The sequence below is a fragment of the Psittacula echo genome (genome assembly GCF_963264785.1).
Source record: "Psittacula echo genome assembly, chromosome: 5".
Lineage (NCBI taxonomy): Eukaryota > Metazoa > Chordata > Aves > Psittaciformes > Psittacidae > Psittacula > Psittacula echo.
This window is the reverse complement of record NC_137739.1, coordinates 71,534,401-71,606,489: the sequence shown is the minus strand read 5'-3', so window position 1 is coordinate 71,606,489 and position 72,089 is coordinate 71,534,401. Positions and strand designations below refer to the sequence as shown.

Sequence of the window (72,089 nt, the reverse complement as noted above, 5' to 3'; positions counted from 1 at the left end):
CATGATAAGTGAATGGCAATTTTTTTTTAGGCAAATTCACTAACAGGATAATTGTTCGAATAAATTCAGAAGGTGAGAGCAGTAGGAAAGGTACAGGTATGGCAGTACTTTCTAAACAAACTCCAATGAAATCAGCGTAGGCTGCTTTTATCTTGTTTCTCTGGCTAGCATTCCTTTAGTGGCTGTCACATGTTTACCAAAGAGCAGCCTTCCTTCTTCCTTGGGACTTTAAATCAACAAGCACATGCAGAGAAAAGAGCACGAGCACTGCTCCTGTGTTTGAAACTCGGGACTGTGCTTCTCTCCAGCTTCGGCCAGCTTGTGCGAACACTGCGGATCTGGGGGATTTAGCAACCTGTCCCACAAAAAAAGGTTTGAAATGTGTTACTTCTGAGAAAAGTGTTCTTGGGAAATTCCATTGCTGGTTTGACTTGTTTTTCCACTTTATGTAAGCGTGATTAGAGTAAGTCTCAGGTTTTGAATGGTTTGTGGCTATTTCTTGATGAGAAAATAGCTTTCCTAGTTTGTTACTTTGGTGACAATTACAGTCTGAAAAGGAAATTCTGTGTTACCAACACTTGTTACTTTGGATTTATATGCTTCTTTGGTTTTCTTGAAATACAGAGGTCTTGGAAATTGCAATAATGAAACAGGAGTTAACCTTTTCTTTTGTTTTCTGCTTTGACAATGTGCTGTTTCCTGCTCTCAAATCAGATTTTACTGTGAAGCAGTAGTAAGGCCATAATTCTGGATCCATAATGAGTAACACAAGTGCAGAGTATTTGCATTCCTCTCAAGCAGAGGGTACAGCTGACCACTGTGCAAGCGAAACCATACTTGCATGTATTTGTGACTGCGGTAGGTTAAAAAAGGACCTAAATCTAGCATGATATCTGTGGGAGAAAATGGATGGAGAGATCCAAAGAAAGTAGTAAGTAGACTCCATAGCTTGGCTCAGTGTGTCTGAAAACATCCAAGGAACATGATGCACTTTATTCTTATGGTCCTTTATGTCAAATGTTTTTCAGAATGTGCGTGTGTATGCTCAATGTGGGCTGGACTGGAGCATCAGAGCTGCAGAAGTCCTTGAAATATGTGGAATCTATTTTAGTCACCATTGCATCTGTTCTGGTTAACAGCTGCCTCTACCTGCAGCCCCGCTTCTGACTCTTTGCCTGGTTCTGAAGTGGCATGGCTCCCCATTTATCCCCAAGACCAGTCTGATGTCACAGCTCTTGCTTGAAAGAAACTCTGGGCGGATGCTTTGAAACTTGTTAACGCAAATGAATCCTTTGAGGCAGTGTTGTGGTCGCTTTCATCTGGAGGGGGCCCTTCTTACAGGTTTTGTAGTGCTGGGATCCTGCCTTCACATTTCCTTTTACAAAGGATTTATGGAGGGTGTCTTGCATCATCAACATTTGTTTTCTCTGAGATCGTTCCTGCTCCCCATTAGATTGGTGGCAGCTCTGCTTTTGATTTCCATGCTTTTGATTTTCCGCGCCCTGTAGAGACTGATATTTTGGGTATAAGTCCCAGGGTCCGTTTTTTATTCAGTTTGGCTGAACTGAGGTTAAGCAAGGCTGAGGAATGCCTGGAATAGAAAGAAGGTGTGATAGAGGAAAGAATAAGATGGGAAAGCACATGTAGCAAGCCGGCTGTTCTCCTGGCCATTAAAACCAGCTCTGCTTCTCCCTTGCTTATGCCTTTGGGACTTCCTTGCCTTTCCCATATCACAGAGCCCTTGGTTTGCTGAACAATGACTTAAGTTCACACCCTTCTCCATTGCAGCCCTAGTAACAAGTGAACTGGTTTGTTATACTGACATGAATAGAGAAATGTTCATAGTGGCATGGTAGAAGGTGGCAGTGCTTGCCAAGCTTTTAACTCTATTAAATACATGACTCCAGAAATCACTGGCATTCTTTCCCCAGGCATTTGTTTTAATGTCTGTTGATATTGTTACAACATATTTTCCATGGGCGTAGGTTGCTTGGTTGATACCAGAGGCCTAGAAATCTTCCACAATACACTCTTTTCTTTGAAATCACACCCTGCTTTATGAGCAGCCTTCTTCCGCCTCCGGGGTCCCTTTTAAATGCCAACAATTCCTGCATCTTCTTCCTCAAGAGCTGGAGCCTGAGCTTGGTAGCTAGCCCAGGTCCCAGGGAGCTGTTTGGTGGGGCAGCATCTCCTGTGGAGATGTCCTCCATACCAGGAAAAAAACATCCAAAGGTCCTCCCCACCAGTTGATGCAGTACTGTGGGTTAATCTGGCAGCAGGTGACATGCATGGAATGAAACTTGGTGTAGGGTCTGTGCCTTTGGGTTTCAGAGACTGGTGGGTTAGTGTCCTCTGGGATGCAGTAAAGAATGAGCCAAGAAGGGAAGGAGAGAGCCTGAATGCCAGGGTTAAGTCTGCTTTCAAATGCCTGATTCCTTTTGGCAATTGCATGGAAAGGGCCATTTGGGGGTTGGAACTAGGTGATCTTAAGGTCCTTTCAAACTCCCACCATGTATCAAAATCTATCAAATCATTTTTCAAAATCTAACCTATGATTTCAGGTGATGCAGCACTGGGGTTTGTTAGGTGGTAATTGGTGCTTTTTCATGGATATGAATCTCATCCCCAGCAAACAGAATTTCTTGTCTCAAAAGCAGCACATCTGTAGAAAATTCCTCTCTTGTCTGCTGTTCATGCCTCTTTTTGTGGCCCCTTGGTTGTGCTGAATGCCAGACTGATCGTCTGTCTTTGTGGCTGGGCTTAAATGCAGGAGCTGGAAACCTTTAGTGGAGCTGTAGAAAGGTTGGTCTTGTTTGTTCTTAAAAAAACCCAAACAAATCAATTGCTGGTTGTGCTTTCAAGGCAAAATTAGCCACCAAAGCTGCCTTTTTAGCACTGGCAGTTAGAAGGTTTAGAATAAAGCAGGTGTTCTGTGCTGCACTTTGACAGCAGTCTCTCATCTAAGAAGGTCCAGAAATGCATGGTTGTCCCACTTCTTTTTCTGGTCAACAGTTTGCCTCTTATGTTACCTGGATGTGTCTAATGGGAGCTGAAAAGGGGACAGAGAGCACTGAGAAGGCTCAAAACATGTAGGCCTGCAGGGAGTGTATGTTACCAATATAGGAAACTCTACTTTTGTTTCAAAGGTCAGGGTTGAGGCATGGACCTTTGAGGGTCCTGGTGCCTGCAGGCAGCCGGACTCTGCCTGTTTTCTCTGCAGCCTGCCGGGCATGGGCTGAGCACTGGTGTGGAGCTGCCGAGCACATAAGCGCACATGGAGGAATGTGGGTTGTGGCCTCTTGCTGCCTCTTCATCTCCTTCAGTAGCTGTCAGGAGATGTTTGTGGCCTACAAAGATCCAACAAATAACCGGTCAAGGAGGAGCCATGGTTGTGCTTGGAGGGTGCCCTGCTTTGTGCGGGCACGTGGCCTGCTCTCCACAGATGGGAAATTGTCTAAGTATTAGGAGATTTGGGTTGATTAGCTGAAATCTCCTATTGGCAGCACATTTCCAGTCCCTGGAGCAATGGAGATCAGACAGGTTGCCAAGGCAACGCACAGCCTTCAGTGAGAGGTTTACTGCTGCATCCTCCTTGGTCAATTGATGGAGTAGGGTTTATTTAGGTCTTTAGAAAAAGAAGCTGCTGTCCAGCCTTTTGCTGTGGTGAGTCATTCTGCCTTCGGTCAAATTGGTGGAACTAAGAACAAGGCTTTGTGGATGAGAAAGTAAATACATGAGAGCATAAAGATCCCAATTATATTCCTATTTGAAGAGGTGAGAGCACTTCAGTTCTGAATACAGGCAACTTATTCTTCCTATCCGCACAAACAAGAAAGAAACAGTAACTAAGACCCTCCTTTCTTCTTCCTCTCCACCTCTTTCCTCTCTCTCCCAAATGTAAAATGTTTGGTTTTGTTTGCTACAGGACTCTGTGCTTATTGTTGAATTCTTGACCCATAGCGGGGATCATTCCAGTTTGACCTTCTGTCACTGCTTCACTTGCTGCTCTCTGCTCCCTCCTCTGTTGCAGAAGGCTTGATAAATTCGGCTTATATAAGTTTTCATTTCATGACATTATTACTCCTTTTACACCACCTGCGAGATGAAGAGCTCATCGTGTCACCACTGTGAACACCACTGCAACAGTGGTGGTGTGCTTAAAGTCATTGTGTCTGTCATTGTCTGTTCATTGGTCTGAACTCAAAGTCGGGCACATGGCTGGGACGTGGGAATCTGTCACTGTGACTGTTCCCTGATTTTACTGAGATAACATGGTTGAGCCAGTCACATGCAGAGCTTTCTCTGAAATTTTGGAAGGGACCCTGTGCAGTGTTCCTGTATGCATGGTCAAGGAGGGACATGCTATTGTTTTGACCACAAGACCTTGATTTGCTAAGTTAGTAAAGGTTTCTTTAAAGTACTTCTGGTAGTGATAGGAAAGATATGCTACAAAGCCAACAAGACCACACGTTATGACTTCAACATGGTATATGGGAGACACCATCAGAGTCCCTGTTTTCCTTTCTCTTAGTTTCAACATAAATGTGGGTTGTGCTCAGCAGTAGATGCCTTGTTAGTTCAGGAAGAAATCACTGTACAAGCAAGAATGATGAAGCAGTCACTGCATGGCTTAACATGGGGAACTAGGCTGGCATTTTTTGAACATGCAGGTGCTTCTGTTCTCTTGTGAGCGTGTACCTCAGCTGGTGTCATGCAGCCTGGGGGGAAGAGAAGGAATTAATAAATAAACCTAGACAATGCTTGCTGAGAGACAAATTCAGACCTTCTCTTCACAAAATCAAGGCATGAGCTTTATAGACAGCAATTTGTATGTGAGAGGGGAAAAATTAAAAAGGATGGAGAAGCCTTTAAAAGTCTACATTGGCATCCTTACTTATTTACCCTTTTTGAGAGGTTGGCAGTTGATAGATGTGTCAGTGTGATGATGCACTGTTATCTTCTTTTCCCATCTCAAAATACTGCATTAGTGATACCATGGCAACAAAGAAGTTGTCTTTAAGGGAAAGGAAAAAAAAAGAAGCGTGACTTCAGTGTTCAAGAAAGGTGACAGACCGACAGCCCTAGTCTTCCCGTTCTACCAGTAAGGCAGTGGTGGTGTCAGCTATGACAAAGTGTATCCGATTATGAACTCTGTGTCGTACTGTTACTGCAATCAAGCCGGGGACATGATCAAAGACAAACCTACTACAGTAAGAGCAGGCTGAAAATGTCCTGAGAAAATGTGCTCCTCTTAGACAATTAAATTCTGTTTAAATTGAAACTTTTTCTAGGATATACATAATATTGAATAACCTTTCCTAGACCCAAGTTGTGTCCTTATTCAGGATAGAATTCCTCTCTGAGCAGAGCATGATGATGGTGAGAGAAACCAGCTGTCCCTTGCCACTATGGTAGGTTTTCTGGAGGTCAGTCGGTCAAAGGACTTCTGAAAAGGAGAAGTTCAAGTCTCTGTCCTGCTTAATTCAGACTTCCATTTGAGCACAGGTCTCATTTCTAACATGAAACCCCTAAGCAGCAGGAGTTTGGCTTTCAGGGACTAGTTTCTTTCTCTCATTTAATCTAATCTAGGTGGTGTAGATAATTATCACCACAGCCTTTTTCTTGCTTTCCTATGTTTTAGGTGAAAGCCAAGTTAGTCCTCTCACTGCTTTGTGTGATGGCTGTTTTTACAATAGAAAATAGTTCCAGCATGCAAAACTGAGCATAGTTCAGAGGTTAGGGTGAATATTGAGATAGAGAAGAAATGACAGAGTGAAGACTTGAGTGTGAGGATGACTCATAGATTATGAACTAGGAAAGTAATTTTCTGCCCAGTTCTAATTTTTCTTCGCTGCTCTGGAGAAGGACTGAAACAAACAGTTGTGAAGGCTGTGGTTTTCGGTTTGATTATCTCAGCTGTTGGACCAACTCTGAGAACAATCCTGGTGGGGACCAGTGATGGTACAGAAGCACCAAGGCGCGGATGGGTACCATGATGTTCTTTGTGCTGTACCCACTCAACCTCTTCAGCCTTGACGTGGAGAGGACCAGTTTTCAGTTTGTGAATGGCAATTCAAGTGCTGTGCCACTAAAATTCTCAGCCTCTCTGACCGTGTTAACTTCAGTGAATTTTAAATACCATGCTGAATTGGAGCCTTTTCTAAGATTATTACTAAGATTGACAATTAATTTCTGAATCACCATTTAGAGGCCTAGGTTGTTACTTGCATCACCTCTGTTAGACAGCATGAATGCTCTCCTCTCCATTAAGACACAACTCTGTTCTCTTCTTTCATCAGTTTTTGTGGTGTGTGTGCTTACACATAGAGGAATGGGGTGAGAGGATTCTTCTGGATGCAAAACATCAAGAATCATCATTAGCATATACTGTGTACTTGCTGTTTACCTGAACTAGTGCTCCACAGTTGTCTGAAAAAACAAATCCAGCAAAACAAATAATTCATCTTTTCTAGCTGGAAAATGGCTTTTGTTGAAAGCAGAATATTTCACAGAACCATATGTGCTTGATTGCAGATGTTGTCAGGAGCATTGCTTAAGGCCAGGGTGGGGTTTCTTCTGCTGGGAAAACAGTGCTGCCGCACTGTATACAGCAAGATACATAGCAGCCTTTGTAAAGTGGAAAATCTGGCCTCAGAGAAAACCTTGAGCTTGGGCTTCCTCATTGCTGGCTTATGGCTCTCACAGGTGAGCTGCTGGATGCTCCAAAGTTTGCCGAGTGTTTCTGGCTTGGTCGTTTATCCATAGCAGGTTGATCAGCAAAGTCCAGACTGCATCCTGAGAACTCAGGTCTGTCCCATTTCTTAGGTGAGTGCCCTGGCTTAATGCCACTGCCTCCTTGTCCCTTGTTGTGCCTGATGTACCTTCCCATGAACTTAGTGCTGCTGGGATGTGTTCAGCACCTCTACTGGATCGGTCCCCAAGAAAAATCAGACTTTATGGGCAGAAATGCCAGTTCTGTGGCTTTCAGGTGACCCAAAGTGACCGAGGAGATGCCCAAAGGCCTGCTGCTGTTGCTGTGGTGTTATTTCTAGGAAGGTGCTGTAGGTGGTCTACTTGGGACCCTCAGCCCTGCTGTGAAAAGTGAGGTATTTCTAGATACTGAAGTGCCTGTGTACATGGATGGGACTTTTCTTGATTGCTCTTTCAGGTCTTGCTTCCACTGTTTTGGGTTGTGTCTGTGCCATGGCTCCCCTTCTGTAGGGCAGTCATGTTAGCATTTTCCTGCTTCACAGAGTTGCTGGTGGGATAAACGCATTAAAACATGTAAGGTGTTTGGGTACTGTGGTTATGTGGGTCATAGAAGAAAGAAAAATGAAGTTGCTGTACTGTCTTTGAGACCTTTGAAATTGCATGCCTATGTCATAGGTCACAAGGACAGCTTAAATCTTTAAAAGTTAATAAAAATATAGTCAAGTCAAAAGTGCCTTTGGTCCTTCACATTCCATCTGTAAAAGGACTAGAGAACTTCCTCATTCTTGGTATCTGTAAATCAGCACATAAAAATAAAGCTTCAATGCAGGGCAAGTCCTCCTGCCTTGGATGGGAATTTTACTCTTCTGCCACAGCACTGAATGTGGTCTGATTGTGTTTCTGATAATGTATTTGTGGATCACCTTGAGGAGAAGAGGAGGAGTTATACAACTGTTCCCTCACAGGGCTGTTAGGAAGGCTCAGGCTTTGTCTCCTTTGAAATAGATATCAGGAGGGAGCTGCAATCCTGTGAAAACACACATTTATTTCTGAAGTGTTTGTGTATTGTGTGTGTGGTGCACATGGATAGAATTGCCACCTGTCCAAGGCTGATAACGTTAAGCAGTGGTCATGCACTCCTTATTCTAGCAGCTTGCAGTCGGTGCCTACAGCTTCCTTTGGTCTGAATTTGTGAAATGCTGTGTGCAGTGAGTCGCTTCACCCTTTGTAGCACTTTCTGAGTTTGCATAGCTATGGATTCTTTGGAGGTTTTGCTATAATGGAAACAGTGTTAGCTGTAGCTCATGAAAACCCTTTACCTTTTTTGTCTTTTTCTGATCTCTCTCACAAAGATCCCATTAGTTATCCTATTCCTTTAGTAATCCACATATGGCACTGTCTTCCTTTATAACCTTGGCCTCAGACTGTGAGTCGGCAAAGTGATCCCCACATGTTTTGGCACCGAGTAGAGGAAGTGACTGAGAAATCTTCTTGGTGTTTCCATTGCACATAGCAAGGAACTTGTCCTTGAAGTGGGGCTGCTGTCATCATTTCACCCCACATAACTTTCCTCCAGTAGTTGCTGAGCCTTGTTAAGCACAAGGTTTGTTACAGATGGACTCCTGAGCTTTGCTGCACTGTGATGCTGCTGATAGGGATGAGGATATGTAGGTATGCAAGTAGGTGGAACCTTTCTAATACGTCGTAATAGTAATAATAATAGTAATGTGCACTTCTACTGCCTTGCAGCTTTCTCTAGAACTTCTGCCCACACATCAGCCTACTTGGTTCACAATGCAGTGTGCGTGCTAGACAATTAGTGGTTGATAATGAAAAATGTCATGGGAACCAGCAGGAAAATCATAGCTTACTCCAAATATATAATGAAATGTAATTAGCACAGACAGTAAAACAGGCAATTTATGGGGTTTTTTTGTAATTAAAAAGTACCAGTAAATATCCCTTTTGCAGGAAGCTTTGTATCAAATGGAATTAAAGAGCTATTGTGTGGAATAGGATTTTATGCAAAATTTAACCCATGCAAAGCTGAATGGATTAAGGTTTTGTTAACTGTAGACTCTCCAAGTGAATCTACTGTGGCACTTCTTGTATTTGTTCTCCATGTCCTGATCTGTCTGGATGGGCCAAGTCTGCCAGCAGAATTGCTGTGAAACCTCCTGTAGGCCAATTGCCCAGCCATTGTCAATGCATGTAAAGGTGTGGCCAACACTTCCCTCCTGCTCTTCCAGATGAATTCTTCCCTGAAGTCATCCTGTAGTGTAGAGGTAGCTTTGAGGGAGAGGATAGAGCAGGAACAGCACTGTGATATCTTGTGCTCCTTCTGTTAGATGTCTTCTGTTGACCTCACTTCCATCTCTGATCTCCTCTTTCCTAGCTTGGGGCCCTTCACATTGCACCTCTTGTTCGTTTTTAAGCAGTGTATGCAAAGGAGTGTGTGCAGTTTTGCATGCCCTCAACCTGCTAGGAGCACAAACACTGTTTCTTGGCTTGCACTCTCACCTGGGCAAAAGAATGTGTGAACCCACTGTGGTATTCCACATAGGTGTCTGTGGCATCAATTCCTTAGTTTAAAACCGGGTGATTTGGAAAGTCCTGGCTGAATGGACTGTTCCTACCCCAAAGCATGTGGTGGACAGCTCCTTCCCTGGACTTGGGTGCCCAGGGTTTGAACCAGCAGTTGAATGCCTCAGCAAATTTTCTCTTCTTGCCCTCAGTCTGTCACCTATTGCTGTAAGGCTGAACACTCCAGCAATGCTGTAGCACAAGTGATGTGTGCGCATTTCTGCTGCTCATCCTCTCCCTCCCAGGCCCAGACATTCCACCACACACCAAACAGAGCTCTTCTCCAAATCAGTTTTACAATAATTTCCCAGGTGTAGTCTTAGCCTAGAGTTTCACGTCTGCAGAGAAAGCCCTCCAGCTGAGGGTTGACAGAGCTATCTAAGTGGTCTGGACTATATGCAGGTGCAGCATGTTTTCCTCTTGATGATGGAGGAACAGAGAGCACACAAGTATCCTATCACAGAGGAAAATGAGCTTCCCGCTGGAGTCAAGTGCACAGGCTGTAACGTTTCTACCCACATATATGAGACAGTGCTCAGGTGCAAAATCACAGCCCTCCCTCAGTCATGTGGCACAAACCTCTAATATCTGGCACAGATAACACGGGGGAGAGAAGAGGAAACTTAAAGCTGTGGGACAGGTTGCACCTTGTGCTGCAGAACTCCCAGCTACCTCCTTACAGTTAGGCAGCCTGACTCTGTGGTTTGCTATGGGAGCAGGAGGTGTCAGTTCCTGCCAGAACTGTGGTGGTCCTTCTGGGACACCTTTCCTCTTTGCTTGGTGCCTATAGGGAAGGTGAGGAGCGGTGCAGGGATCTCAGCCCTTGTTAGTAGCTGGCTGATCATCTGTGCTGTTCAGGATGTCTGGAGCAGTGAGGTGAGGGAATGGTCTGTGCAATCCCTTCTTACCTGTGATCTCAAAGCCTCTTCCTCTGTGTGGACACAGTTGTTAGTATTTGGCTTTGGCAGCTTCCCCCCAGAAGCTGTTGCTGCACCTTTTGTGAGCAGTGACAAGGAGGTGCCTCTTACAGCTCTGTCCCAGAGTGGAGGAAGACTGAAGGGCCATCCCAGGTCCTATGCTACTGCACTACAACTTTCTTGTTCCTCTGTAGCTGACCAGGAAACAAGAATAGGTGGACAGTAACACTGTTGTGCTGGTCTGAGATCCTTTAGAGCAAGTGAATAGCAGCTTATAATTTGTCTCCAAACTTTATTTCAGGCTGCCTGGTCTAGTCAAGGGTTGCATTTTCTCCTGGAATTTTTCAAGGTACTGTGCAGGTCTGTTAAAGAAAGGGGCACTTTGAGGATTTCTGCAGCTGGGGGTCATGTGGCATATCAGAGCATGTGCTGGACAATTCATGTTTGAAAATATAGGTGGCTTGTTTGTGCCCTATCTGAGAAGTGGAAACTCTGACATCTCCTTGGGCTCAGAGCTGAGATTTTATGAAAGGGCTTAACAAATAGTAACAGCAGCGTCCTTGCAACCCCTCTACATCACACTCTTGGTAATGAAATCACTCACATAGAGCCTTCAAACTGTGATTGTCAGTTTGCTGCATACCTGCTCCAACTTCATGCACACACACTCGCATGCACACACACTTGCAAGCTGAGATGTGGTGATCCCGAGTGGTTTTTATATGTAAGGTAGAGCATAATCCTTTTTCTACATATGCTGTGCTCAAGAAAAGGAGGAGTCAGTGATGGGACCCAACTAGGCTTTCATGTATGTTCTGGCATTATGGCTACTTTGATTTATGCTCAGCTCCTTTGATTTTTACTTGGCTCCAGCAGCCACTTAATGGTGACTTCAGCAGCTGAAAATAGCCAGAGTAGATGTATCACTCAGCCACTCTCATGTTCCCAGCTTTGCTCCCAGGGTTGAGGTGTGAAGTGAAGATAGGTCTGGTATGTGCCAGCCAAATTACCCAGGGAAGCAGTGGCACTGATTTTCAGTGCTGGCAGGGAGACCTACTGTCGTTATGGACCCTGCTTAGTGCTGGTGTGACATAAAGGGCACACAGAAGTAATTGCTAGAGAAGTGTCTGTGCCCATGCGGAAGAGAGCAAAGGAAATGTAGACTTGATCTTGTTATTTAAGTTGCTGTAATTCAGTGCATACTTCTGTTCCTTCCTTAGGCTGGAGTGACCAAGGTCAGAGCCACCTCCAGAGTTTGTGTAAGCCATGTTCCTCTGGGTTCAGTCCTAAACACTTGTCTGACTTGTATGTAGATTGCGGCTATGCACTGGTGATTTTTGTTTCCAATTGAAGCATGTTGGCTTGTATTAATTTAGGGGGTTTTAATCCCCTAGATGACACTCCTACTGTGCAATATCAAGGCTGTAACTAAAGCCAGTGTAGCTGTTACCTAAATCTTTTGCTGAGTCAAGTCTTGCAAACTCCCAGTGGGAAGTTTCATAGGCAAGGCTGACTCTGTTTACATCCTTTCCTCATCTCATGAGCTCATCTCGTCTGTAAGCTGCAGCTTTTCAATAACAGGCATCCCTGGTGTGCCACTGATGCTGCTGATGTTTCATTTTTATAGGGTCTTTGACTTGAATTGAACAACTGAACTTCACCCCTTCCTGGTGAAGTAATTACCAGGAAAACAAGCCTTTTTCTTTTTAGATGACACTTATAGTTTTTGATGTGTGTGCCCTTGTCATCCACATCAGATGATGTATGTAGTGTTTGTCCTTTGTTTTGGCATTTTGATATGTGTGAGAGAGGTGAAATGGCTTTAAAAGCTTTTTCCTGGCGCCTGTGGTTTGTTGCAAACCCAGTGGTACAGGCAGAACATGATACATTGAAATAAGACTGTTTCTCTGCAGTTTGACGTAGGGATCATTTAGATGTGTAGTACGAGGTTGTCAGCTGATGCAAAACCACTGTGCTCATTATGTGGCCAAATCTGACACCAAAGAAGCTAAACTGAATTACCCAAGCTGGAGGCTGGTCTTTTGCAGCAAAGAATGGTAATTGTGTAGTAGAGTAATACACTTCTTACTTAAGGGTAAAGCAACAGTCGAAAGAGGATCATAGGCTATACATTAACCTGGTTCTTAGTAAATGTAATGAAGTTCATGATTGCCTTTATAGTATAATCTGGTGGTTTAAAAGAAAATGAAAAAATTGCAAAGGAGGTTTTGGGGTCTTTTGGCCCCTAAGTTGCTCCCCCCTCACAGCAGCCTCTGAGAATTTACCACAAGCTGTGCAGAAATGGTTTATGACCAACTGCTGTTTCTTGGCTGATTCATGTTGCACTAGAGAGTGTCTCTCTTGAGGCTGGTGGAATTCTGCATTGTTATGAAAGTTTATTAAAATCAGAGCCTTTCTGTGTTGGAGCTCATCATGTGACAGAAATGAAGACCTTGATCAGAACCAAGTTTGGTGTGTAATGTGCATTGTGGTACATTACATGTACCACAATGTCTCCGGTAGATTAGCCCAATGAGGATGGTGGCACCAGAAAGTTTAACACATTTAATGCAAGTCCAAGTTCTGCTGAATTTCAATGCCATTTCTTCTGTGGAAGGGATGGGGAAGCAGAGCTGTGGATACAGATGTCGTTAAACCACAACTTTCTCAGGACAATTTTCCCACTTGTGCTGATGTTTTCTTTCTAACTTTCTGTTATTAGTTAGTCCTGAGACAGCTGGGGTTTTGTCTGCCTTTGGAGTCTTCATTATCCTCCCTGCAGTCCTCTTCCACTTCATCAACAAGAAGCTCTGCTTTGAAAAGAAAGATGAGCTTCCATGCATGGGACAGCAAGGGAGAAGAAAACACTACAAAGAGAAGTCCAGAGTTCAAGAGGGCTTTGGTAGGTATCACAGTATTATACTGCCTTTGATGTACAGAGTCTTCTCGAAGCTTTGACTACTGGGAGAACAGAAATAAACCCATTTGCTGTGTCTTGGGTTATTTGTGTGGAGAACAGCAGGGTTTTGGATAGACTATACTAACCTCCAAAACTTGATCAAATGGATATACAATTGCTACCATGCTCCCATTATCTTTGTTGTCTGGAGTAATATCTTGAAAAACGGAGGACAACACTGGGTAAAATGCACACTCCCCACTCTCTCTCTGTTGTGGGAGTGTTTTGTTAATCTAGTGAAGAGCAAAATGTGAGCAATTCTGAGTAACAACACTACCTTTCTGCTCATGAAAGATATGCCTGTCCTAGTTTTCTTGTAGTAGCTATTACATGTTCTTTTGTGTGTTTGTTTTTATCTGGAAACATTATGACTTGGGTAAACCCATAAGTCCTGGAGTCAAAATAACTGGGAGTTTTATTGTGTTACAAAAGTAACATTTTAATGTTTCTCAGCCATCAAAAATGCATCCATTCTGATAATGGTGGTAACTGAGAACTTGGTGATTTCATCGTACATTTGTTTGTGAATTTGCATGTCAAAAGCATATAATCGTGGTACTAATCAGCCAAGAGGAGGCCTCAGAAGCTGCCCAATTAAAAGGTCTGTTCTCAGAGATTCCATCTTAAAGCTAATTGTAGAAAGACACAATCGCAAAGTGTGGAGCCCCTGGAGATTTTCTGGATGTACATTCTGCCTTGTACACAGAGCTAAGCATGCTTTTGGAAAGGGCATGAACTTAAGAGTCCAGGATTTATGAGAAGTTGAAGGCTTGGATGCCATATGTAATAGGAATTCAGTGAGACTGGCTGCTTCTTGCTAAATGCATTAGTAAGCCAGGGACAGGCACCAGAAAGTTAAAAGTACTTGAAATTGTTTCCTTCTGCATTGAAAGTCCCAACTTTAATGTTTCTAAACAAAGACTATGGAGTTTTTTTAATAAGTTTCCTTCGTCGATATTATTTTTAAGTCTTTCTTCCCTTCTCTTTGCCTCTCATCAAGTGGTGTAAAAATGTGGCTTTTATTTCAGTTTTTAAGATGACACATCTCCCAGGAGTGTGTGGGTGTTGACATTCTAGGGAGCTGTCACAGGCTATCATGTAAACATGTATTTGCAATGCTTTTTAAAATGTGAATTATTAATAAACAGGGTGGCAGGCTTTTTTTGTGCTTTGTTCCTTCCAAATTTTGAAGGACAAAAAATTGCTTCCCAGCTGACACACTCGGTGGCAATTTTCATTTCAGACTAGATCTTATGTCTGAGTAATAAACCTTTGAAAACATGGGTTTATAATGGAAACACTAATTCAACTTTAACTACAGCTGTGCCATACAAGCAAAATACCACACACATTAATGCGGTGCTAAATCTGATACGGCAGGGGAATGTGTTGTAATCATTAATTACAATGGAAGCTTAAAGTTGGAGCCTGTTTTTTCCGTTCAAACAAAATCAGCTTGGTGAGTTGGAGCTAAGAGCTATTTAAAAATATCACCTCTATATTTAGTTTCAATTTCACCATAGCGTTTAGATACTTGTAAGGCCAATATGGGATATGCATGTAGGAAATGCTAATTCTTTTAAAGGACAGCAGCGTGAGAGAATATATTAAACCCTGGGCTAATGTAGTGTGTCATATGGCAAATGTAGAAACCTGGAGCCTGAGCTTGGGCTGGGAAGCCAGGAAAGGCTGTTTCTAGCATTGCAGTTGCTTGGTGAAGGAGATTTCCCAAAAGGAGTGTTGACTTCTAAGAGTTTGTTTCAAATTCAGAATCTGACTTCGCTTGGTAGAAAGAAGCAGGATGAGAGTGTTTGTAATGTGTAACTTATATGTTAGTGTTCACTTTTTGTCTTCTCAACTTATTCTGGTGAGCTGTATTTGTTACAAGGAGATCCTGATTCTAAAGACTCTGCTGTTCTTTAACATGTAACCCACTAATGATTGCTCTTCTCAGTTCTAAGCTCTCCCAGGGAAATCTTTTTGCTTCTCCACATCTGGAGATGAATGAAGAGTGATTAGAACATGTCTAAGTAGGAGAGAAAAGCTATTTTGCATTTTGGTTCCTCTGGCATGACTATAACATCTGCAATAGGATAAACCTGAATTTGCAACAGCATGAAGGCTGTAGCCTGAGAAGGTGTGTATGGGTTCAGTACATGAGATGTTTCTTTTGTCCTTGGATCTAGTTGAGTTTTGAGTTATCTACCGATAAAAATGAATGTTGGTATAGAAACATAAGCAAATCTGTCTACTTTGCACTTTACAGGTGCACAGGCTGACATTTAGAAAATGTACTGTAAAATGTCGAAGTTTGTTGTTGTTGTTGGTTTTGTGTTTCTGTATAGAGCCTGACCTCAGAACGAGGCAAGTGATAGAATGAAATAGGTGCTTCCCTTGTCATAGCTCTAAGATACAACTGGCTGGTTTGTTCCTAATTTAATTTTAGTTGCACAGTTCGTGTCCTTATGCAAGGAACAACATAAGGAAAAAATCTTTGTGAAAGTGAAGAATTAATTGAAAACCTTTCAGGAGACTCTAGGACAAAGCCTCTTAATTACTGGGCAAAATGGATAACGTTTTTGATACTTGAAGCTTTTGCGGATCCTATTCTTGATTGCTTCATTGACCTTAGTAATGAGCCCATCACTTGTGCAAGGATGTGCTGCCCTGATTGCCTCTCACTCAGCTGCAGGAGTGTATCCACTGTGGGGGGCTGGAGCTCATCTGGACACAGCCAACCTGTATTTAGGATGGTCTGAGCAAGGGAATGCTCAGAACAAGCTGTGCAACCTGACAGAGAACCTGCTAAACATGTAAGCAATAGCACAGAGTTAACTTCATGTGTATCAAGCTTGCTTGCTTGGCTATGCCCAAGCATGTGCAGAAGAAAGTGGTGGTGGCATGAAGCAGTCCTGACACGACTGGAGTGATGTAGAGCCTTTATGTAGGTCATGTGCAGAATTCCTTAATGAGGGAAAGATTAATCATCACACCTTTGGCCTTAATATAGTCAGCTGGAGTGGATCCTCACAGCATTTGTAATCTTTCAGGTGGTGGGAGAGTGTGTGTGGGTGAAATTTCCCCTTGGAGCATCCCCGCCAAGCAAGAAAGGAGGACCTTCCCTTGAACAGAGGTCTGACAAATGTCAGTGGGGTCTCATGTGAGACCTTGTGATGCCATAGCATGAATTTCAGGACTAAGAGGTGGTGATGGTGTTCTAACATGCGGCGTTGCTGAGCCCTTTGCTTCAAAAGTTCATGGATGAAATGAACTTCACAGAAGCATGTGACAGTGCTGGGAAAACCCTTGTGTAAAGAGCTGTATCTAACCATGTGTTTCAGTGCAGTGATTCAAAGAAGAAAAGGGCCTTTTTTGTTCTATACTGTAATCTTTTCATAATGATGTGACCTGAGACTGGGAAAGAAACTGTAGTTTCCTGACTGTGCTTTATACAAAAATATTCCAATTATGCTGTGCCTTGAACACTTGTGATGTTAAGAATGTACTCCTGATATGTGGACTCGGCTTAAACATCATGAGGTTTGAAGAAACATTTTTTTCCATTTTTTCCTTCTGTTTTACAGCCTTGAGGATACTTTCAGTTCATGTTCTCATGCTGTTCTACACAGCCACTGCTCTAGCCTCTAGGGCTAGCAGCACACTTAAATAAACGGAGATGCAGCTCTTTTATAAACCACTCATCTCCTGTAGCTGGTATTTTAAGGAAAGCATCAACACCTGTAACAGTCAGCAAAGACAGGAATGTTAGCAGCACCACATGGATGTTGACCTTGCTTTGTGTGTGCAGCCTTGGGCGCAGTCAGGCACCAAGGATCATCATGTGCAGCGTGCGGGATCATCAAATGCCAGCAGAGGCTTAGCTTCATGTTTAGAAGCCAGTAAAGTGTGACAGTACCAGTCTGGAGTGCACAGTAGACTGTCTTCCTCCAACAGCATGGTAAGGAATGTCCTTTTCCAAAGAAATGCAGTTGTGCTTGTTCTTTGTAACCCTGTTGCTGAGTATCCAGTAGCTCCATTGTCTGTGGTGAGGTGCTGGTTGGAAATGAGTATGGGGTTATTCATACCACCTACTTGAGGTATGTATCTCAGCCATGGTGTTAGGTTCCTTAATCAGCCAGTGGCAGGAGGGAGAGAAGCCCTTGAAAAGGAAGTTTCTCAGTGCCCAAATGAAGCTGCTCTTCTAAATTGCTTTTTTTCTTAATTGCTTCTGTAGAGGCTTGTAGGAAGAGTGGCTGGACATGAAACAGTGTGACTGTTGCCACTGATATCTACCCTAGGTATTAGAGAGCCTGGTTTCCAACAAGGCTAAATTAAATGAAGGGTAAAAGGCGAGGGAGCAGTTCTTCAGTTGGTAGGGCCAACTGTTCACTCAGATTTATGGCTCTGAATTCTTTTAAACCATTTGAAGCCAGGTCTGGCTTTCCCAGTGACCCCTTAGCCTCCCAGCATGTCAAGTTGGACTGATGGTTTACTTAGCAGAAGTGAAAGGAGATGGGAGCTATGCATTTAGCCATGTATGTACACATGGGTAACCAGGAATGAATAATTATCCACTGCATTTGCTACTTAGGGCTGTGGTTCCCAAAAAGCACTGTCTGCACTTCTCGATAGTGGTCCATACAGAGCAATTTCCATAGATTCTGTAACGATGGAGCATGTGTGGGGGAAGAAGGAGTAACAGTAACTGGGTGACTTCTCAGAATGTTTCTAAAACATATTCATTGTGTTAAACAGCTAGACATGCTCTGCCACTGCTGATTTCGATGCAAGTAATTGCTCTGATTGATCCTAGCTTGTTGAGTTGCTGCAGACTGGGTACCATGGTTGCAGGCAGGGTGGAGAGTCAGTCTACTGGGTCTGCTCTTTGCAACAGCTTGACAGCACAGGTGGGTGGGTTCGAGTGGTGGTGTAACTTGGTGTTTTCCAGCCTTTTGAACTTGTGATTTCCTTTTGGTTCTTCTGTCTTCAATGGGATGAATGACAGCAGCTCAGTTACAGAATGTGCTGTGATTTCTGACTCTGGGTTTTTTCTGTCATTCCCTTTATACAGTAATTACAGATGTTTCTTACTCCTTTACCTTGAAAAAGCAAAGTTGCCACTACTGACATCAGTTTTCTAATACTCCAATGATCTTGTGACTTTCTTTACGCCCTTTTTGAAACCCTCTGTTTGAGAAGTATAAATAATCAAAGTTATTCATTGTTGCTTTTTGTACTGCCACTTGATACAGAACTGTTAGGTTTTCGTGCCTATGGTGACAAGTGGCTCTTTAAACACAAAAGACCTTGTTTTGATTTGAAGGATGTGACTGGCTTCAGTGGAGTGACTCTGGACTTAACACCAGTGCTGAAGCAGAATCTGGCTCTCTGGTACATCCAGGCCAAATATTATGGTCAATTATCCCTCAAGTTTTTTGGCAGTGTTCCAGGCCAGGTTAGACAGAGCCTTGGGTGACATGATTTAACGTGAGGTGTCCCTGCCCATGGCAGGGGGGTTGGAACTAGATGATCTTAAGGTCCTTTCCAACCCTAACTATTCTAGGATTCTATAAGTTTTATAAAAGTATTTTGGTGGCAGTAGTATCTGTCTGTGCGGTCACAGATTGCCTGTTTTGTGAGTGTACTGGAACTTACATGAAATGAACAGGCTTCTGAGTTCAGAAAGTTTTACAGGCTAAGCAAAAACAAAGCCGGGAAGTGGTCAGTATAGGGAATTGCCATCGGCTCCTCAGCCCTGTTAACTGGTGTAGCTGCCTTTTTTTTTCTTTTTTCAAAGGCTCCCCAGGTGTGAACAGTTAATATCACATTTGCATAATTCTTTTTTTTTCTTTGATTTTGTCCCTTTCCTCTTCTCCCCATCCCACTGAAACTGTGAGAATCAGTAATTGTTGCCATTATTTTTGACAAAGGGGGCGCATGCGACAAAGGAATGGGAAGAAAGAAGAAGACACCATAGGGCTAAATATCCTGATCAAAACCACTTACGTCATTTGGGTATCAATTTTTACAACTAATTTGGCACAGCATCACTAGTAGCAAGCTGCCTGCAATGACATGAGATGATTTGGGAGTGAGGAATAAGTCTGCAGGCTTCCTCTGCGTAGGCTAAATTCTGTGCAGCAGGGTGCATCGCTGTCTGTCTGATTTCATATTTGTTTTCAGTTCACCCTTTTGAGGCTTGCAGGACCAATGCCTTGCAGCAATGGGTTTATTGCCCTGTTGATTTGTAACCCATGAATGCTTCCAATGAGATGTGTGTAATTTATTGGTATAAACCATTAGATCTTCCTTGAATGCCCTGGAGTTTCTGAATCACCAGCTGAAAACTATTATTACAGAGCACATAATCACTTGGAAAGTGCCTCTCTTTTCATTTTATGCATTAAAGTCAGCTACATAAATAGCATTTTTATACCATGTAGGCTGAAAAGGTACCAAGATGTTCTCTCTTTCTGTTTTGTTTTACCTTAGGGAAACTTGGTCAGCAGTGACACCCACAGTTGCTGTGAACTTTGGGCACTGTGAACTTCCCTCATAATGCTTCTGCAAGGGGCTCCAATCAACTGAGCAGCTTCAAGTGCAGAGGCTTTTTTTGGCACTGTGAAATTTTCATGGGAAATACAGTTTCGTAGAATCATGGAATCACAGAATGGTTTGGGTTGGAAGGGACATTAGAGATCATCTTGTTCCAACCCCCCTGCCACAGGCAGGGACACGTTCCACTAGACCAGGTTGCTCAAAGCCCCATCCAATCTGGCCTTGAACACTTCCAGGAATGGGGCATCAACAACTTCAAACCAGTTGCTCGGTTATCCTTCACTGTGAGGTTGGAAGGGCTCTGATAGCGTCTCCTGAAATATGATTCTGGCAACTACAGAAGGAGTGAGGAGTGCAGATTGCTCCCAGAACTGGGACAGAGGATTTCTTGGCCCAGTACTGCTGCTGCCTGCCTTCAGTGGAGTACATTTCTAATCTTTCCTCTGCTATTTTACATGTGTGCTAATTGGGGCTCCAATCCAAAGGCAGGATCAGAGTCACTATAGTTTTGAATAGTTTAAAAAAAGTTATTAAATCACCTTACCCCTCCAAGCCTTCCTTACTCCCTTCTGTCATGAACAGCAAAATGACCTTGTGTTTTGCACAGAACCTTGATGTTCTAGGAAAAAGCTGAGATTCACACTTTGGTTTAGATCTTTCCTCCTAAGCAGGACTTCATGGTGGGTCTGTAACACTGCTTTTCCTAGATGTTCACACAAATAAAGCTTCTGTCCATGGATATGATCCATGTCATGTCAGGTGGACATGAGGAGCCAATGAGCTCAGAAGATAAATCATTATCAATGTCTTAAATAAAATTTCTGGAAAGTGGAGAAGGCAGAGGAATCATTCATCTGGATACATGAAGTGTGGCTGTCTAAACCGGTGACCCAGCTCACTACTCAGAGTTTCAGTTGTGGACAGATGGATTCAACAACTTGCCCAAACTGCCAAAAAAGTTTTCTTGGCAGTGGCAAAAGAAGTGCATCTTCCTAAAACATTGTGACAAAGATGCCTTAGGACCTTTGAAAGCTGGGAGCTGATCTCTTCTTGTGTCTCCACATGGGGCAGTGCATTCCCAGGCAGAGGGGGGAGGCTGTAGATTTCTTCCTCGTCTAGTGTTTTAGAAATAAGCACTTGAAAATTGTTCAGTTGTTATATGCTGGGACACTGTTTTCAACCTGTGGTCTATGAACCTCACTACAACGGAAGAGTTTGGTAGGCAACTTCTGCAAGGGCCACACAAAACGTAACTGAAGAAAAGGCAGTTTGTGCCTACGCTCTATGACAGCTTGAATAAGGGAAATGTTCTAAGAAATGCTCATCTGGTGGCAAGTTTTTAGGAGCCTGCATATCAAGAAAATGGAAAGGCACTTTGTTAATATTACAAACCTCTGCATTGTGGTAGTGTTTGAAATTCTGCTAATAGTTTTCTTTTTTTAGCCATACAGTAATTGTACCTCTCAATGGGAACACTACTCAGTAATAATGATCCGATCAAGACAAGGGAATATAGATCATAGTAAAGTTTATGATGGTTTCTGTGAGAGGCTTTACATTGATCCTTTTAGCTATCTGATTTTCTAAGAGGAAAACAAAAAGCAAGCTTTGAGTTAAGCAAGCGATTCAGTGTGAAGATTCTTGTTGTTAGTTTTAGAAGATGGAACTTGAAGTGAATTTGCTAAACTGGTTTTTTTTTTTCTCTCTCTTTCTTCATGAATGCTTTTAAAAAGGACTGAATTTTTCTTTCCCACACATTTTAAATTATCTTCTCAGGTTTTTTTTTTTTTTTTTCTAATACAAGTTGAAATTATTAGAGAATTCAAAAGTAAAAATCTGTTATGCTGAAAAGGCCATGTTGTGAAATATATTATAAATACCCTGTTAGAGCAGTGCCTGCTAATTAAGGGAGAGAGCTCCTGGGAAACAGCAAGTCTGTAACAGAGCTCAGCCCCCTTTGATCCTCTGTTGAGTTTGTAAAAACGCTGCCCGCTTAAACTTGTCTGCAGCTTGTTACACATTTTATCCATCTGCTGCAGGACCGAAAATAAGCAATTTATAATTCAGTTGAACTCCAGTTGTTCAGTGTATCACTGACTGTGGAGTCTTTGTAAAGAGGTAGAGGACAGGAGGAACAGCCAAGCAAAGGTTAAACAGTCAGATACCGTGAAAATTGGCACTGCTTTTGCCTGTAGGGATTATGCGGGTGCTGGATTGCAAATTGGACAGATGTGTTGCAGGTGTTACTGCAAAGTGGTTCAGATTTTTTGGGTGAAATATACTTCAGTGTCTATCCGTTGTCTATAAACTGAAATAAAACCATTTGTTGGCATTCTTCAACTTTACTTCAGGCAAATTTCCAGGTCTTGTGTAGACTTGTGGAGATATATATATCTGTATGTATGCGTCATGTTTTCCCCTAGCCTACTTATAGCAAGATGATTGGGTCAGCTACTAGGTATATGAAAGCTGTGTGTTCAAGTCTTATCTGCCTCTTTGGATAGCTGAATGACCATATCCAAGCCATGCAGGTGACTGGAGATCATGGTTTTAATTCTTTGACTAAAATAAAATCTCACCAGAAAAATTCCCTCCATCTTTATGGTTGTAATACCTAATGAGGACTCTGTTGTGCAGGACCACGATGTTTGCCTGAAATGTGGTACAGTCAGCCACAGCATCCGGGAGAAGTGGGATGTCTCTGTTGGACCAATTGGGTGTTAGCTCTGAAATCTAATAACAAGAGGAGCTAATTATTCCCTGTGCAAATATCACAAGTCTATGTTCTGCTGATTTTTAGAACAGATCAGCTCTTCATTTTAGCATCCATATGTTTTATCTGCATTGGTTAGCTATCACTCCTGGATGCCTGCATCCCTCCAAGGGCTACTGCTGTCATGTGTCTTGCTGCTGAGACAGAGGCAGAGTGTTATGAAGTTCTCATTTCATCTGAAATCAGAGATTGATTTGCTGTTGCCTGTAAGTAAATGACAGGTTAAAAATGTATCTGGTAACCAGTACTTACTCACCCAAATTTATCTCCTTCCATGCCTATGAGAATCTCGCTGTTACAAATACCATCTCCTGCTAGTGATTTATCTGGTGATGTGACTTACCAGTAACAAATCTGCATTATGCTAAAAATGTGTCATTTGAAGTGTGTGATCATTTTAGGTTTATGAGAAAAGAGATTTTTCTCTTTGTGCAAAAAATTGCACAAAGCGGAGAGGCTTCGCCAAGGGCAGGGTTGGAAAGAGCAGAGTCAATGAAGGGAACAGCTCACCTCATGCAAGGTTACATGACATTGTCTGTTCTTTGCCAAAGATTTAATGCATGGCAGGGAGCATTACCTGAGTTCCAGTGACTGAGCCAGAGGCTTCTGGTTGACAGGTAGATACTGGAACAGTATGTGCCCCATGCCTGGAGAGTTTGTAACAGACACCAGCTCTTAAAATGGCTTTAGTAACCTACATTCCTTTACTGCCCTTGTTAGGACTATAATTCTTAGTACGTACTGAAGCTGATAATAAACTTGTTGGGAGTATCTGCAGTGTAAGTCAACATCACTGAACAAAATTATTTGGCACGAGTGTTTCAAAAGGTAAAGACATCTTAAGTCTCATCTGTAAAAAAGCTGCTCACTGAGCAAGGTGGGATCTTCGTAGTCCCTGCTCCCTTTAAAAAAACAAATAACTGGGATTCCCACTACATTTCTCTGGAGACCATTTCAGAAGGTAATACACATTGCTGCTGAGTTTATTTTCTTCCTGCTTATACTGTGTTTACCCTTTTATAGTTTGACTGCACCTAGATCTCTAAGTTCAGCAAGAAACTGGTATTCATTTTTGACACTTCTTTTTGTTCCTTTTCAGTTGTCTTTTAGCCTAAAATCTGCAACTGTTTAATTCTTTCTTCCTAACCCCATCATCCTATTTGTAGGTTTCTCATTCTCAGGGTTTCTAGAAGACTATCTGTCTTGTGATAATGTGGGAAGATGTATATTGGGCAAAAAGTCACCTTAACTTTCTGCAAGTCATGTTTTTATTTAGGCTTTACATAAATTTTGAGAAAATATACATTGACATGATTCCGGTGCTTTTGTTAACTTGCTTCTGTTCCCTGTAATTTCATACATATAATATTCTTCCGCCTGTGTTTTGTTTGGTGGTGAGTTTTTGTTTTTGTTTTGGAGTGTGTTTTCTTGTTTGTTTAGTTAGGTTTTGTTGTTTTTGTTTTTAATCTCCATGAAGGACAAAACAAGCCTGGGTTGTGTTACTCTGTGGACAGAGAGGTCTTCTTCAGAGCCTTTCTGGAGCAAAACATTTGACATACTTGTCTGCTGTGGGCTGGTTCTGCATACCTTAGGCCTATCACTTAAATCAATCAAAACCTACGTCTTACCAAATTCTCCACCCTTCAGTTTTCCCATCTGGACATGCTAATGCTAATGATGGAAGTCAGGGCCAGGAGATTGTTTGAGATATTTGACTGCAGGTTGTTTTGTACTTCTTTTCCAGGTCTGTTGACAGCTGTAACCAGCATGTGTGTGCATCGGAAAAGGTACTGCTGTTCCAATGTTCTATGTTTTTATTTTTATGTAAGGTTTAGCAATTGAATGAAAGCTTTCTAGATCTCTGCAGAAATACATGTAATTTGTTCATCATTTCTGGATTTCTAGTGCTATTCTCAATGGGTAGAAGTGCTTTTTTAATTTCTCCTCTCAGTTCTACACATCTTACATAGTGTGTCGACAGGTGTTGATGGGCAAGTAATTTACAATAATCTCTTATGGTGCTTATTCTGTAGCAACCTGAATTACAAGTGACATCCTGGCAAAGCTGAACTGATCACCAGATACTTACATAGTGTTAAAACATGGCTTCTGAGGCTGCTCAGAATTTCCTTCAGCCACTGTCATCTTGGATGTCTCAAATATATGAAGCTATCCAACAAGCAGGAGACTCTATATCTGCTTCACTGCTGAATTTGAGTGGAGTGGGTCGTAAATCAGAAGATGAGAGGTACCGGGACTTGGAGAATAACAAAGTTTATGAGGATTACTCTGAGGAATTGGATGATGAAAGACACTTGGATCTCTGGGATGAGGAATATTTACATCCTAAAGAAGATGATCACATTGGAGGTCCTGATCTTGCTTCGCAAGACCTCCCTCATGGCTCTGGCATGAGTCAGCAGAAGCAAAAACAGGTTAAAAATACCAGCAGCTTACCAGAGCAGTGTGTTGAAAGCACCAGGTCTTTGATAGCAAATGGATCCTACTGGACAAATGAAGATCTCCAGACACTTGATCGGCTTCCTGCCATTGTTGAGGAAGAAGGTGAACCCTCCATGAAGATGGGAGGTCATGAGCACAACCTCAACTTGGGTAGCCCCTTAAAAAGTAATATTGGCAAGGCAAGTTTTGCAGGTAAGCAGCTAGCACGCACCCTGACAGTGTTATCCAGATCCCACTTTTCTGGTATCGATTTGATTTAGTTGCTAATCTGCTCATTATGTTCTGTGTTGTCTTTGTTTCCCACAGCTGAAAGAAAACTCCTCAAATCCCCCCAAAATATCTAACCTTTCATCTTGTTTCCAATTCTTCTCTTGTTCATGAGACTAATCTCCTTGAAATAAATGGAAATCTCTAGGGTGAAATGTTATATATTAGAAGGCAATTGGGTCCTGTTGCTGCAGCAAGGCGTATTTTGCCACCTCCCTATTTTGTTTCTGATAGCAGGACCCTTCAAAGGGAGTGTTTAGCCCTAAGCCTTTGCTTTGAGAATCATCTGCCTTTGCGTCATTGCTATTAAAGATATATATAATCTCAAACCTTGTTTCTTTGTGCCAGGAATCTCAAGATGTTACTGTGCCATGTGCTGTGAATGCTGTACTAAAAAGCCAGCCATATCTCATGATTTTATGGATGAGAGGCTCCCAAATCACTTTCCTTCCCTCCCACCACCCCCACAGGCTTTTCAAATAAGGCTGAAGAGGACAGCAGGCAGGAGATTAGGGGAAGGAGAACTGAATTTGATATTTTCAGTTTTAAATAAGCCTAACTATAACTCCTGATCACTAAGTGATGTGAATAGCTGTTCAGATGATTGTGTTCAGGACTGAATTTCAGCCATGTGACTTGTACTCGTTAAATATCCCTGTAAACGTGGCTAGAATTTACCTTTACACAGAGGAGTGATGAAGATGTATGTCCCAACCACAAGCAGGAAGGTGCAGTCCTGCTGACACCATCCTTTGGCCTTACTGTGTTAAACCTGCTCCTTAGCAACATCCTAGAAAGGGCGACAAGGTAGGAAACGGGGCGGGAGGAGTGAGTCTACGATTTGAATTTGCTGAAGAACTTGAGACTCACTGACGGTCTTCAGAATTTGGCTTCAAATATGTAAATTCCTTCTTCTGAAGCAGGCAGTAGATGCTCTTGAAAATGTTTGGTTTATGATGACCAAGAGCTTTTCATCACTCTTGGCTTCTAGGGAAGTCTTACATATTTAGCCTTTTCTGTGCAGACTGCAGAAGATCAGCCTGTTTGCTTTCGTATTTAATAGGAATATCAGACTGAGAGGGTATAAACCTTGATGGTGTTCTTTAAGAATGTTAAAATTAGCTCTTTTCTTTATTGCTGTTCTGTCTCCCAAACTGGGACTTCTTGTTTTGTATTCCAAATGAATGATTGCCAGTTCTCAGGTTAAGCACCCCAGAGCTGTATCTCTTGGACCCCAACGTCTAACCTGTACATATCCCCCTACCTTCTGGTACCCCTATACACACCTGTGTGATATCTTGCCCACGGGGTTTGTTCATAGGCACCAAGTTATTGCTACAGGTCTGGATTTGCTATTATATATCTATGTGTGTTTGGATTACGTGTCCAGTGTGTGCACAGATACCATGGAGCAGGGCATGGTAGTGTCCTTCCAAGTGGTGGTAGGGCCATGGATCCACCTGGAAAAGTGCTATCCAGGGCTCAACCTTGTCATCTGCAGAGCCTCTACCCCCAGGAGGGGCTGTTAAGCGATTCATGGCAAATCCCTCAGAGAGGGCTGGGGAACAGCCGTGTGCTGAACTCATTATTCTGATGATGGCCTCCAGATCTTTGTCCTGTCTCTGAACTACACTGTGGCTCACCGGATCGGAGAGAAGGTAGTGAGCTTTCAGGGAAATGGGGGCCGAGAATGGGCTGCTGTCACTGTCAGTGCAGTTTCTTACCTGCTGTCTTGTTGGCAGGGACATCTGGGAAAGAGAGTCCTTAGGAGCATGTGATGAACCAGATTCATTTTCTTGGTGAGAGACTCATAGGGTGACAAACAGATGCCAGAGTCACTGCAGCTAAAGGGGAGGGTCACTCTGAACCTCTCTCACAGCTGAGAGCAGGTACTGATCAAGTAGTTGTTCAACTCTGTTGATATTACTGACTTTCCTTCATAGTAAGCTGTATGGAGCCATTATGGATCCGAAGGCTGGCCACAGATTGCTCCCCAGCACACACATTGCTGCCTCCTAGAGCTCTGCACTTCAACGTGAAGCCCTCTGGGGCATTGCATAACTTTTTACAGCAGGGAGAGTGTAACTTCAAATGCTCTCAAATAGTCATTTATCTTTTTATCTTTGAGTGGTCTCAAAGTTTGAGAGTTGGAGGGCCGGGAGCTGATGCCTTTTTTTCTCAAAACTCAGGTGTATAATGGGAGAGAAAGTGCTGAACTGTGTTTTGAAAATGTCTTCCACAAGCTCTTTGATGTGGAAGAACTCGTTTTGCTCTTCTACGTGACCCTTCACCTCCAAAACACACACATGCTCTTTGTATTTTATTTTTCAACTCTTTATTTCCTCTTTTTCCTTTAGATTCATTCTCTAACATCAAGAGTGTGAACTCTTATGATGGTAACCTAGACATGCAGAGAGACTGTAATATCCTGGCAACTTAAAATTTCAGTCATGGATTAAAAAGATCAAGAGATGATGTTTGAGGTATCCTTATTTCTGTTAGCTTTGTTACCTAAACCTGTCAACGTAAGCGAGCATATGGGCTTGCTGACATTCAGTAAAGATGCTCAGTAGCATTATATTAGCTTTGAATATTTTTCCTTCCATTTGGCATTTTTTTTATCCCATTTCTAAAAAATACATGTTTCCTGTTTATCCTTATAGTCTTTTCAGAACATTGCATCTTGACTTAATTTCACTTAATGTACCATATTTCTCTCCACAATAGAATATTTTAAAGCTAGATTGGCACAAAACAGTAGCAATGCTGAATGCTTTTTGTTGCCATGGAAATATTTCTGGGCACTTACTGAAGACCTGGTTGCCAATAGTAATGTAACAGAAAATAGATATGCTTCATTTAGCAGCCACTGGTGATTAAAAAGCCACAGAATCCCGCTACAAGGTCATTCCAATATATAGTTTATTGGGTTTAGGGTTAAAAAAGCCAACAACCAAACTCTAGATGAGAATAATTTTGTTTTAAAAAATAAGAAAAGCAAAATCCAATGTTTTTTCCCCTCTCTTAAGCTTACAGCATGCTTCTGAAATGAAGTAAAATAACATTAGAGTAAAAACCATCATTGCGCCTGCTCCTTTTTATCAAATAAGTTTTTGATGTCATTTTGCCTCCCAGGAAATGTTCCCTAGCTTCCAAAGTGGCTTTTCTGAGGCCCCAAAGCAGCGCACACATTATTGAAAACCATTTTTAGGCTTAGGGATCTAATGAAATGTTTGAGCAATGAAATTCTCGGGTTCTTAAGTCCAGCGTCTGTTAGACACCGTGAGGCATGATAGTCGTCAGCAGGGTGCAGGTTCAGCTGCTGCCAAGTCCTGGTCTGTACTTAAATGATGCTAATAATGTTGTGACAAGGACTCAAGAAAATGCAAGAATTTTTTTTTTTTTTCACTTTGGATGCTTTTGATTCACGGTTTAAAAATGAGAAAGTAGTTCAGCAGGAAATACTGCAATGCCAGGTGCTTCATTTAAGAGGTTGGTGATGGGAAGGCAGACCCTTCCATGCATGCAGATCCCTGCCACCATTTGCAAATCATGTAGTTGTAAATTTTGCAAATACAGATGAACCTTCTATTGCAGCTTCGCTGAGACCTTCCTTCATAGTCCAGCTTCAGTGTTTCTGGTAGAGAAACTGTCTCCCATTGCAGAATGGGGAGAGAGCAGCCTTTGCATCCGCCTGCAGCTAAGACGCTGCTGCTCAGCTGACTGGGGTGGCTGGCAAGACTGTGGCTGCCAAATCCATCATTACACATTTGGTTAAAAAACTGGGGTTAAAAAAAGCAGTGGAGCAGTAAGACACTTCTAGAAGTAGTGCACCACAAGCAGAGGGGTAGAGCTGGCTAGTCTGTCCACTTCCCAGCCTGAATCTATAGAGAGAAAAAAAGCGTAATAATGAAAAAGGTGAAGAGCAGCAATAATTGTGCCATGACTGAAATGGCTTTAGTCCACTTCTTACTCAGGGACCGTGTCCTTCGGAAACAAAAAGTCAAAGTTACCATTAAGTTAGCAGTTTCAGCAGACACTGCTCTAAAAAGGCATGAGGACAGGTACATCAGCAGAGCTGAGTCTTCTGAATCAGAGTTGAACTATTTTTACACAGAGAGTTCTGTGATTGAAGATTCTCCTGAGCTATCTGACATTGTTTTCATAACCTTAGGGTAATATATAGGTAATCACTACACTTAAACTGCATGAAGTCCTTGGAGACTTTTTCCCCATCAATTAGACAGTCTCGGTGCTAGCTAAAGATTGCATTTCAGTTGCACTAAAATAATTATGTCCGACCTTAGAACACTCAGAATTTTAACATCCTAATAGGAATCTTATCCAGATGGCTAGATAGCAGTCCTCAATACATGTGGAAGGGGAGGCCTCCTCTGATGCTCTGGGAGTTTTTGAAACTAGAAAGCACTATTGCATTTGCTTACCTTGGCCTCCAGCTTAACAGAGGTCACTGTTTTTTGCCAGTAATTGCAGTAGTAGAGGAGATTATTCTTTCTGCTGTATATGAGCACTCCTGACCTCAGTAAATGACCCTTCCTACAGCCAGGAATTCCTAGGCAAAAAGGAAATTTTCATGAGGTCCTATAAACCCATATAGCAAAATATACCCATAACAAAAAGATGCTGCATGTGTGATAATTAAATCATCTGCCTGAATGTTTACAAATATGTAAAGGGTGAGTGTCGGGATGATGGAGCTAGGTTTTTCTCAGTGATGTCCAGTGATAGGACAAGGGGTAATGGGTGTAAACTGGAGCATGAGAGGTTCCATGTGAACATCAGGAAAAACTTCTTTACTGTGAGAGTGACAGAGCACTGGAACAGGTTGCCCGGGGGGGGGTGGAGTCTCCTACGTTGGAGATATTCAAGGCCCGCCTGGACAAGTTCCTGTGTGATGTACTCCAGGTTACCCTGCTCTTGCAGGGGGGTTGGACTAGATGATCTTTAGAGGTCCCTTCCAACCCTCGGGATTCTGTGATTCTGTGAACCTAAGACTAAAGTAGATAGATGGCCAGTGTCCATGTTAAGATCCCAGGTGTTTGTAAATTTTGTCACCTGTCTGGCTATAGAGCCAGCCCGTGTTCTAGCCGGAATGTAGCCATCTAAAAATCACGGCCTGTACTCAGAGCAGGACATTTAAAGAGGCTGCACTGAATCAATAGCACCACTAGGACTAAGTGAAGGAAAGCAAAGACAGGCAGTGGACAAAAACACTTCACAGAAAATACTCCAGGCTGCTCAAGTGGGAGAAAGCACTAACGTGACTGGAAATATGCATCTGCTCTCTGAAGAAAGCAGTATGAGTTCTCTGCTTTCTGAAATGAAGTGTAGACGTGAGTTTGCACTGAATGCTTTCTCTCTGAGAGATTCAGAACCACTCAGAAAGTGTTTGTGCTCAGACTTTTGTCCTTGTGAAGGTGGTACCATGTTTCTTTTTATATTTAAAGTGCTCCTTTGCAATTCTGTTTTTTCAAAGTTTCAGATTATGAAAGATCTTCATTGCTGGTGCCAAAGTGTGTGCTGATGAGAGTACACAATAACCATGAAAGGAGGGTGGATTGTGGCATACCAGCTTCACAGCTGAGGGAATGAAACCAAGGAGTGGTTGAAAACACAAAGGTCCTGCCATTGTGGGCTCTGTCTTGGGCATGTCAACACTGCTGTTTACCTTCACTCAGTGATTTTAGACACAGTATCTTTGCAGGCTTAGAGGAGATCAGTAGTTTGGGTTTTCATCAATTTCCTCGTCTGATGGACAGAGCTTCTTTGTGTCTAGGTCTTTAGGGGCTGTGAGGAAGAATGCTGTGTTCAGGAGTACTTGTCATCTGCTCTTGCTGTGTAGAAGGTTGCATAAGCTGTGTGGAGAAGGGTGTATTTGTGAGGAAGAAATGGATTTTACCATTCAACGCAGTTACAGAACAAATTGTGTGTTTGAGCGTGTGTGTTTGTGCATGTATTTTCTGATCCACTTTTGCTAAGTGGCATCCTCTTCCCACTCGCCATATGGCAATTGCAACACTATCTTCCTCTGGGAAGGTTGTTTGGGACTCAAGAGGCTTCATTTACTGATAAACAGCATCTTGGCAGCATCTGGGAAGTGCTGCCTCTCTCCTAGAAACCCTGCCTCCTCACCTTCCATCTCCTACTACAGACGAGGCAGGTGTGAATGATCTCATTGTGTTGTGGTGGAGGTTACGTGAAGGCATACTAGGAGCACCCTGTGCAGAGCTGGAGCATAGTATTTCAGTGTGCTGATACAAACAGTAGTACTTACTGTATTTTATTTTATTTTTGTTAGTGTTGCTAGCTTGGCCCACTTTGTAGAGCGCTACTTACGCAAACCCATGATGGCAGGCAAATGCTTGCAGGAGGGAATGACCATTAGGACCTTTGGAAGCATGGATAATTCATCTTTGTTTCCTCCTAGCATCTTTGCATTGCTTAACTGCACAAGAATTACTAATGTAAGCTTACATGAGATGAGATCGCTGCCAAAAGATGAGCTGGTGTTGATCCTCACCTCTTGCTAGATAAGATATGACTTCCTTGTGCCCAGCGGATTTTTGGCTGTTGGAATGACCTGTTGGCAGCAGTCTTCATTTTGAGTGGCATCATAGACTCCTGAAAGTTTTAGTAATTAAGGGGAAAGGCTGCAGTGAAATAAGAGGATTACAGTCATAGAGGAAAAAGTGTGCAGTTTTATAGACAGTTGATGGTACTGTTGGGCTGTGTCAGTCTTCCAAGGACCGACAGGTCCTTAATCCACATGTAAAATGTAAAGTAGGTGAGGAAGGTGTGGTTGGGCTGTACCTCTGCAAATCCTGTTTGTGTAATTCTCTTGCAGTTTCCCCAGATGGAGTTAGGGAGGCTTCATCAGTACCTATTTGTAGACCAACATGAATGACTTAGGTTAAATTTTAAATCAGTCCATAGCAAAATCTGTAGAAAATCCCTTCCAGTGACCCTGATAATAGCTCATGATCTCATGGCTTCACCACCCTACCTGATGTTCAAGTGAATGCTTCGCTGTCTGGAGAGCTCAGTATCCATGTGAAATGAAGCATCCCTGGAGGAAACTTATTGCACTGGTCATGAGTGCTTGCCCACACAAGCTGGGTGCTTGGAGGCATTTTTTTCTCCTCAGGCTGAGGAGCCCATATGGTCTATATGTAGCAGCATAATCTGTGTGGGAGTATTTTCCAGCAAATAGTATGAGAATGGTGGTGCTGGAGAGAAAGCCCTGAATTTGGATTAATGAGAGCACTGAGGTTTGCTGAACTTCTGCTATGCAGGGTCAGTTTTGGGGTCTAGACTTATTGCCATAAATAATGTAGCTATAAAACCATTGGGCCTGAGGGTCCAGTTTTGCAATTGTCATTAGCTGATGTAAAACTGCAGCTGAGATATATTGCACTTGCCCGATCACACAGTTGTGCTACTTTCCATGTCTGTCCTCACAAGGATGCCACTGTGTGATGAACTGGACCAGCTCTTTGCTTCAGCTGAGAGTTACCTGCCCCTTCCCTAGTACTACTGAATCAGGCGAGTTGGCCACATAATTACTAAAACTGAAACAAGGGGAAGGGAAGGAGGATAGGATTGTCCCTTTTGTGTAACAGCTTTGATCGTGAACACATGTGAATCTTGTTGCACTACACACTCACCCACTGCTGCTGCTGAAATCTGTGATTTTCCCAGGAGTGCTATGGAAACGGTGGTGTTACAGCAGTGGTGAAGGTGGGCTGTGGTGAATCAACCCTCTGGTAGCAAACAGAAAGTTTAATTAGAAAAATCAGTGGGAAAATAAATATCTGCCCTGTTGCAATGCAGTTGTTATCCGTAGCGACCCCAGGCAAATATCCTTGCAAGGGAGTTGGTTTTCACCTTGTTAATCAGCAGAGACTTATGGTTACAATGTTGGGCTCATGAATGGTGTGTAATCAGCATGCATATGCTGGGTCTGGCAGGTTGTGAGTGCGGGGTAGTGAAACTGCTTTGAAGAGAAGCAAGAGTCAGTGTCCCTGATTTCCTGACCATTTCCTTGGCCAGTTTGATTTCTGGTAGGTGGAAGGCCATTTTCTGGAAGAATCAAAGAATGGTTTAGGTTTGAAAGGACTTTAAAATCATCTAGTTCCAACCTCCCTGCCATGGGCAGGGATACCTCACACTAGACCATGTCAACCAAGGCTCTGTCCAACCTGGCCTTGGACACTGCCAGGGATGGAGCATTTACCACTTCTCTGGGCAACCCATTCCGTTGCCTCACCACCCTCACAGTAAAGAACTTCTTCATTATATCCAACCTGAACTTTGCCTGTCTAAGAAGCTAGTGCCAATTCAGAGAAACTTCCTTAAATGTAGTGGAGAGGGCTTCGAAGTAGCTCCTTTTCATTAGAAGAAGTTTGTATCCAAGCCAAGCAAAGAAGTAGAAGAGGCGATTGATTGGGACCCTATTGTAGTACAAAAGCTACCAGGAAAACTGTCATAAATATAATGCTTAAAAAGTGAGAGTTATTTTTTGTTGAAAGAAAAGTACAGTGTTTTCTAACTCATCAGCCATTGGGATCCAGCAGTTTGTTCGTTTTCCAAAGCCATGAGCATTTTGCTGATGACACCAAGCTGTGTGGTTCAGCTGATACTCTGGAGGAAAGGAATGCCATCCAGAGGGACCTCGACACGCTTGTGAGGTGAGCTGATGCCAACCTGATGAAGTTTAACCATGCCAAGTGCAAGGTCCTACACCTGGGTCGAAGCAATCCAAGACATGGCTACAGATTGGGCAGTGAAGAGATTCAGAGCAGCCCTGCAGAGAAGGACTTGGGGGTGTTGGTCGATGAGAAAATTAACATGAGCCGGCTTCAGTGTGCGCTCGCAGCCCAGAAAGCCAACCGTATCCTGGGCTGCATCAAAAGGAGTGTGACCAGCAGGTCGAAGGAGGTGCTCCTGCCCCTCTGCTCTCGTGACCTCACTTGGAGTATTGTGTGCAGTTCTGGTGTCCTCAACATAAAAAGGACATGGAACTGTTGGAACAAGTCCAGAGGAGGGCCACGAGGATGATCAGGGGACTGGAGCACCTCCCGTATGAAGACAGGCTGAGAAAGTTGGGGCTGTTCAGCCTGGAGAAGAGAAGGCTCTGGGGAGACCTCATAGCAGCCTTCCAGTATCTGAAAGGGGGCTGTAGGGATGCTGGGGAGGGACTCTTCATCAGGGACTGTAGTGATAGGACAAGGGCTAACGGGTTCAAACTTAAACAGGGGAAGTTTAGATTGGATATAAGGAAGAAATTCTTTACTGAGAGGGTGGTGAGGCGCTGGAATGGGTTGCCCAGGGAAGCTGTGACTGCTCCATCCCTGGTGGTGTTCAAGGCCAGGTTGGATGAGGCCTTGGGTGGCATGGTTTAGTGTGAGGTGTCCCTGCCCATGGCAGGGGGGTTGGAACTAGATGATCTTAAGGTCGTCTCCAACTGTAACTAGTCTATGATTCTATGATTTTACAGTCCCACACCCCAGAGCATACACTGCATCCTGCAGTGTCTCCAGCTTAGACACAGCATCTGCTGACAGGAAGTGCTTTTCTGTTTCTGCAGCTGCATGTTTTCTTCAAGCAACCTAACCTGTGCTGGCAAAGGTATGTAACTGCATCCACACCAGGGGATTTCCTGGCTTACCAGTGTCTCCTACAGTGTGTAATTTCTTTTTTCTTCCACTTTTCCACATATTTTGTACCTATGCTGATAAATCCCAGTAGCATAAATGAAGCCTGACTCAATCTTACTCCACACGTAAAATGCAAAGTAGGTGACTGGTAAAATCAGGGATGATTGTGCTTCTGCTTCTTGGCTGCCATTTCCTTTAGCTAAGGAAGAACCTTAGGTGGCAAAGTGAGAGTCAGTTTGAAGCTGAATCCCATGTTCCTGTTTTTGAAATCCAAATCTGGGAGTAGGAAAAAAGCAACAGGAAAATATGTTGATTTTCATGCTGTTTTCTGTGGGCAGTTCTCTATTTCTTTGCACAGCAGTGTGCAGAATTGGAGTTTATTACTCTGAGTGCTGTATTGTTTGGCTATAGAGATGCTTGATGGCCAGAGGCAAATAATGTCTTGCTTCCAAATACTCTTTGACTTTTTAAATTTTGTTGGAAAACTCCCCTGGTATGAAAGGTGCCAAGTTGTGATTCTCTCTGCCTGCACCTAGACACCCAAATGTGTTCGCCTCTGAGAGCTTCCCAGTTGGTTTGGTTATGGGGTGAGAACAGATTAACAGGTAGGGATTGGCATGTTGCGTAAGGAGGACGTTGTCAGTTGACACTCATCAGATGGACCTTACCTTTAAGACTGGGTACCAAATGGTTCCCCGGTTGGTTTATCTACCAGAAACTGAAAAAACCACATAGGGTTTTGCACCACACAGGGTGCAAGGAGAAAGCCCAGCTGAAGATAGCCTTTTCTTTGTTAGGAGATGACCAGTCCATGTTAGTCAATGATGCACGGTCACTGTGCACAGTCTCTTTGTCCATAATGGCATGTGTAGAAGTATGGATTTACTGTATCACATCGCTTTCTTCATCAATTTTAAATACATTTGTGGTATAGATGGATGTTTTGGATTTTGTGTGAAGCTACAGGGTGTTTTCCTTAGTCAAGACTGTAAATTGGGTAGTTATGTTACTTGGAACTTCAGCCTGAACTTCAGTTCAGATGGTTGACAGCAAAAGCAAGAATATTCCAGATTGAAGACAGTGCAAATCAGAGCTGTAGTTGCATAGGAATTGGTAGTAGCAACTCCACATGTGTTGCTGCATGTTTCCTTTACAAAATGTTTCTTCTTTTTTTCTGAGAAGCTTTAACAAATCCCTTGTTTGCAGCCGACCTTTCCAGTTTGTCCTGGGTTCACCAGTAGCAGTCAGTTTTTCTCCTTCTTAGTAGCTGTTGCAGCACTGTGTTTTTGACTTTCAGCCTCGGAACAGAGCTGATAACACAGATGTTTAGACTGACCAAGGACTTTGTGAGTCTCATGCTCTTCCAGGGAGGAGGAGGGGCCGGGAGGAAGCAGGGACAGGACGCCTGGCCCAAACTAGCCAAAGAGGTATTCCATACCACAGCACGTCATGCCCGGGGATGTAACTGGGAGCTACCCGGAAGGGCACGTCCTCTTTTCGGTCGGGCTCTTTTCCGGCGAGCGGTATCATATTTTCTTCCCTTGTTATTTCGCTTATCATTATTATTATTGGTGGTAGCAGTAGTGGTTTGTGTTATACCTGAGTTACTGGACTGTTCTTATCTCAACCCGTGGGAGTTACATTCTTTCGATTCTCCTCCCCATCCCTCTGGGGAGTGGGGGGGGGAAGTAGACTGCGTGGTTCTGATTTACGGCCTGGGCTTAAACCACGACACAGTTGTTCAGAAGGAAAGCCCTTTTCTTTCTATGTGCATTGGGTATTCTGGGTATTGCTGATTTGGGAGCTGTTGCAGATCACTGTTTCTCTCTGTCATCCTGATCATGAAAATTTTAAGGCCAGGCCTATGTGACTGCTTCTATAATAGCAAAGAACACACCACAGAGTGCTCCTGGGATGCTCCAAGTATATGCATTATGCATAGAGGTACTGATACTGTCTTTGGTTACATGGTCAAATAGATTTTTTTTGTTTAGTACTTCTGCTTCCTTCAGGGCTTGGAGATGTTGTCACTGACTTCTGTGAAACAGAATCAAAATCTTTAAGAAGAAAGTGGGCACACAAGGGCAGCATTAAATGTGTAGGAAAAGCAGAGACTTGGCATTTGCAAACTTTTCATTGTTCAGCCAAAATGACTGTTGTTTGTTATTGCTGGGTTTTTGACATGCAGGCAGACAGGACACATGCAGTACATCTATATTTTACACCTATGCTATGTATTTTTTTCTTTATTTTTTTCTTTTTTTTCTTGGATAAGCTTTGAACAAATGATAAGTTATTCTTTATACTTGGTAACACTGTGGAGAATTATTTATTTTATGCATTTTAGCCTCGTGTGTTTGGATGCCTGTGAGCTTACTTTGTGACTGATTGAGTGTTTGAGATTTCTGAATAAATAGTGGTAGTTTGAAATATCTTTCAAGAAAAAGAGGTCACCCTCCTTCCTCCCCCACTATCTCCTCTACAGATAAAAAAAATCCCACATGCCTCCTTATGAGTGGTGGGAAGTTGATTTGTAAACCAGATGCTGCATAGGGGTAATTGAGTTGAAGTTGCTAGAAATATGTATATGCTATGCAACATCTGCAGATCTCAAGATGTATTCATTATCTTTCCAGAATTTAGATTGTAATTATGGGTCCTTTATTTCAGTTTCCATGGTGATACAGAAAATGTTTTCCCCTTGTCCTTTCCTAATCAGGACACTTGTATATTTGAATGGTGAACATTTTTCTCTCCCCTGGGTAAAGTTAGTTTTATTAATACAGAGGTATTAAGTTGACATGGAGCTGTCTGCTGCTCAGGCAGAGATTCAACAGCAGACATATCAAGCATTTGATACAGATTGTCCAGTGTCGCCATTTAATTTGCCTGGATGCCAGTAAGAAATAGCATCCAGTGTTATAGCAAGTGATGGAGTCATGCTTTGGGTGTTGGTAAAGTTAAAATCAAAGTCAAGTGTCCAACAATATATCAAACCAGGCCAAACTCTTCCCCTCCATCCCTTCACCTTTCCTATTCTGTCTTAGAAAATGGGCTCTGCTCTCTTTTGCAGGGAGTTGCATGCAGGTCATCCGGGGGTTGTCCTCACAGGAGCAGTCCAGGAGTGCTCATCCACATGGCCTTTGCGAAATTTCTTGTAATAACCAGAACTGCACACTACGTTAAAGCACATCAGGTATACAGCCTCATGTCCACATACCCAGGTTTATAGTGTTATGGTTGTTTTATAAGATGGTGGAAGATGTGGCTTAATTACTAAGGATGGTATTTTACTCAGGATTTTTTGGTAAGCTGTTTGAGTGAAAAGTGGACTTCATTTTAAGTAGAATAATTTTTATTTATCCTAAATAGCCAAAAGTTCTACACATATAAATAGAACTTAACAGCATTTGCTGAGCATTTAGAATGATTCTGTAGAGGTTGCATGAGCTTTAGGTAGATGCTCATGTTGAACTGACAACACGGTTGAAGAGTTTTGTGTCTATTGGTTTATTTGAGTAGTTCATAGCACATTTAGGCTATAGGGTTGATACAGATTGAAATAATTCTTACTTAAAAAAATTTCAAAGAAACTTTTTTTAACAGCTTATATAAAAATATTTTTTTTTAACAGCTTATATAAAAATAATAGATTTTTATGATAGCTGGTCACTAATCGTTTACAAACTAATGTCTAAAAGTTAGGAACTGTTAGCTTTTTCCTCCAGTTGAGAACAATTTTCTAGAAGGAACAGCAAACTTATTGTCTAACTGTGGCAAATCTACCAGGGTCAAGTCTACCAGCGTGGCAGCGTGGAAGAAGCCAGCTCCTGCTGGGCTGGTTGTGGGAGCAGTTTGCTCTGGTGCTGCCAGCTTCCTTGCTTTGTCCTCTCTGCCTGCAGAGCTGAGTGCTGTCTTCTGTGCAGCAGCAGATAAATTTATGGAGCAGTGACAGCAGTTGTCATTAAGTTTATACTACAGATTTTTAATAGACCTAACACAGCGTGTAAAATCAAGATCCAGTTTCCCCACCTCTAGCTGTATGGCTGGTGTGAGATTTGAGGTGAAAAAGCATGCTTTCCCTCACAAATCAGGCAGTGTCACTGAGAAAGCTGCCCTCCACCCATTTGTCTGCAATGTCCCTTATTTCAGCTGCTTGGGTTTACCATAGTGATTATCGAAGTGAGTCTTGGCAACCATATCGTACACTCCATGCTCAAGAGCAGGCAGTGCACCAACCACACTCGACAGATGGCTTGTTCACACACAAACATGCATGTACACACCAACTGCCCTTTGTCCCCACTGCTCCTTCCTCTGTGTTGTCAGTGGATCAAAATGTCCTGCTGTTGTGCTTCCTTGATGCTGATGGCAGGGAGAACAGCAAAATGCCTCTGCGTTTTCATCCTGATAAAGCAAAGCCAAGTATATATAGTATGTATTGAACCCTCCTTCACCCATCTGGCGGATATTCACGCACTAATGAGGGTGCAGTCATCTCATATTCAAAGCACGTGTTGGTAGCAGGAGGGGAAGGGCACTCACAGGGACATGCTCAAATGCGTATCTTCACTTTTAAAGGTTATAATTTACATTGGTCTCCTGAGTTCCTCTGCTGCTGGCAGATGGAGTCAGCAATGCCTGTTAGCCAAGTACTGTAATTATGTGTTCCTGGTATTAACCCAGAGCAGGTTATGTCTGAGTTACTTTTTCTGCACAAAAGAAGTTCCCTCTCCACCTTAGCAGGAACTGCAGAGGCCTGGAAACATGAAAAAGCTTTCAAGTACTTTGCTTACTACTTAGTCTTTGCACATGCTAATGATTTTACAAGTGGTTCTCTGTGTTGTGTCTTAGTGTTCTACTCTGTCAAACACCTTAATAAAAACCCAATAGTCACATGCAGAGTTGGGCGAGGTCTAATAATACATGTGTTGCTGATACAATATGAAATTCACAGTCTTTGCAGAGGTTTGAAGAAGCAGGTGATTCTCAAGTTCGTTCCCAAATCCTGCCTGAACCCTTGATCCCCTTTTCCTTCCTGGAAGGTCCTTCTGAGAGCTAGGAATGTCCTGTGTCTTCTGGCTTCTTGGCTAAGGGCAGCAGACAGTCTAAAGCCCAAGTTGTGATTTTTTTGCCAGTAAACAATTACAGGGAGGATGAAGAACAGACAGAATCTCCAGGCAGTGATGATGAGGTGGTTAAGCAGTTTGATATCTCTGTGTCATGCTAACAAAGTTTTTGATCAGAAGTATCTGGAAAAGCAACACCAGCAGGGGTGGACCATAGACCCAAATTCAGCCATTTGCTCTCCAGACATGAGGAGTATGGTACATAGGTATCCGAATGCAAAGGTATTGTTTGCATGCAATAAGGTTTAAGAAGTTGGAGTCTAAGACTCCAAAGCCTCAACATGGAGAGGTTCTTTTGTTGTGGAGAGCAGGTCCTGAATCTTGCTTTCTGTCTTACTTGGTTTCCTTATTGGTTACCTGCAGCTCGTTTCTAAAATGCTTAGAGGGAAAAGTCTGGATCCATGTCCTGCTGAAGTCTATAAAGATCTTTCCATTAACTGTATATGGCTTTTGAATTCTGTCTCCTAATCAACTGGGATTTTCATGGATTTTATCACAAATTTTGCCAGAGTAAAGACTGCAGGACTTTGTTCTAATTATTTTTGATCTGTGCCACCTAAGTAATTTCTTTAGCAAGCCTTTTAGCAGAAGTCGAATGTCTCCTTTTGTAACAGCTTTTCAAACACAAGGTGAACTGTATCATTTGTCAGCACATACGCCAAATGTCAGGCAATGGCAGAAACTAAAATTTATGGCACAGAAGGGAAGACTTTTATGATCTTATATGGACTAATGTAATGACTCTTTTATACAAACAGAGATGAAATGCATTTAAAAACATAGCTACTTAGAAAATTGGCCTGAACACATTCTAAAATCTGGAGAAGTTATTAGAGGGAAGAGTCATGAAAGTGCCCTTTGTTTCTAATTCTGTAGGATGTTTTAATTTTGAAATGTAATTGCTTGATTTTATTGCACCATCTGATTAGAGCGATCTTTTTAAAAGATGGCTCTCCATTGAACTCTTCTGACATAATATGGTGCAGAGTTCCTCTTAATTTTCTTTTCAGAGGTAATATTGATATTGTGAAATAGGTGTTCAGAAACTAGATGAAACCAGATGTTGACACTTACTTCTACTAAGACGTTCGATTCTCTGCCTCGTTCTTAAATAAGGTCAAGATTAGATCCTTCGTTATGAACAAGTGCCTATGAACTAACTAATCCTTGTGTATGTTGGGTCTCCTTCAAACCCAGAGAGACTTGAGGCATGTAGAGCTGCTGTTACTGGGTGTACAGCAATAGTTGCACACACCCACGGCTGCCGATAAGATATGTTTGGGAGAAAAGCTGAATGGTTGGGGTAAATCCTAGATAACCCCACAGCCTGCTGCTCCAGTTGCTGGTCTAAGAACTCCATTTGTGTGAGAGTCCATTTTGGCCCCTAGCGTGATCACAAAACACAGACAGGTATGTGGGTATAAAGCCATCATTGTGCCCTTAGGGTTTATCAAACACTGTTTCAGTTGAGCATGCCCTCTGGTCCTTTCTGGGTGGGAGGGATGAAGGATCTTTCAAAAATGCCAAGGCTCCTGGCACTTTCAGACCTTCTTTGGGCTCTGCCCAAGACTTCTCCTTGTGTTCTCTTACCAGGCCTTTTTCTCATGTAGCTGGTAGTTTTCTCACAGAATCAGAACTTTGTAACAAATTTAGGCATGCAGTGAAGTTGAGCATCTCGGAGAGCCCTGAATAGCTTCTCTCCCACTCAGCCTTGGCATACGGCAAAGTTTTCTCACATCATGAGATTTTCTTACATGAGATTTTCCTTGACCCTCTGTTCCTGTTATCAGTGTCATGGCAGTCTGCTCTTCGGACTCATTTAGCTTTAACTTTCGCCTCTTAACAACCTCTGTAGTAAGCTGAATAGAGCTTGGAAAGAGGAGTGCTCACTGCAGGAAGGAAGTGTTTGGAGGATGCTCTTGGGGAGCTGAATGGTTTGAATGCCAGCTCTGCCCACAGCCTCTCTGCAAATCACCCTGTTAATAAAGAGCCTATTTTAGTTCTGGAAACATAGAGTCTTCTCAGGCATTACCCAGCATGTGGTAAATTAAACAATCTTGGCCTGATTGCAAAATGTCACTTGAAATTTAAGATCCTTTTTCTCTTTAACCCCTAAAATTTACAAGGCATTTTTGTTTAGATTTATTGTAATTAGATAATAATTCTGCTCCTTTGAGGCTCTTCAAGGAAGTTTTTTATCACTTTTTGATGGCTAATCTCAAAAATATCCAGGGGCAGGAGCACTATTCTGTCTCCCTGCATCTGATTTGGTTCAGTATAAGGGAGCATATAGTGATGGCATAACATACAGTGATTTGGAGCTGGGACTGTACCAAAAACCAGGCCAGAGGATTAGTGCTGCATGAGGACAAATATGCCTCAGTCCCACAGACTCATCTCTCTGCTGCTGTTACTGTCTTTCAGGAAAAGAGATTTGAAAATCACTGTTAGTAGGTAGGAGGATTTCAACTCCAGAAGTACCTAGATCCATACTGAAATCCTTCCCTCCTCTGATACATATTTAAACAGGCTTTTAACTTTCAGCATGTGTTTATGTACAGTTTCCATACAGTCTAGAAGAAAGGATCAAATTTCTTTCATTTTGGAAAATCATAAACGAAAGACTTACTTTTTCTTGTAAAAGCACAGTGATTCACTGCAATCCACGAAGCAAACATCACCTTGGTCAGCACAGGTAATAGGCATACATGGAACTGTTCATCTCAGTGTCTCTTGCTGGTCAATGAACTGTGTGGTGTTTATTTAACAAGATCTATTGCACTCCATCTTTTAACTCTGTCAGTGTGTTTTAGGAAGTGATGAGGCCTCTCAGGACTTTTCTTTGGCCCATTGTAACTCTTCATAGAACTAAGAGATCGTGTATCACTGAAAAAGAAGAAAGATACTGTAGGTTAACCAGGCCACTTACCTGCACATGTGAGGGGACATTTTTCAGCCTGATTTTCAGTGTTTGATGTGCTGAGCTTTCTTGTGTCTTTGGAGAGATGCTTCCATGTGCCAGTGCCTTTGTGTTCTGTTTGGAGGTGATGTTCATCGTTTTCTTCAGTTTCTTCATAGCCAGTTCTCCAACCCTGAATGCAGACTTTTCTGATTTATTGGTGATTTCTGTTCCTCAGTATTCCCCTTGCCTCCTTCCTGGCCTGTGGACACGTGTGACAGGGAAAGGTTGGGAGGCAGGACTGAAAAAAAAAAAATCAAATCACAGTCTTTTAGTATAAAGTACTATCTACCCTTAATTTTAGAGTTGACTGCTATTGGTCTGTGGGGACTTTTGGCTAATTAAATTTGAAATAGTTAGATAATGCTGTCTCAATGTATATTCCTGACACTGTACTGTTTATTCATGTCAGGTATTCATAAGACATTTGACATTTTATTCCTTAAAGATCTCTCAGGTAAATTACAGGCATTTTACTGCTCTGACCTTTTCCTTTACATGAAGAACTTTTGTTTTCACCATTTTTTTGGTGAATATAATGTTAGAATGGATGTAATTGGAGAGGTGTAGTTGTTCTAGTCTGTATAGTTGGGTTATTACCTGTAATGATCCTATAATACTGATATTTGTAAGTGATCATGTCTTACCAAATTACTTTAAATTTAAAGAAAAAGACTGTTTCACTGAATGGTTTTGTTGAATCACCTTTTCTGTTCCTTTCCCTGAATACTACATTTGCTTTCCTAATGCATTTTGTGCCCAAGTCTTAGGGAGATGGCTTGCTCTATTAATATATTTCTGGAGTTCTCCTGTTATGAATAGCCTTTTATGGCTTTAATGTATTTTTTGTAAATTCCTCTATTATTGATCTAGATATTATCCCAGCAGGAGTCAAAACCACAAGACAATTGTGTGAGGATAATTTCTTACTACAGTAGCATTTTATTCTGAAAGCCTGCTGTGTGGTGTGTGCTTTGATGGATGACCTGCTGTTTAAAATGTGTATTAGACATTGGCTTGCTAATTAAATGCCTTAAGGAGTGCCTGTACCCATTCAGTCTCAGTAAATTTGTGACATTTCTGTTATTTTATTTCTTGCTTACATTCTTGTGTTTACTTCTTTCTATTTTCTGATTTTGTAGAGAAGAATGGGAGTAATACAAAAAAAATCAAATTGCTTTCAGCCCTTACTCAAGAGTTTCAGCTCACGGCAGTGTTGAGACAATGAGGGCTCTTGGTTTCAGTACTAGGTCTGCCAGGGGAGCATGAGGAGGAGAAGAGGTGGGCTTTGCATTTCAGAAGGAAGTGAGAAGAGCACAGGGAGATCTGAATTTGGATTCCTTTTTCCTCCTGAAGGATCATCTCCCATGTCTCAGAAGAGGACCATAATTACATATGTGATATGTACACATAATTACAAAGCTGTGAGGTGCTCTCAGACTTCTCTGTTGAAGTGCCCATGCTTGATGCATTTTACTGGGAGGGAGGATGTGAGAATATTCGTAGTTGAAAAAAGGGAATAAAGTTATTCTCCTAATCTCTGAGCTGTTAAATTGAAAGAGCAGTCAAGGGGGGCAGGGATTCCTGCACACTTCCAGGAAACGTTTCCTGTGTATAATCCCCATTCCCTTTGTTGTTGTTTTGGGTTGGGGGCATTGGGGTTTTTGTTTGTTTGTTTGGGTTTTTTGTTTTGTTTTGGTTTGGTTTTTTTCCCCTTCTTTTTTTGTGGAGCAGGTATGAATCAGAAGCATTATATTTACTGCTGAGGTTTCTGCAGGGCTGTTCTTAATCCCTTCATCCTCCAGTCTGTACTGTACTGATACTGACCCATATGTGGGATTTTGTACTTGGCCTTGTTGAACTTCATGAGGTTGATATTGGCCCACTTCTAATGCCTGTCAAAGTACCTCTGGATGGCATTCCTTCCCTCAGGTGTATCAAGTGTGCCACTCAGCTTAATGTTATCTGCAAACTTGTTGAAGGTGCACTCAGTCCCTCTATGTCATTAGTAAAGATACTGATCAGTACCAGTCTCAGTATAGACCCCTGAGGTACACCACTTTCACTGATCTCTGATTGGATATTGAGGATATTGTGTGGGGCCATGTCAAAGCATTACAGAAGTTAAGTTGGATGACACCTTTTGGTCTTCTCTTATCCACCAATGCAGTCAGTCCAGCACAGGTGGCCACCAGATTATTCAGGTAGGGTTTGCCCTCTGTGATGCCATATTGGCTGTGTCTAGTCACCTTTCTGTCATCCGTATTCCTGGACATCTTCCAGGAAAGACCTGTTCCATGACCCTACTGGGCACAAAGATGAGGCTGACTGGTAGTTCCCAGGGTCCTCCTTTTTACCCTTTTAAAGAATGAGTGTGAAGTTTCCCTTTTTTTGGTCGCTGGGTGTCTTCACCTCACTCGCATGACTTTTCAAGTATAATGGAGAGCAGCTTAGCAACTACATCAACCAGTTCCCTCAGAACCCTGGGATGAATCTCACCAGGTCCCATGGACTTTGCCGCATGCAAAGAGTTGTGGTCAATGGCTCAATGTCCAGCTGGAGACCAGTAATGAGCGGTGTCCTTCAGGGATCGGTGTTGGAACCGGTCTTGTTCAACATCTTTGTCGGTGACATGGACAGTGGGATTGAGCGCGCCCTCAGCAAGTTTGCCGATGACACCAAGCTGTGTGGTTCGGTTGATACGCCGGAGGGAAGGGATGCCATCCAGAGGGACCTCGACACGCTTGTGAGATGGGCTGATGCCAACCTTATGATGTTTAACCATGGTCCTACACCTGGGTCGGAGCAATCCCAGGCACAGCTACAGGTTGGGCAGTGAAGAGATTCAGAGCAGCCCTGCAGAGAAGGACTTGGGGGTGTTGGTCGATGAGAAAATGAACATGAGCCGGCTTCAGTGTGCGCTCGCAGCCCAGAAAGCCAACCATATCCTGGGCTGCATCAAGAGGAGCGTGATCAGCAGGTCAAAGGAGGTGATCCTGCCCCTCTACTCTGCTCTCGTGAGACCTCACTTGGAGTATTGTGTGCAGTTCTGGTGTCCTCAACATAAAAAGGACATGGAACTGTTGGAACAAGTCCAGAGGAGGGCCACGAGGATGATCAGGGGACTGGAGCACCTCCTGTATGAAGACAGGCTGAGAAAGTTGGAGCTTTCTCAGCAGTTGTTCAGCCTGGAGAAGAGAAGGCTGCGTGGAGACCTCATAGCAGCCTTCCGGTATCTGAAGCAGGGCTATAGGGATGCTGGGGAGGGACTCTTTATTAGCGACTGTAGTGATAGGACAAGGGGTAACGGGTTCAAACTTAAACAGGGGAAGTTTAGATTGGATATAAGGAGGAAGTTCTTTACTGTTATGGTGGTGAGGCACTGGAATGGGTTGCCCAGGGAAGTTGTGAATGCTCCATCCTTGGCGGTGTTCAAGGCCAGGTTGGACAGAGCCTTGAGTAACATGGTTTAGTGTGGGGTGTCCCTGCCCGAGCCGGGGGGGTTGGAACTGGATGATCTTGAGGTACTTTCCAACCCTAACTGTTCTATGATTCTATTCTATGACTTGCATATGTTCAGGTCCCTCAGAGGATCTCAAACCTGATCATCTTCTGTGATGGGTAGGACTTCATTCCTCCAGTCCCTGCCTTGAGATTCAGGGACTCGATAGATATGGAACAAGCAATTACCAGTGAAAATTGAGGCAAAAAAGTTGTTGAGTACCTCAGCTTTCTCTGTGACAGTTGTCACCAGGTTTCCTGTATCATTTATCAGGCTGGGAATGAAAACATGGATTCATCTTAACCAAAGCAAATGACTAATTTTCTGTTAAACACAGTAATTAATATTATTTTTAAAGATTAGAGTTGGAGACCAAATTTGAAAAATATGATTGTTCTGTAGTGATGACCTTCTTGAGAACAAACCTGCAGGTTTGAGGACAAGCAAGCAGGTGGCCCTGCTTGGGTTGGGGTGGACAAGATGACCTCCAGAGTTTCCTTCCAATCTCAACCACTCTGTGAAATCTTTAAACCCCAAATAGCTGTGTTTGCAAAGGAAGGCATTCTGTTTTCATTACTATCGTCAGCAGTCTGGGAGCACAACTTATTTGCTTTCACTGTAACTGCTCCTTGCTTATTTGAAAGAAGGGGAGACAAAGCAAAAGCAAGGCCTGGCATCAGATGCATAAGGAGAAGGAATGTCCCTGTTTTTCTTCTGAAAGTTCTTGCAGAACACGTTCAAGGTCAAATCATGATTTTTTTTTCCATCTATGTCCCTGCACATGTGTCACTCTGTAATTATCTGTCACAGAGAGCTCTCGCTGATACCTTCAAGTAAATGCTCTGTGTTCACAATAGGGATTTCTATGGGAAAGATGATACTGTACTCTAACCAGAGAAAACTATTTTGTTCTCATTGATAAACCTTACTTTAGCCCATGGAGGAAGTGTCTAGGATCAGATGACTTTTAACTAATGAAAGCAGGCAGGAAATGAGGGAATACATCTCCCCTCAGTCTCTCTTTAGACAATTTAGCCCCAGTATGGGATTTGGAGATTCCTAGTTGGCTTGTGGACTGCTCATGTGCTCCCAAGTTCCTGGGAATGGGTTGTGGTGGCACCCTGTTAAGAAACTCCTTTCTTCACCAGCACCACCCACTTGGGGCAATGCTAACTCCTACGTTTCCTCCTACTTATCCTCCTGCATGGAAGCAAATTGCTGATACCTGTTCATCAGGCCTGTGCTGTGCTTTTCTGGTTTTTGTCTGACCTGTGTTTTTATGGAAACAGTTGCTTTGGGGCTGCAAGGCAGCCCCAAGGCACTTCAATATCCCAAAAACTCAATTGATAATTACATTTGTTGGTTAACTTCTTCAAGTAAAGGCAGATGGTTTCTCAGTTCAGGATGGGGTGAGAAGCAGCCATGTCCACTCCATTGGGTGATTTATACAGGCTATGGTGTTTTATAAGTTCAGTGCTGCAGTACGCAGAGGTAGAAACTGTCTTGCATACACTGGAGGTAAGTGCAAAAGAAAGGAAAAGAGAGAGAAGCACTTTTTGGGATGTGGAGAGAGAAGAATTTCTTCTAATCCCTCTGAAATTATTTTCTTTTGAAAATTATTAGGTCTGGATGGACTAAGCCAACTGAGTTACCAAGACAACCTATCCTATGGTGAAGATGACCATTTATCTGTTGATTCAAGAGCAACAACCGAGAGTAGGGGCACAGGGCAGAGTAAAGAGCCTAGGATGGAGTCCAGTATTGCTGATGGCATTAGGCGGCAAGCCACAGAAGGACGTTTGGAAGTGGATACCAACCAGGGATTTGAAGTAAATGATGCTACTGACAGCTCATCGCCTTGGAGCCCCAAGGTATGATGAATTGTCATGTATTACACACAGTGTAAGCTTTCAAAGAGTATTGGGGTCCAAAAAATATTAGAGAAGAAATGAAGTGAAAAATTGGTCAGCGCAGAATAAGATAATGGTACTTCCCTGTGCATGTGTGCATGAACATATGCTTCTCTCTACATGTTTTCCCTTTTTCTGGTATTTTACCTCTTGCTGCTCATTCAGAGAAGCTGTTTTATTGCTTGATTTATGACTGCAATCTCTGAATTGAAATCGGAGCCATTAGATACCTGACAGCATTTACTATCGTTTAGCAAGGAGCACTCTGTAGTGGCCCAGGGTTTTCTTACTGGCTGTATATGCAGGGTGCGTGTCTAGGGACCTGGTGTGTGGTCACTGGGTCAGATCTGTGTCTCTTTTTCCAGGTAGTTTCTATGGCTTAGGCAGTGGAAGCATCTGGAAAGCTGAAGGCAGCTGGTGAGGGTGGCCCATGACTTAGCCGAGTGATCAAAACTCTGGTCCCCATTGATACTAGGCATCCTTCCTAGGAATCTTCTTCCAGGGAAGAAGAGAGCCTGAGGTTGGAGCTCCTCTGCTTTTCCTTAGCTCTGCACCTTTAATTTGAAGACTTAAGAAAACATTACAGATTTTAAGGCATTGTAAACACCTGATGATTTAGCATCTCCCTTTTCTCTCATATTTTTTTCAGTGTCATGTGTGGGTTTTCATTATTACTTTACCACAGGATTAAATTTCTTAAAAAAAAAATAAAAAAAAATCAGCCTGCATCAGATATATTAAAAGAACAGCAAAAAGGTCGCATCTTCAGCCTGAGTTATATGGGACTGTTCTTCAGCTGTGGAATGAATACTGCCATCAAACTCTGAGCAACAAGGCTTTGAGGGAAAGGTTCTTTTCCTCGGAGCATGCTGCCTGCAGCAAGTTAAAGAGATGGAAAGCAGTTCCTGATGCATATGCTGCAGCCCTAAGAGGAGTTTTGAACAGATTTTGGTTTGCTTTACAATCCAGTTCCCCAAAATACTACGCTATGCATGGGAACTCCGTGCATTGGCAGCCCTGCCCTCTCTTTGCTGTATGCCTCTGACACGCACTGTTTGTCTGCCCTTCTGAGGCTCATTTGTCCTTTTCCACATTTGATGTACATTGCCATGGTTTACATGTGCTGAAATGTCTCCAGTGTCCTCTTGCATTTCTTTGGAATACATTTCTTGTTTTGCTCCTGGTATCTACATTTTAGAAATGCAAAGAATGATTATAGCATCAAGGGGCAGGTATGACTAAGTCCCAGTTTATGTACTACAAGCAGCTTCTCATCCAAAGGTATTGTGTGGATTAATGAAGGACTTTAATGCAGGAACTAAATGTTCTGACATGCCAGAAATGTCCAAGCACTGTTATGCTCCACTCAAAGGATCTCTCTTTAGAAAAAAAAAATGGTAATTTTATGCCCCTGCAGTGCAACCACAAGTACTATTTTAAGCTTTGTCCATGAAACTCTCTCAGTTTCCTCTGGTAGGTATTTACTTATTTTACCTAGTGAAGTGGATATTGGCTGTACTGGACAACTGGGTTAGACATACAGTATCCATCTGTATACTTGGCTTGACCTCTCAACAGCTGTGCTGAGAAAAGCGGAAGAAAGAAAATTGGATGACATACCTAAAACCCATACTTTCCTTGTATTCCAGTTTAAGTGTCTGTATAACTGATACGTTCATGAAAGGACAGCCCCAGCCCAGCTCTGAAAACTGAGGGGAATTCTGTTAATGACTTCCACAGAAAGATGATAGAGCATCTGTAAGCTTCATGTGATGAAAACCTGTCATTTCTCTTTCCGTCTCTGCCTCCAGTTCGTGCAGTTTTCTCTGCAGTGGATGTGGCCAGAACTATAGTAGCACATACCGAAATTTCCTGAAATCCAGATTCTTTCTAGTTGTCCTGTCAAAAAACAGATGATAGCTCATCTTCAGTCTACTCTACATGCTGCCAGGAGATGAGATACTCAGCCCTGTTGGGGCAGGAAAGTGCTCTTCAATCTTTGTACCTGTGGGTTTATGATGAATTTGCATTCTCCAGCTCAGGCATGTTGATGAAAGCAAAGTTATACTGCAGGCAGAGTTATCTCCTCACTTTAGCAGCAGTTCTTACATGTGCTTTGATTCCATCTCCTCAATAGCAAATGCACAGATGAAAGTGGGGAGGGATGAACATGTGGAACATGAGTCAAGTGCAATCCCATTACGTTTCCTTCTTAGATATTATTTCATCAGCCAGACAGAAATAACTTGACAGCTACACAGCAGCACTTAGCATTTACATAACATCACATTCTCTCCAGGCAAGCTGGCCTGCCTTGCATTTTTGTCTTTGCAGCTTGCTGTTCATGCAGAAAGGCATTTTTATGGGCAACCAAGTAATTTTGTGTGCTATCAAAGCAGTGATTTTTCTTCACTGGATATCGCTTCCTCAAGTCATATGGCAGCAGGTCTCCATCACTAATATGCATGCATGGACTTTTGCATTCATATGTATGAATCTTAAGCATATATGAAAAGCTGGAGCATTGCACATCATGGCAGATGAATCTGAGCTCTCAAAAAGTAGATTGACAGCAAGTAGATAAAATTTTTGAGGTTTGTCCAAGGTCTTGTTTGAAAGACATGCCACCCTAGACACTTTTGAAGGGAATTATGTCAGAAGTCCTGCTGCCCATCGTCTGTACTCTTTAACAATAAGATTCCTGATCTGTACTCTAAACAATAAGATGTTAAAAAGAAGTGTTACTTGAAATGTGAAAGAAGATAAATGTTTGAGGAGGAGGGTGACTCAGACTGCTAGTGACAGGCCTTAATTCACCTTCTGGCTATTAACTGAAAATCTTTCCCTAGTACAGTGTATACTCATGTTTAAATACAAGTCATTGATCACTATAGCAACCACTTTATCACATGAAGCACATTCTAGCTCTAAAATAAAAAAGTACTTTTGAACAGAAATGCACACGCCTACTCATCAAAAGGTAAGGTGAGCACCCGTGTTTTTTATCTTGTTTTATCAAGATGGTTTTTGTTTTAAAAGTAGATAAAAGATTGTGTGTGAATTGGTTTCAGCATGTTTTGATTGTTTATTTTGAATTTTTATTCCAAATGTATTAGTATTCAAACTGAAGGAACAGATGCTTTTTTTTGGGGAGATTCAAAAAGAGAATAAAGAGTAAATATGTATTTAATCAGACTGTTTTTCTTGGTTATCATTGCTTTAGCTATAGAAAAACTATTGAATTATAAGGCAGCATCTAGAAATGGAATTTCTATTCTGCAAGAAATTCTGGCATCTTGATTTCCCCTCCCTTCAACTCAAATGCAGTGCTTAATTTTTGTTTTAATTTCCAGCAGAACAAAATATCCAAAAAGTTAGCAGATTTGACTGAATTGTTTGATTTTGGTAATGGAAAAAAGTTCAGTTTTGAAAGAATTCCAGTGTATATTCGAAGTAATAGTTGGGGGGGTTTTAATCAAACTAAACCTAAATGTCTCAGGATTAATTATTAATATCTCAAAACTGAGGGGTGTTTTGTTTTGTTTTTTAGTTTTTTCTAGAATTTTTGCTGAATTAAGTCTCCTGCAAAACGTTTAAATATTGATGAAACTTTTCTTTGGAAATGCTTCAACAAGTGCTATTGCTTACTAGATTGTATGAGGAATAGTACACAAAATCAGGCAATTAACTATCCCTGGTTTTTCTAGAAACAGTGGGATCCTTATTTTGCAGAGCAACTGCCTACACTTGCAAGCGCAAGTGAGGAGAACAATTTCTTTTAAATAGAATTGGGATCACAGAAGCAGTTGAACTTCAGTGGGGCTTTTACTTCTTCCTTCTCTTTGCAGGAACATACTGAAGTGCACAGCGTACCAGCTCATCATAGTGCTCATGAGCCCATCTGTAAATGTGGTGATCTAGACATCCTCTTCAACTATAAAGCCTCAAGTCAAAAGTTAGTAGTTACTGTCTTAGAAGCAAGGGATATCCCAGACAAAGACCGCAGTGGAGTGAACACCTGGCAAGTGCACACAGTGCTGATGCCTAGCAAGAAACAGAGGGGTAAGACAAGTGTTCAGAGGGGACCGATCCCCGTGTTCAAGGATAAAATTACCTTCAGTAAGCTGGAGCCAGAGGAGTTAAGCAGCCATGGCATTCGTTTCCGGCTCTATGCGGTGCACAAGATGATTAGAGAGAAGATGATGGGAGAGCAGTTGTTCTACCTGAGCAACATCAGCCAGGAAGGGGAAGCAAAAGTGACATTGGTCTTGGAGCCAAGGAGTAACTTGAGTGTAAGTTTGATGGAAGAAACATGGACTCTGTAAAATTGTTCACCTGGTGAATGGGGACCAGCTGTGCCTGACACCTTTCCTTCAGAGCTGTTAGGGTGCAGCTGGTGGATCTGTCCTACTGTCACTTGAAAATTTATCAGTAAGGACCTATCTTCCCCACACAAAGCTGTGTGCTATTAACAATGGCTCAGCTAGCAAGCTTAAACAAAATCATGTAGAGGTACTACATATAAACACATCATCAAATGCTGTGTCATTCAGAAATAATAGGTTGGTCCTGTAACCACCAAGGCTAATTACGTCTTAATTTCAACAAGGACAGTAGTTTTTTGTGCACTGTTATGTTGGTGGATCTGTACTACTACCACTGCAAGAAATACCTTATTTGGCACTAACAACTAGCTTGTGGGTTTCTGTGTTGTGCAGTTTCCATGTTATCAGAAATGCCTAGTAATGTTCCTTTTCGTGAGAGATGGAAGTGAAAAGGTGGGTCATGTGAGGAAGAACTGGTTGTGCTGCTTTATAGTCTTGCATGCACATCACAGTTGTATCTTGCTCTGGCTCTGCCAATCAGTTTGTATAGGTGAGATCTGTCATGATTCATTGTCTAAAAAAAGCTCAGTGGGAGGTGGTGCACATGAAATCAATAAACTGTGCATTTTCCAGCTGAAGGTGGCGGGGGAGTGGGGGGGAATAGGGTGGGATAGAGAGAGCATCATAGTAGCAAAGAAAGAAAGTAAGAAAATACACTGTACATGACCAGAAAACCTCAAACTGCAAAATGCATTCCATCCAAAAGACATTGTCAAGGAGATTTACTGTGCATTTGATGTAGTAGGATGTATTCTTATCTCAGAGGCTTTGATTTACACTAGTGATAACATTTTACTCAGAGTTCCTCATCTTTAAAGCACAAGTTCAGAGGTGTGTTTTTTGTAAAAGTGATGCTCTGATTCTGCTGGAGCCTCATCGTAATTCATTCTTAGTCATTGTTATTTCTTAAGAAAGATCTCACTAAACAAGGTAAAAGATATAAATTAAGGGAGGGTGGTGGTGAATGTCCTGATGAGTCTTTCAGTGCTCTTTCCCTGCAGAGTGCAGACTCTCAGCTTAGTCTGTCAGCAATCTCTCACAGCGATAGCGCTTCTTCAACACAGTCCCTGTCACATGGAGGGGTGCCAGAGCTGCTCGTGGGATTATCATACAATGCCACTACAGGGCGGCTGTCAGTGGAGGTGATCAAGGGCAGTCACTTCCGAAACCTCGCCATTAATAGGCCACCTGGTAAGTACTTTCACTGCTATTAAATAACACCATTGAGTCAAAATTTGCTTTTTATTTTCTTCCTCAAGATACTCAATTATGTCGTTGCTGAGGTAGGTTTCCTTGCAGAACATCTGATTGAAAATTAAAAGCATTATTTCAAATACATGTGCTGGTAAATTTTACCATGTAATTGGAGGCAATCATGAAGACACAGCTGATGGGACAGTAATACTTGAATGTCTCTTTTATTTCATATACCTTGACAAGATCTGATTGTGACAGAAGTGCTATTATACCCAAAGAACAAAGCAATTCTCAGAAGATCCATAAAAAGAAAGAAGCACTTTTCAAGTGATTATATGTTACCATGTGACCTACAGAGGCCCTGCCTAGTGCCATTAAGTGTTTCCCAGGGCTATACTTTGTTTAGTCCCCTTGCTGTGCTGCTGAGGGCTAGGTGGTCTGACGCTTGGGGACCTTTGGGATCCTGCTGCTGGGAATTCTCTGCTGCCACAAAAGGAAATTTTCTGCAGAAAGATGTTTTGAAAGTTGTTCTTCTGGGTTGCAGCAGTTGAGTTCTCTTCCTGCAATACCTAAAGGAAAAAATGGAAACTGCATTACAGGAGGTTTAGTTAGTGCCTGAGCTGTAGTTACTCCGTGAGAAAGATAGTGGTCCATGATATAGATGAAGTTGTGCAGCTATAGTGCATGGTGTTATCTGCTTTGTTGCTGAGGTCTGTCATTCAGGGGTTGAATGGCAGTGCTGTATTCATCTTGTATTGTTCGTTTGCCTCCTGTCTGAAATCAGCAGCTAACGGCTATGTGAAATAACATTTTCTTGTTTGTTCACGTGTTCGCTTTCTGTGATGTGCTTGCCTGCTTGTCACAGGTAGTAACCTTTGACAGTCCTTTGCCTTCACTGGATTTGACATATCTCCAACTTGCAAAATGCTAAGGTTGCTTTTGCAAGATGCTGTGCATTTTTGCCCAGAGCTAACAAAATATTTATGTAATATTTCAATATATGGATGTGAAAACTTAAGTTTCCATTAAACTATACTTAAGTATATTACAGAAATAATCTGTCATCAGTCAGTCCCTTGAGAATTAAGGGCAAGTCTCTGCAGCAGTAAAAAAACATGATCCCAGTCTATGTAGCCTTTGCAAGTCTTGCATTAGCTGTGGCAGCATAAGTGTCCATGTGAGTTAAAGACATGGTCTTGTTTGCAAGAACATAAAAGGTTTCAAGTTGCCACCTTTTTAGTAATTAAAAGCAAAGGCAGACTAAGACAAATATTTAAGCACATGCAAGCTCGCCTTAGCAAGCAAGCTCGCCTGCATTTATATATGCTGCAGTGGAGATACATCCCAAAGTTTTATTCTCAGAAATGAAATTCAAGTAGTCCACATACAGCTCCAGGTTAATTTACTGCAGTTTTTTTCTGTCATGTTTTCATGTATCTACCTGTGGTATTGCAGTTTTAGCTGCCTGAAGATGTGGATTATGCAGCACTTCTGTTCTTAAATCAGGGCCTGCACAAATTGTCTTGTGTCTGGCTGGGTCAGGCACATGTAGTGCCCACTCTTTTCCCATAAATTGAATGTCTTCGCTGTATAGAACTCAAATAATTGCCTTCCCGCTTCCTACCTGCAATATCATGTCTAAATCATTCACAGGTTTTGGTATTCTTCTAAAAAATGTCTTTCTGGGTGCATGTTGTGTAGCTCCATGTGTTACAGTAAGCTGAGCAGCCCTATAACTCATCGTCTATGAGTGCTGGCAAGTTGTGTCTGTCCTGGGCTTCTGATGGGATAGCGTTTGGCAGGTTAGCCATGTGTGTACATGTTAGCTTTCAGCATGGGAAAGTTTAGCTGCCTTGATTAGACATCCCGTTCAGCTTCTTAGCTGGTGGGTGTACAGAAGTGCAGTAGTTTGGTTGGCAGCAACTTTAAACCTGAGAAGCATTCTGTGTTTATGGGATGAGAACAGGAGCAGTATATGGGAAAATGATACATTCCTTGAAGGACTTTTTCATTTAGATTCTGCCTGAATTTTCCATTTTTGTGTTTGCAGGAATTCAGAAAAGCCTAGTCTAATTGGTTTGATAAGCTAGACAATAACTTCTGTCAGCCATCCAAACTAATAGTCCTGACATTGCTTCATAACAGTTCTTCAGTCTTCACTGTTAAGGCTATCTTGAGTTGTTTCTTTGCATCCTTTCTGTATCCAGGTCAACTTCAGCATTGTCAGATCTCTTAGCATTAAATCAGTTTATAGGTAAAACACAGACATTCATAAATGATTACAGGTGAATTCTGAGCCTATCACAACCTGCCTCTTTTATTCCAAGTCACATTGTTGCTTCTGCATTCAGTATTATTCTTCTGCTCCTATAAAGTTCCCAGTAGTGTGGTGAGAAAAGGAAAACTCAGTGAAGCAGAAACTGAAAGCAGTTAGAAGAAAACCAGCCCTTGTCTCAGATGCTTGAGTAACATTTCACTGATAACTCCTGCAGGCACTGCAGAGGAGTGCTCTGAGGTCTGATCGTTACTGTCTGAAACATGCTGGTGGCTGAATGAGATGCTCAATAAGTGCTTCTCTGGGTGAAAACTAAAACTGCTATCTCCCTTTCTGGAGGGTGAGCAAATAACCTCTGTGTTTTCTCAAATATATCCTATCTGCGGTTCTGTTGTTTGAGGCTCAAAGGGAGTGATTTATTTCTTAAAAGTATCATAGAGATTTCAAATATACCAAGGAGGTGGTTGGTGACAGCATGGCTTCACTAAGGGGAAATCCTGCCTGATCAATTTGGTGGCCTTCTATGATGGGGCTACAGAACTGATGGACAGGAGCAGAGCAGTTGACATCATCTACCTGGACTTGTGCAAAGCGTTTGACACTGTCCCACATGACATCCCTGTCTCTAAATTGGAGAGACATCAATTTGATGGGTGGACCACTCAGTGGATAAAGAACTGGCTGGATGGCCACATGCAAAGAGTTGTGGTCAATGGCTCAATGTCCAGCTGGAGACCAGTAATGAGCGGTGTCCCTCAGGGATCGGTGTTGGGACCAGTCTTGTTCAACATCTTTGTCGGTGACATGGACAGTGGGATTGAGTGCGCCCTCAGCAAGTTTGCCGATGACACCAAGCTGTGTGGTTCGGTTGATAATGCTGGAGGGAAGGGATGCCATCCAGAGGGACCTTGACACGCTTGTGAGGTGGGCTGATGCCAACCTGATGAAGTTTAACCATGCCAAGTGCAAGGTCCTACACCTGGGTCAGAGCAAGCCCAGGCACAGCTACAGGTTGGGCAGAGAAGAGATTCAGAGCAGCCCTGCGGAGAAGGACTTGGGGGTGTTGGTCGATGAAAAAATGAACATGAGCTGTCTTCAGTGAGCGCTCACAGCCCAGAAAGCCAACCGTATCCTGGGCTGCATCAAAAGGAGCGTGACCAGCAGGTCAAAGGAGGTGATCCTGCCCCTCTACTCTGCTCTCGTGACCTCACTTGGAGTATTGTGTGCAGTTCTGGTGTCCTCAACATCAAAAGGACATGGAACTGTTGGAACAAGTCCAGAGAAGGGCCACGAGGATGATCAGGGGACTGGAGCACCTCCCGTATGAAGACAGGCTGAGAAAGTTGGGGCTGTTCAGCCTGGAGAAGAGAAGGCTGTGTGGAGACCTCATAGCAGCCTTCCAGTATCTGAAGGGGGCCTACAAGGATGCTGGGGATGGACTGTTCATCAGGGACTGTAGTGACAGGACAAGGGGTAACGGGTTCAAACTTAAACAGGGGAAGTTTAGATTGGATCTAAAGAAGAAATTCTTTACTGAGAGGGTGGTGAGGCACTGGAATGGGTTGCCCAGGGAAGTTGTGAATGCTCCATCCTTGGCAGTGTTCAAGGCCAGGTTGGATGAGGCCTTGGGTGGCATGGTTTAGTGTGAGGTGTCCCTGCCCATGGCAGGGGGGTTGGAACTAGATGATCTTAAGGTCCTTTCCAACCCTAACTATTCTATGATTCTATGAAATATAACAGCGCTTCAGGACACTGAAATACCAAGCCCAGACTGCTATTCAGGGTGGCCATTTATGGTACGACTGAGAGAAGTCAACACGGAGAATCCATCTCCATTCCTAGCCCTTCATGTACAGAGCCTGTACAGTACCCATATGTGGTCCTGTCACAGGCCAGTGTCTTTAGTATTGTCTGCTGCTGACAGCTGCAGCTATGGGGAATGTCACGAGAGTCATACACAAGAGCAAATTCTCCAGCTGTGCTTTGCTCACCTTGACCTTCTCATCTGATACCTGCAGTCCTGCATAGGTGAGCTCAGAATCTCCTACAGTGTGTGTGCTCACTGCTTGGCCTCCTCTCACAGGGATTTCACTGTGTACAGAAGGATCTGGACTAGAGCATTGGTGATTCTAGGTGTTAAAGACAGCAGAGGCTAAACCAGATGGTTTTCTAGAGAAGAAAAGGAAGATTGTGCGCATCTCAGTTTTTCCTGAGCATATCTTCTCCTTCACTTAAATCTTTAACCTGAATAAGGTAAACATCAAAGCCATGGGTGATTATGTGAGTAATAACTGGGTTAGAAAACAGGTGGACAACTTGGAGACTTAAATCTTGTAGGCAGTGTCTTCTCTTCAAGTCACATACATGGAATTTAAAGATAGTTTGGTCAAGGATAAGTGTCCAGATATTGTTTTGGGAACATGCTGAGTTATAGGCCTGGGTCTGTAATCCCTGATCACACAAAAGATCCATTATCACTCAGAGCACTTAAGAGCACTCAAGAGTATGGCTGCAGCATTGGACTGTAAATTATTAGTGTGTGCCAAAAAGCCTGTTGCAGAAAAACATCTATGGTTTTGTCAGGTGTGGACACTCTCTGTATTTTAGTGCTAATGGCTTGTATACTGTGCACCTCATTCTCTTTGGTTCTTGTAAAAATCATTAACCTATGCTAGCATTATGCAGGGGTTCATATTTCCGTCTGTGTTATTGTATCTTCTTAGAACAAAACCCAGTATGTTAGTTTGAAGGATGTTCATTATTGTAAAAGTAACAAGAGAAACCCAGACCACTGGCAGACATATCTTAAAATAATTTATAACCAGTTACATGCTATGTGCATGGTAGTAGTACCTTGGGACTGTGGTGATAGACCAGGAATCATTTGTGCTAGTCAGTGTATAAACATGCAACAGAGTGATGGTCTCTGTTCACATGATGTTCAACCTTCATCAGCTGCTTTGCTGGGTGCAGTTCTCTCTCCTCTAATACACCCTTCATTCTTTCCCCTTCTGCATTTCTTCTAGGGTTTATGTCTGTGTGTAATGCAATTTGAGAAGGACTATTGTGAAAGTATTCCCTTGCCTAAGGAAACTCATCCAAGTTTTTCAGCAGCTGCAGAATTAATCACACATAATAATTACATCCATACATGATCATTATTAAACCAGCAGCATATTAACCCCATTAAACAAATACAATAGCATTAATGCTGGAGAAGACAGGAGGGAGAGAACAAGCTATCAGGATTTCTTTTTAGAACAGGATAAATTCTTGGCATAAAGCCTTGTCTGAAAACAAACATCTGAGCCACAGATAACAATGCCGAGGAGTACAGAAGATGCTCCCATAGAAAAATTAGGATCCTGATTGCTTTGGTATCAGAATGCTTGAAAGCCATTAGTGGATTTTATTTTATGAATTTGTTTGTGAGAGAAGAAAAGTTACTATATCTATTTCATTCCTGGATAACTGAGGCACAGGTTAATTTTTTTAATTACTCCAAGTCAGGCCAGGAAGCTGGGAAAAAAAGCCCCAAAACCAACCAAACAAAAAAAACCCAACAACAACAACAACAACAAATCCCAAACAAACCAAACCCCTAACTTTTAACCTGCATACCTAGCGCTGAACAGGGAACTTGCATGGGCTCCTAAAGGTTTGTAATTCATGCTTCCATCTTACCAATAATAGAAGGGGGATCTGTACCAAAGCAGGCTGGGATGTATTCAGTCCTCCAGAGATCTTGGTTAACAGAGCAATAGAGGTGTTGGACAGCTACTTGCTGCCAAGTACTTGCCAGTTCCTTACAGTAAGTTTGTACAAGACCAATTGTCCTGCATCTTTTTGTTGCACGTTCTTGAATATAGCTTGAATAAATTTATAATAAGATCAGTTGAGAAAGTTTTGCTCAGGTTATTAAAGATGAGGCCAGATTGAAGGAGTCCCAGAAGGGTGTCTCTGTAATGAGCAGCTGGGTAGTGAGACGGAAGATGAAGTATGGATGAATGTAAAGTATTACATGGAGGAAGGTGTGAAATACAAACTTAATCTGGATGGACTTGGAGCTACTTGAGAGTAATATATTTATTAGGCTTATAATAAAAATGTCCAGGAAAATCAAGGATGAGCAGTAGTAATGAAAAAATACCCCAAACAAATTAAAGGTTAGAAATATACATAGGACAAAATGAAAAATTGGTATTTGACTGTAAATATACAGTCACCAGTGTAATGAATACCGTGTACAGTTTTGGCTCCCTCTATTCAAATAGAATACAGCAGAATTGGAAAGACCTGTATTAGAGACAATCACAGGTATGGGAGCAGCTGCAGCAAGCAGCAGCTGAACAGATTGTGCCTCCCATCACGCTATGACAAAAGGAGAAAAAGGAATATTTCACAAAGGTCTACGAAATCATAAGTGTCATTGAGAAAGTGAATTGGCAACAGTTACTTGTATTTCCTGTCACAAAACCAAAGGATCACGAAATGAAGCAAGGAGGTAGCCGGTCCTGAAGAGGGGACAGCTCTTTAATGCTGTTGAATTCCTCACTACAGAACATTGTGGATGCTTAAGTTTGGTACAACACAGGACAAGGTCACAGAGAAAAATCCACTGATGATCATATGAAAACACTGCCTCTGACTTGAGTCACAAATGGTTGGAGACTGGGAGGGTATTTGGGAGAGAATCAGCATATGCCATATTTGCCATATTTTAATGGACTTAATAAGGCATGTGGTATTGTGTATAGTGGGTGGATAGACTGGCTTGGGACAGCTCTTCCCATCACACGTGAGAGCTGGGACTGATCAGGCTCAGAAAAACAAGTCACAGAATAATGGACTTTCAAGAAGCAATTGTGAGATTTTTGTGGGGGATGTTCCATGATAATTAGACGTCCAGTGACAGCATGTGGTTATCCGGTGATGTTTTCAATAGTTTTATATTTCTAAAAGGTCTATGAAAAGCATCATCTGTGTTAACACTTGCTGGGTATAAAAATGAAGATATTTCTGAATCAAAAGAGTGCATTTGAAGTAGAATGTATGGTGGTGCCTCTCCCAGTCCCACAGCTATGGATAAGGAAAAAAAGTATTTCTTTTTTCTTTCGCCTCCCAAAACAAGCTGAACCTCCTCAGGGTTGGAGAGTGCAGGGATGTGGTCAGTTGGCTCTCCAGCCCAACTCGTGTGCCAGGTGAGGGCTGGCACTGTAAAATGGAGTGGACATGGAGTTCACCAAGGAACTGAGCTCGGAGGCTCTCTGGGAGCAGCTTTCTTTCCTGAGACACCTGGGCATTGCTTCCAGAGAGCCCTGGTCTGCTTCTCTTCAGCCTGTCTCTTTGCATGACACACAAGTCAATGCTGTCAGTTCCCTCCCCTAGGCCTGTCCTGGGTTCAGCTGTAGCAGCCATTTTTCTCTTCCTAGTAGCCGGTGCAGTGCTGTGTTTTTGGATTTAGTCTGAGAACTACACTGGTAACACACCATTGTTTTAGTTGTTGCTAAGTAATGTTTACTCCGATCAAGGACTTTTAAGTCTCATGCTCTGCCAGTGAGGAGGGGCACAAGAAGCCAGGAGGAAGCAGAGACAGGGCACCTGACCTGAAGTAGCCAAAGAGGTATTCCATCCCACAGCACATCATGCCCAGTATATAAACTGGGGGAAGTTACCCAGATGGCCCAGATCACTGCTTGGGTTGTGCCGGGTATCAGTCAGTGAATGGTGAGCAGTTATATTGTGCATCACATGTGTTTATTGTTTTCCTTCTCCCCTTTTAGTTTTATATTCTCTTCCCTTATCATAATTATTATTGGTGGCAGCAGTAGTGATTTGTGTTATACCTGAGTTACTGGACTGTTCTTATCTCAACCCGTGGGAGTTACATTCCTTCGATTCTCCTTCCCATCTCTCCAGAACTAGAGGAGAAGAGGGTGGGGAGTGAGCAAACGGCTGCATAGTTCTGAGTTACCAGCTGGGCTTAAACCACAACAAGGCCTATCAGTGCTTCCAGAGAGTAGAGCACTCATTTCTGCTGCATTCTAAATTAAAGCACTGCTGGTCTGTTCTCTAATGACTCATGTTGTGAAGGTTGCCTAATCCCAGCCTTTTCCTTGTGTGAAAGCAGCCAGCCACAAGAGAGGGGACCTGAGCAGCAGAGACTTGGTGGAATAGGGGAAGACAAGTTGTCTCCTCAGCAACTTAACAAGCAGCTCTGAGCTCTTGTATAATTTTTAGAATAGGCTGCAACCTGCCCCTGGCCTAATCCGGATATTCACCACGTGGGGCTGGGAACAAAGCTTGGGTCTAATTCTCCTCTCTGCTCTTTTCCCAATCCAGTTATAATGAGCCAGGTTCAGAGTATTTCTGCCCACTGCTGGTTTAATGGAGGGCTAAAGCCATGCCTGGTGGAGAAATGGTCTTCTGGGTCTCAGAGACCTCATGTTGAGCTGTTCTGTACAGATAGCACAGAGGCAAGCTCTGGGGCTGCTTTGCCATGCAATACTGCCATTTATCATGTAGGCTAGGAGTGTGGGCATGCCAGCTGGGTGAAATTAAGCTCTAGGCCCAAGGCTTTATTTTACTGCAGCTGTTATTAGTCTGGATTGCAGTATGCTGACATGGTTATACTGCTTTTGGAAATGAGCTAGCTTTACTGGTGTACGGGTGGGAAAGTCTGTACAGCACTGTTTTGTAGTCTGCAATCCACAGACCTAAAGGGTCAGGAGTCTTTGGTTGTTTATTTCCTTTCTAAATATAAATTCAAGCAGGTTGTTAGATGCTTTTGTACTTGAAGTGTTCTTGTTCATGGCTCAGCTTTAATAATGGTGGAACTTAGGGTAAATGAAAACAAAATGCACATTATGGTCCCTGCTTGAAAAATGTGAACATATAAATTATAGTTGATTATTCCCCTGAGTTGTCATTTTCAGTTAGTTCCCTTAGAGGGATGATGACAGAAATGGGTCATTAGAAGAATCACAGATAAAGTGATTGCCTTTGCAGATGAGCTCTCAAGAGGTGTTTTATGGTTAGGAGGGCAGTATTGATGGAGACAGAGCAGTCTGCACAAGGAGAGGTTTGGCCAAACCTCTGGAGTAAGATTATGCAGCGCCAGCCCAAAATGTGTCTGGCTTCTTGCAGCCTTCCTTGATTTAGTGCTTTTCACTCTGGTATTAAATGGAGAGGTGTTGGTACTTTATGTATATGGTAACATTGTCCAATCCACTCATATCAGAGATGAAAAATAGTTTAGAGTAAAGATGAGCTGTAGCAAGGACTTCTTTTCCAAAGCTTATATGGAAAGGAGAGCCTGATGGATGCAGTGCTAAAATTGGTCTTGGCAAAATTAGATGTTGTTCTTGCTTCTTCATAGGCTTCTGTGTAACTGTGGGCAAGCTGCAGTCTCAGACATTCCCAGATATTAAGAGGTCTCACTCTCCTTCATGTCAGTAGGATAGGTGCCTAAATAGAAGGTGAGCACTTAGGTGTTTTAAAGAATGTCAAGCCTTAATCTCTCTTCTCCTTTTGTGCTTGACAAAGGTGGCCTGAGAATAAATACACTGAAGAGCAAAGAGTGCTGAGATACCACAGTAATGAGGCCATTATTGAATCTGAGCGTGTAATTAGGTGGAAAATGTTTGCCTTCATAATGAATGGATGCTCTTGCACATACATTCCTCAGTAAATTTTCAAGTTCATCCTTGCTGTAGTTCCACAAATTTCACTGTGTATCTGAGGATGATTTTTCTTTGACGAAGCCAAATGCAGGGGAGAGCTTTTTATCTCAGAGAACCAGACTGAACCATAAGAGAACTATGAAGTGTTTCCTAATAAGACACCTAAAAAGATGCTGCAAAGGACACAATGGAGTAAGGGCAAACCACAGTCTTAAAATGCAGTTAGTGGAGCAGAATATCAGCTCAGCCTCATATGTACCAGCTCTGCAAAGCAAATTTTAAATGCTAAATAAATTATCCACACCTACTCTTTTCTGTTCAGGCAAGCTTGATTCTTTTGGCTGGTAAAATACACCCAATGGAATAAATTTGAGAAGAGTTAGCAATCTGATTTAGTTGTCACTTACGCTGGTTTTGTGCCTGTGTTTACATGGGCATGAAAAGGGCTCCTGGTATTGGCTTTGCCCTGAGCATAGTCTCCTCCCTGCCTGCATGTTCTTGCCTGATCTAAATGATACATGCACAATCCTCATTTACCTTGATACTGTATAGAAAGGGCCTTTGTGCAGAATTATGTAGTGGATCTGGTGTGTATTAAACAAAAAGCCCAATTTTCTGGCTTTGATCTCTGTTGGATATAAGTCATTGGTCATGTGATGCTTGTTTTTCTTTAAAGCAAGCTATATTACTACTCACTTGCAAAAGTTGAGGCATCAGTCAAAGGTGTGGGATCCTAGAGTTTACAATTGCAAGAAACTCGTCCATTCATTGCCTGGAAAATTAACTGGGACATCCTGAAACAGCATCCTATGAAGTGTTTTAGCTGTGGTACTTGATTTAGTGTTAAAACTTATATGATCTGTAATGGTAGCGTTGTCTACTGCTGAATTGTGCCTTGTGCTTCTTCTGGTGGTATTGATTATAAATTGGTTGACTCCTGTGGGGAGCACTCAAATGAATGTGCCTGCAGTTAGGTGTGATGAATCCCACCTGCGCTGCTGCCAATGCTGGCTGCAGTCAGAAGGAACTGAGAGGAAAATCTAGACTTCAGTCCTCTCCCTGTCTTTTCAGAAAAAGAGATACAGGCATGTGTGGGTGACCTTTCCCTCAAGTAGCATGCGAAGATAAGCTAAAACGTACTTCATCTGCTGTTAGTTATGTTGCACATTGTCATGGCCAGATAGGATAGCAGTGACAGTGTTTGTAGAAGTCCTCAGCTGGGGAAACCCTCCCAGGAGCTGCCAAGAGGTCAAGGAGAAGGACCTTTCCAGTGCTTCTCCATGCCCCTACTCTGCCTTTGTTGACCCAGTCCTACTGTGATCCCACTCAAATGCCCTCACCCTCAGCAAAGCAGTTCTCACAGGGTAGTGGAGAAAGCAGTATAACACCAAGGACACCTCTAGAAAAAAATGGAGTTATTGGTTCAGGAGCAAACAGAGATGGTCTCACCTCCATAAATTCCTAGGTCTCAGCACCCACCTCTTTTGTGTGTCAGCAGAAACAAGCCCCTTCAGCTTTCTGCCTATAAATGGGATTGGTTTGGAAAATACACTGAAATTACATAGAAAATGTAAGCTTTCAATTTGAAAGAAATAAAAATTTAAAATTCAATCAGGGAATTGTACTAATTAGCTGCTTGTTTGTGTTTAAGAATCAACCTGGCAGAGATTTTTCATTATTTTGAAATCCCCTCCTTACACACACACACACGCACACACAAAAAAAACCAGTGCATGTTACAGTTTGTCAGTGCAAAAGCAAAGTGACATCTCTACAAGCTCTGCAAGAGACTGTGTCTGGTAGTTTGCTTGCGTTGTTTCACATGGAGTCAAGTCAGAACAGAGAGTCCTCTCTTGGGCTTTGTGTTTCTGATGGGTGTGAAGTTGTTACAGATTTCAGCCCCTCAGCACCACCAACATTGAATATTGTTGTGGGAATTAGTCCACCTCTAGGTATAGCAGTTCTTTCCTTCCCAGAAACAATCAGGAAATCATTTCATGTCAGAGCTCTGCTTCTCTGTCTAACGGGTAGGTCTTTGTTGGCAAGATCTACTTCATCTCCAGGGTTACGCTGGGAGACATGTTGGCACCCCCAGCTAATGACAGGACTGAACTTTCCCCCACAGTAACTGGATAGCTGTACAGCTGTGCAGACTCACAATTTGTTCCTTGATTGTCAGTCTCCTGACAGCTTTTTCAGTGGAACAGTTTGAGAGGAGTGGAAAGCCCTGCTTTGGAGACACAGAAGTGTTTTCACACCTGAAGTGTAATTTCACACCTTGTGTTGCTCAGTAGATAAGTGCGTAAAATATCACATCAGAAGGGAACAGAAGAGGATAGAAATGTCATAGACAAGGATGGAGGCTTGTTATTTATTTCCTATCTTCAGCACACTCTGAAATAAGCCTCGCTTGCAGAATCCCAGGCACAGATCACAAAGGGGTTAGGAGGGGACTTTTCTTGACAAGTAATCTGTTACCATCATGCGCAGAGCAAGTGAAAACTTACACTGAGCTGGGTCTGTGGAATGTTGGGACAACAGAGCTCTGCATGAGACCAAGGTATTAGTGATCACATAACAGAGGTAAATTAATTAATACAGGAGCAGCAAGAGTTTTAAGGATGGATTTATAGGAACACTGACCTGAACCATCCCTTCCCTGTATCTACTAAACCTTTTTATTCCTTGTATTGACTTTAAATAGTGAATAAAACTGACCTTGAGTCCACCAAAAAAGTTTAAACAATGACATCATTGTACTTTCCTTCAAAATCAGAACAAATGAGAATTTGGAAAAAGCCTAGAAACTGTCATGTGAGATCAAATAATTTCACAATGTATGCAGGTTTCCTTTCCATCTCTTTCAGGACCTTTTTTATTTGCTGTATTAAATAAAGGTCATAGAGGCATTCTTCCAAAGGAGAGTGGTGGATAGGCAAGTGAAGCTAAGGCAAGCCCTGGTAAGACAGCCCCAATGAAGCTTGATGGGGAGAATCCATAGAGATTGCTTAGTTTCCATTAGTCTTAGACAGGTTTGCTAGGCTTGGGAGCCAGATTTCCTCCTCTTTTCAAGAAAGTAGGGCTGAAACATGCATCAGTTTCATCCTTTTTCTCCCCAACTGAATATGAGGAAATCCAATCCTGCAGTTTCTCAAGGATTTTCTAATGACAGCAGTCCAGCCCTCATCTATTATTCACTGTAGACAAAGCTACTCTACTTGGAGGTTTTCGGGGTGTTTTTTTGACTGCTTGGGGCTTTCATTTATCCTGCCTTCTGTGCCTAACATACTATTTCCTCTTTTTTGTCCTAGATACTTATGGAAAGCTCTGCCTGCGCAACTCTGTGGGTCAGGAGATGTCTCACTGCAAAACCTCCATCCGTCGAGGACAGCCCAACCCTGTCTACAAAGAAACTTTCATCTTCCAAGTTGCTCTCTTCCAGCTCTCTGATGTCACACTAATGATCTCCATATACAACAGACGCAGCATGAAGCGCAAAGAGATGATTGGATGGATTTCTATGGGTCAGAACAGCAGCGGAGAGGAAGAGCAAAGTCATTGGCAGGAAATGAGGGAATCGAAAGGGACACAGGTCTGCAGGTGGCACATGCTGCTGGAGTCCTAGTGGTTACCAGGACAGCCTGTGGGTCCTGATATGATGAGCTGCCTTTCCTTGTTCTCAGTCAGCAGCAAAAAGCTGTGCCATGGCAAACACAGTACTCTGATGGGTCACATGCACTTTAACCTGACTTTTCAGTATCAACAGTCACAGGTATTAAAGATGGCAAGGCCTGGGAAGCAAGTTTAATTCTTTTCTTTCCAGATTGTCCTGCCTATTGTACATCCAAATAATTAATCCTAGGGAGAAGCAGTGGGAATACCTACAAAATACTTTCCTTGGTCATTGTCTCACTCATTTTGTCATAGGTTTGACCATCATAGGACAATCTTGATGCTGTTTTCTTCTGGGGTAAACTCTCTCTTCCCTCCCTCTCTTATTTATATTAGCGAAGTTTGCAGATATTCCTGACATGCAGATAGCTCACAGAAAGGCTAACCTGCATGCAAATCACATTCTCTCGCTTTGTATTACTGTGTTTCTAAGTCCTAGAAATAAGCATTTGATACCACTGTAAACTGAATGGTATATTTTTCAGGCAGCATGCGAAAGCACTCTTGAATTCTTTGTCAACTTTCAAGTGCCTAGACATTACTACTGTTTTTCTGTACTAAAACCTGATATTAGCACAAAGCACTATCCGTATTTTTAATTAAGCATCCTGTGCCCCTGTTAGCCTGCATTGCCATGGGTTTGCATGAGAGATACGTAACATCAGTTTTATATTGCAGTTATACAATGCACATTTAGATATTTACTTGAAGTTCCTGGCTTCTGTCATCACAAATACCAAAAAAGACTAGAACAAGCTGCACATCCACCTTTGTGCCTGAATCACTCTTTTCTGCATCAGTGTTTTACTCATATGTTACTTTGCTTTTTAAGCAAGGTTCATTCTTAAAAGCATTTCTGTGAGCATTATACAAAAAGACTTTATATCGTGTTACTCTGTGACTCTGTTAAGCACAGAATCACAGAATCCCAAGGGTTGGAAGGGACCTCAAAAGATCATCTAGTCCAACCCCCCTGCAGGAGCAGGGTAACCTAGAGTACATCACACAGGAACTTGTCCAGGCGGGCCTTGAATATCTTCAACGTAGGAGACTCCACAACCCCCCTGGGCAACCTGTTCCAGTGCTCTGCACAACTCAGTGCTGAGGGCTCTTTGAATGTGCTGTCCTGTACTATCTTCTCAGCATCTGAAAGGGGGCTGGTTTTGACACACGGAGCAGCGGAGGATGCCAGACCATGTCACCTCATCTCTGGGGCGAGCTCTCCTGCAGGCAAGGAATGGGATCCAGGGGACCCCCCTTGAGGAGCTGCTGGCTCTGCTGAACTAACACCAGAGAAAAGTATTATGCTTCCTGCCTTTAACTGAAAACAATGCAAGGAACAGGCTTGCTGGAGGAGGTGGTGACACTTCTATGTAGTTATGGTACAGACTATATTGTCATTTTCTATTTTAATCTTATTTCCTGTCTCTGTGACTTGAAGTTATGGAGATGGTGGATAAGGGACATGTCTTAGTCTACTACTTAACTATTGAAAGTTCAGCAGTTGTTAGCTGTTGCAATGTTGTGTGTGACACAGCAGAGGATGTTCATCCCTCCACTGTGGTGGTGGTATGTAGGCAGTAAGGTGCTGAGATCTTCAAATACTATCAACTCCCCTTTCCTGCTGATGATAGCAAGACACAGGAATTATTTTGCTGAAAAGGTTTGTCTGTACTGAATCACTTCATGTTTTGTTTTTGTCATTTACTGAGACCTGGCACCAAATTCTGCCTCCTACTGCACCACAGTGTCTCCTTCCCTTCAACGGTGCTGTGCAAATCTAACTAATGCAAGTTTTGGCACTGGCTGTTTGACCAAAATTGATACTCGGTGCAGGTTTACATCATATACATCCAGGCTAGCCAGACCCTGCGGGCAGTGGTGTGATACATACAGGTTATCACTTGTCATACACACATACACACAATCTTTGTCTCTCCTCCTGAGGCAAACAGAATAATCTGCATGCAGAAGGACATCTGGTATAGGTGATACAAATTATTGGACAGGACATGGTTTTATATATTATTATCAGTTATCTGTCTGAGCATCATTTTTCTGATGATGGGTATCCTATGTAAGAGGGTTGCCCTTACTGCCTAGATAAGCTGATGTAATATCTGCTTTGCACTACTGGGGCTTTGTTTCACAAATAACCCAAATACAGCTCAGCAAGTAAATACATTTTTGACGGCACTGTTAACATTGCTGCATTACCAATGCAAGAGAAAATGAGCATGTGAGTGGTAACCAGCAGAATATAGATGTTTTTTTATAATGTACTTTTATTCTGGAAAAAAGTAAAGGAAACAGCCCAGTTGAAAAGGTGCATTTGCTGATTTCAGTTGTTTTCCAGTCTCTGCATCTTTTTTCCTGAACTGCATAAAATGTATATACAAGTGTTTATAATTAATTTTATTATCTGGGATGTGTATGTATAATAAACTTAGTGAGGTTCTCTTCATAACTTCTTGAGCCTGCAAAGTATTGCTTATGCTTCATGATTAGCTAAGGGAAAAGTATAAGCTGATAATATGTTTCAGCAGTGAACTAGGGATAACCCAGATTTATAACAGTGTGATTAAAAAGAGTGGAAAAGATACTCTTAAAAAGTAATGAAGTAAACTGGTTTTGGGCTTCCATGCCATTTTCACATCAAGATCTTTTCTGAAGATACAGCATTAAGGGAATTGAATTTTAATATATAATTTCAGTGTAGAGTGTCAGGAGTCAGAGCAAAGCAAGTGCAAATAACTTATTTAGAGTAAGTTAATATCTGAGCACATGTTAAAACCTTGCTCTCTGATGGAAGCAGGTTGCTGTGTCTTTGCAACAACACTTTGGCCTGATTTTCACAGTATCACAGTATGTTAGAGATTGGAAGGGACCTCAAAAGATCATCTAGTCCAATCCCCCTGCCGGAGCAGGAATACCTAGATAAGGTTACACAGGAATGTGTCCAGGCGGGTTTTGAATGTCTCCAGAGAAGGAGACTCCACAACCCCCCTGGGCAGCCTGTTCCAGTGTTCCGTCACCCTCACTGAGAAGAAGTTTCTTCTCAAGTTTAAGTGGAACCTCTTGTGTTCCAGTTTGTACCCATTACCCCTTGTCCTATCATTGTTTGCCACTGCGAAGAGCCTGGCTCCATCCTCATGACACTCCCCATTTATATATTTATATACACTAATAAGGTCACCCCTCAGTCTCCTCCAAACTATAGAGACCCAGCTCCCTCAGTCTTTCCTCATAAGGGAGATGCTCCACTCCCTTAATCATCTTAATCATTTTTTACTAGAAAAGTTTAGAGGGAAGGGGAAAAGGGATGATGCAAAGGGAACATTGGGGTTTTGGAGCTGCAGCTTAAAATGTTAGTGCATTTGTGGGGTTTATTATGTTCCTACTGAAGCGATGGAAGAATTTAGGAATCTTAGGATGAATACAGTGCTGGGTGCTGGGGTTGCTACTGCTTGCTACCTTGATTTTTCTTGCTTTTATGGCTTATTTTTCTTTTTAGGATTGACTGTCCGTGAAATGAAGGCTTTGCAGCAAGCTCCCCCATATTCCATATTCTTCCCATTGACAGATTGAATTAGCCACTGCTAATATTGATACAGGCTGGACTTGTGTTCATTGTCTTATGTAAATACAACTGCCCTTTCAATCACTGTTTCACCCCCTTGTTTCCTTTGGAAGTGGTTGACAAGATTGAATTCCCAGAAAGATTGCCATTCCTTGGGAATCTTGACTTGCACTTGGCTTGCAGTTGGCAATGGTCAGTAGACTTGAGGCCCTGTGCTCCACTGCCTTCCATCCACATGGATGCTGATGCTGGTGCCTGATCTCTGCTTCTGTTGGGCTCCAGGTGGGGAGAAGAGATGTGGGAGGGCCATGGGATGTTTAGCAAGCAGGAAAGAAATGGCTGACCTGGTTCTGGGAATGCTTGGGACTTGCAAGTCCAGATAATGGAGGTTTCCTAATGCACTCATGTTTTCTAAGGTAATTCATCCCCTTCTAACACCACTGTCTGGAATCCCCTTATAGCTTGTTTGAATTTTCTTCTCTTGAGAGAGAAAAATAAAATAAAAATCACAGCCTGAAAACCCACAAAACCATTGTGTGGGAAGGAACTAAATGCACTGGCATAAGCCCAGAATATTGTGGGCAAGTGCTCTGGACACATCTCTGTATCTTGAGCAGCATCGTTCAGCTAGTTGCAGTCTGTTCCTTCCTTGGTCTCTCTCCAGCCAGCATGTCGCTGTCCTGCCAGGCACTCTGCTCGTTTAATTTTTTGTTTTTAATGTGTATCGACAACAGAACAGAATGATCTCACCATGTTTGTATTCCCTGTAATAATGGTGACTTTCAAATGATGCCCACCGGAATGAGTACCTCTTTTAGCCCACTGAGCTACAGCTACAGCTTACTGAAGTGCCCATTTGTAAAGGCTTTGTCTGGATGGTCTGCTACATC

The 72,089-nt window shown here is 42.5% G+C and overlaps 1 protein-coding gene across 1 annotated transcript; it reads left to right on the top strand.

Annotated features, from left to right (window-relative positions):
- Positions 1-24,603: 24,603 nt before the first annotated feature.
- On the top strand, positions 24,604-67,572 carry SYT16 (synaptotagmin 16; the record flags this gene model as incomplete). Its single annotated transcript, XM_080618445.1, has 5 exons — positions 24,604-25,156; positions 48,122-48,369; positions 52,257-52,700; positions 53,795-53,984; positions 67,259-67,572. 5 exons carry the CDS (start codon positions 24,604-24,606, stop codon positions 67,570-67,572), a joined length of 1,749 nt encoding a protein of 582 aa, XP_080474571.1.
- Between the last annotated feature and the right edge of the window lie 4,517 nt (positions 67,573-72,089).